This window comes from Nyctibius grandis, chromosome 4 (assembly GCF_013368605.1).
Source record: "Nyctibius grandis isolate bNycGra1 chromosome 4, bNycGra1.pri, whole genome shotgun sequence".
Lineage (NCBI taxonomy): Eukaryota > Metazoa > Chordata > Aves > Nyctibiiformes > Nyctibiidae > Nyctibius > Nyctibius grandis.
Window position 1 is genome coordinate 85804706 of NC_090661.1, and position 72089 is coordinate 85876794.

The 72089-nt window shown below is 41.0% G+C and overlaps 4 protein-coding genes across 5 annotated transcripts in view; 1 reads left to right on the forward strand and 3 right to left on the reverse strand.

The window, feature by feature from the left end:
* Positions 1–30876: 30876 nt before the first annotated feature.
* CH25H (cholesterol 25-hydroxylase) lies at positions 30877–32216 on the reverse strand. Its single transcript, XM_068399696.1, has one exon. It carries the CDS (start codon positions 32094–32096, stop codon positions 31272–31274), a length of 825 nt encoding a protein of 274 aa, XP_068255797.1. The 5' UTR covers positions 32097–32216; the 3' UTR covers positions 30877–31271.
* Positions 32217–38014: 5798 nt separating this feature from the next.
* LIPA (lipase A, lysosomal acid type) lies at positions 38015–52502 on the reverse strand. Of its 2 annotated transcripts, none has more exons than XM_068398602.1 (9): positions 52298–52502; positions 50372–50492; positions 46380–46578; positions 45875–45984; positions 45098–45234; positions 43322–43468; positions 42070–42141; positions 40931–41002; positions 38015–40136 (listed from the first exon to the last, which is right to left on the reverse strand). In XM_068398602.1, the coding sequence occupies exons 1-9, from the start codon at positions 52400–52402 to the stop codon at positions 39903–39905; spliced, it is 1197 nt and encodes a 398-aa protein (XP_068254703.1). In that variant the 5' UTR covers positions 52403–52502; the 3' UTR covers positions 38015–39902. The 2 variants fall into 2 exon arrangements, with proteins under 2 accessions (XP_068254703.1, XP_068254702.1); XM_068398601.1 differs by having other exon boundaries at positions 52283–52502.
* A 5016-nt stretch (positions 52503–57518) lies between these two features.
* Positions 57519–61810, forward strand: LOC137662566 (interferon-induced protein with tetratricopeptide repeats 5-like). Its single transcript, XM_068399101.1, has 3 exons — positions 57519–57592; positions 59729–60874; positions 60954–61810. The coding sequence occupies exons 1-3, from the start codon at positions 57588–57590 to the stop codon at positions 61243–61245; spliced, it is 1443 nt and encodes a 480-aa protein (XP_068255202.1). The 5' UTR covers positions 57519–57587; the 3' UTR covers positions 61246–61810.
* Positions 61811–66231: 4421 nt separating this feature from the next.
* The window catches only part of SLC16A12 (solute carrier family 16 member 12), an 11054-nt gene continuing 5196 nt past the window's right edge, over positions 66232–72089 (reverse strand). Inside the window, exons 4-6 of the mRNA XM_068399242.1 lie at positions 70630–71221; positions 69255–69514; positions 66232–68126 (exon numbers count right to left, since the gene is read on the reverse strand). Of these exons, the coding sequence (XP_068255343.1) occupies positions 67864–68126; positions 69255–69514; positions 70630–71221 (1115 nt within the window). The 3' untranslated portion in view covers positions 66232–67863. The remainder of the gene's footprint in view (positions 68127–69254; positions 69515–70629; positions 71222–72089) is intronic.

The window sequence follows — 72089 nt, forward strand, 5'->3', positions numbered from 1 at the left end:
ACTACGCTAAACAAGGGATTGAAAGGATCTGTACAGAAAGAGATTTGTATTCTGGGTTTCTCTGACTTAGAGTTGGTTTCAATACGACCAGCAAAGTGCAAGGCCAGCTTTACCAGAAACTTGTCAGTACTCCAGATCTGAAGCCTGAATCAAAGTTGGAGCTAACTATCCCATTTCCTCCAAAGCTAAAATGTTTCTTTCCTCTGCTTATTTTATTTTGTCGTAGACAAACAAAAGTCATTAACTTTTTACTTATGAATCTCACAGAAAGAGGATGATTCATATTCATGACATTCTACTCCCTTCTCTGTAAGGGAAGGGATCCAGGACTTGAATCCAACATTCAATCATTTTGATCCCTGACCACTTGAGATGTTTGTTCTCATTAGGGCCATTGAGATCATTAGGCCACTTAATCTAACCTCCTATATATCACAATCCATACATTTCACTCAGATTGGTGCTGACCAAGAACCTCAGTCCTCTAAGTCAACCCTTAAAAAAGGTGCAGAGAACAGGAGAAATCAAGGGTGGTCACTGCTACTTGGTATGGTGGCACTAGGCAGCTGTAGGGGCTAGACAGGTTTGCGGGTGCTGGTAGCAGCAGGGGGATCTCAAGACACAGGGGAGACTGCATGAAAGGAGAGAAAAATAGGAGAGGAAAAAATAAAAGATAACATTGTCCTCACCCAAAATTGACTCTACATTAATTCTTTATCTCATTCTCAGAGCCCCCTTGCAATGCCCTTTCCTCTCTCAGCTTCCTTTTTATTTCACCCCAAACACCACTTCCCTGCTCCTAGCCTTCTTTCCCTTTTTCCTCTTCTGCTGACCCTCTTTTTGCTACTGCTAAAAAAATAAATCTGGAAGCCTCCAGCTTTCTCTGCATAGGAACATTCAAATTGACCTACCCCATTCAAAAGATTTTGACTGCCTCTGTCAACCAGGAGTTTCCCAGCATATAAAGACCTGATTAATGTGAGATTTGAAAGTCAAGTACTGTTCATATCTACATTTTCAAAACAGATCTAAAAATACTTACAGAAGTTATTATTATGCATCCACAGCAGAAACATTTACTAATTCCCCATGATTATAGCTAAGCCTCAGGCAGGGAGGGTATAATCATAATAATAAAACTGTTTGCTGAAGCATTCACTTGGTAGGACTAAAATTGCAGTTTTAAGCAAGATGCTTGTGCTTTCTGAAAATTTCAAGCATCAATTCTTTTAATGGGAACATGGCATGAAAATAATTTTTACATAGTAATATCAAGTCAGTTTTACGTTGGAAATTAGCATTTTTTGCAATGCAGAAAGAAGAGACAGTGCTGCTCAGCCTACTCCCTGTTAACATCAGAAAAGACTGAACCTGACTTCAGGCAAAGCTGGTACAAACTCTCCAACAGAAAGAAATCCATTGATAGAAGGAGGCTCCTTTCTCATCTGTGCAGAAATTAATCTGTGCTTTATTGTATGAACTAGAAAAAAATGTATTTTGCAAATATGTTTGTTACCTTACTCATGTCCTCTCATATATAATTAACCACTGCTCTTATTTTTCAATGGAACAAATTACATGTGGCAAGAATGAATTTTGAATTAGAGATAGATTCTACCATATTATATCTAGCCAGGCTGGTTCTTATCTTTATTCAATTTATTTCAAATCATTCCTGAAAATCCTCAAAATGACTGAAAAATTCCTTGGAGCCCCACTTCAACACCAGAAATGCTGTTTGTCCAATGTGGAAGTAAAAACATCTATTAGATGTTCCTCCAAGAGTCTTGGTTGTAGAGATGGTTATCTCATCATCAGTGATGAGTGGCACAAATTAGGAAACTGCTCTTGTGATGAAGAATTATGTCAGCTCCCATACACTGACAACCTCTTCCTTCCCTCCCACGCAAGCATATACTCAATGAATTAGTCTGCCACCTGCACAGCTCCTTCCACAAGTTAAAAAATATTCCTACAACCCATATCCCACAAATATATGGAGGCACTTCGTGTTGATGAAATTGTGAAGTCCAAGAAATGGCAAGGCTGATAGAAAACACACATCATAGTAAGAAAAAGCTAGAGCTTAAAATGTCTTTCTGGAAATAAAAAAACCCTGCATTTTGAAAATCTACAGAAGGAGAAATGAGTTACGGACATCAAGAAAACTCAGTCCAGCTCTATAAGGTAAGGCAACGCAATACTCCAGAGTTAACTAAAGCAGTACAATTGACCTCCATGTACGAAGCAGATTGGTTTGGTCTGCATTTAAATGTCAGTCATAGTTCTCTCACATGTTATCTGGACCCTCCAGAAACACTTGCAGATCCACTGAAAGCTCAAACGAAAACAGAGTCACAGGTGCAGGCAACTAAAAAGGAGAGACCAGCTATCATCCCAGCCAAATCCCCCAGGTTAACAGATCCTCCAAAACCCTACCATTATGCCTGGTACAGCTATCTCCACAGTACCCAAAATATGGCAGAGAACACTGGCTCTCATTTCGATCTCCTCAACACTACAGTTTCTAACAGTTAATATAGTTTTCCAGGCTCTGCTTTCTTGAAGTCTATTTCTAAGCCAAAACCCCACCCTAACTCTTCCTTAGCAGACCCCGAATTATGTTGAAAATCTTTACTGGCCATAGAAGCTGTCTCTTGCTGCATTACCGTAGACATTTCATGATGAAACTGCAAGCCCCCTTTCTAACTTTGTTTCCTGCAGCTGACTGAGGTACCATATGGTGCTAAAGCTACCTTTGAGTTTTGGGACTGGAATTAGAATTCAAGAAAGCAACAAGAGCCATTTGGTTTCAGAGATCCCAGCTTTCCTTTTATCTTCACAGACGTTACAGGATCCAATAACAAACTTTGCTCTCCCAGCCTTACTTTCTCAAATGTTGTCCCTGAACTCAGCTTTACGTATACACTGCAGACACTTCAACATGTCTAAGGACAAAGCATAAGGTATTTGTTCCCAGGTGCTTAGGATCCCACTTTACCTGACAATATTCAGCAGTAGAACATCCTCTTTGGGCCTGGGTTTCTTCAGCCACCTCTCCCACCGCAACCCTAATTTACCCATTTCCATAACCAGAGATTAAGCACTTCAGTCATTACCAGACCTAAATAAAATACTTTCTGAAGCAGTCAGTCAGCTCTTTGTTTCTATGGTTTCCACCAGTAAACCTCCCTCACCATCTCCAGCTGCCTCAAACACTAAGCCTAATCCCAAACAACACACTATCCCCAGGTCTAACATCAGTATCCCAGCTGGCCATTGAACTTAGTGTAAACCATTCTTTCCCACTGGTACAAGTTCAAAGCCTGTCTTTACAGGCAGTACAGGCTTCCTCCTCATGTGGGCAAGACAGAAATGAGGGGGGAAAGCTATCCAGTATCAATTGGGCAGGGTCTTCTAGGAACACATATGTAATGGCAGCACATCCAACTTTCAAGGATGCATTTTGAGAGACAAAAGATGGGACAGGAAAGGGGCTAGCTCATATGATGATGTCAGTGTTAACTTTAGTCGAATGATATAAGCACAGTGCCCTGTTCATGGAAAGATGGTGAAAGAAATGCTATTCAGAACTTGTATGACAACAATTTCACTTCCTCATTAAGGTTCACGTTGATGATTTGCTGAGCCAAGCTTTTGTACTGCACTTGAAAGAAAATGATTGAATGAAAGAATATGCATGCTAGGAAACTTCCCGTCAAGGCATTAATGAAAAACAATAAAAACCCAACTCAATTTCTGAGTCTTTTTTTTTAAGGGAGTTCGTACTACTTTTTGTTTCTTTACCTGTCATAGCTGGGACAGCAACAGCAATTTTATAAATATCTCCTGATGGTTTTCAGGAATTAAGTTATAAAACATCCCTTTGATGTTTTCAGCTCTAAGTTGAGCTGTGAGTAAGTTAATTCTCAGTATGTTACCATTTAAATTAAAATATATTTAAATATTAATTTAATATTATAAAGTTCAATATTAATCTATAATATTACTATAACTATGTTTGTATTAATATAATTACTATAATAATTGTTAATATATATACTATATTAATACATTAAATATTATTATAAATAGTAAAAATTATAAATAAATTTAATTTAAAAATTAAAACTGACTATGAAATCCATCCTATGACTGACCTAGAAATGTTGCAAAGGTGCCTTTGTTTCTTGTATTTCAGAATACTAACACTTTCACTTATCTATAGTTACAGATCTAAAAATAAAGCCCCCAAATAGCATTTTTGTGACAACTGAAACCAATAACCAATTTAACCGAAAACATGAATAGTTTCAACCAAGCAAAACAATAAGCAAGAATGCTTTTTGGAGGTCAAAAAAAGGTGTTAAGAGTCCCAAAGCTATTAAAAAGTAAGCAAAAGCTTGGGTTCTAGGTTTTCATATTATTTTGATGTCAAAGTTAACTGTTACTCTGAAGCAATGTTTATTTCTATGCTTGAAGGAAAAAAAGCTCTATTTCATGTCAATCCCACATTACATATTTGGGTTTTAAATATGCTACAAGGTTGAACAAGCCATTTTATCAGGTATTATATTTTATTAGGCAATTCAATATAGCTGAAAAAAACAGGTTGTAGCTGTGTTATTTTCCAACAACATTGACTGGTCTCACAAAAGATAATACAACTTCCTACAAACTCTGTTACTCATTTTTACGACAAATTAATTTGTAGTCTGCTTGGCTTCCTTCCCTTCTTCCTTGCTAAAATTAGTTATTCGTGCCTCAATCTGCCACCTCCATCCTTCCTGAACCTAATAGTGAAAGCAAGTTTGGATTTTAATTCTCCTCTTTCTTTTTTGTTTCAAGACTATTTTTTCATTCTGTTTGAGTTCAGGATTGGGTCAGTCTAAGCCAAATTGTTCAAGAAGTTTCAAATATAACGTGAACCTCGCTCAGCAAACTATGTATTGGTGCTTCAATATTCAGACACAGTTAAAATCATATAGTGCAATTTTCTTCCTGAGTATACAAGGGGGAATTTTGGAAAGTCTTTTTGAAGTCTGATGAGCAACCTCACAATGGTGCCTTCACAGATTCCTCTAAAGAGGGTCATTCAGAGCAGAAGCCTTGCAGGCGATCTGAAGCATCTCCTGTAGGAACCATGTTCCCTTGGCTATAGCAGGAGTATTGGAAATCAAACTCCTATGTGTAGAAACTAGTCTTTGCAACTAACCTCTTACAGCTGGATTCCTGTGAAAGCAAGAGGCAAGAGAGTCTTTTTTTTCAGATCCAGAAGCATATTTAAGATGTCCATGTTGCATACAAAACAATTGCATACAGGAAGTTTTAACTGCTGAACCCAGGTAAATCGAACCACACAAATCCTATTTAAATGTACTTATATTCACAAATACAAAGTTTAATTAATATCCTAGGACATAAAGCCATCTAATTTACATGCAAAAGAAAGAGTCTCCAAAATTTCTCATTTGATCTCTCTCTCTGCTCACTTACTTGCTCCCATCATTCCCTCTGAGAATGTGTCCTGATCCATTTCATGCACAGTCATGTCACTTCCATTTCCTCCTAATTATTTCTGGATGTTTCCTCTAAAGACTCCAACATGCCTTCACTTCTCCAGTATCAACAATGTCCAAGCACATCCCTGGCTTCCTTCTGCCTTTCACCTCTAAATTCATTGAGCATATTCTGTGCAATCACGACCCGGAAGCAGCTTCTTCCCTTGCCATCCTACCCCTTCTCCAGTCCTGGCACTCAGGAGAAGCTCCTCCCAGACTATAAGCAGCCTGAGAACCAACATTTAATCCTTACTCTTCTTGAGTGTCAGCTGTTTTCCAGGCTCATAAATATACAATCCTTCCCACTTCTCCATTTATACCTTATCTCTAGTAAATGATAAGATTTACAAACTCAGCTCCTATGTCTAATCTGACAGTCTATAGATCTACCACTGAACACTAGGTTTTGTCCCAACAAAAACTTTCTTCCATGTGTCAAGCATCTTCTTAAAGAAGTTAAGATGACATCTCAAGCCCAGCAGTATGTAAAAAGGGCTCATAATTCCCTTCCAAATACCTTTCATCCTTTTTCTCAGGCACAATGCATAAGATGCATTGCCATAATTAAAACATTCATGACACCATTTCTGACCCTGGCTTGTCCTTAAGTTCTCATATTCAGGCTATGCCTAAGTCTTGCCAATTCTTTTCATACACCACCACCAAGATATATCCTTCCTTAATCTTTTACGTATCTAAGACTTGCTGTTCAGGTAGTCATCTCATCACTGTAATGTCTTTCTCCTTAAGAAGATCATTCTTGTCCTTTTCATACATAGCCTATATGCTATTTTAAAGTTAATGTCTTTCCTCTGCTTGAACTTCTTGTTCTTCTCTGTACCTTTCCTTTGCTGTAGTACCTCAAACATAGACTATTGATCTTCATCTTCAAGATTTTTCATAACACAAACCATTTGTATTTTCCATCTTTCACATAATATCAAGCTCAGATCTCATCTTTCACTGCCAGTGATGTTTGTTGCCTAATAATTACATTATACATTTTTAAACTTCCATTTTTGTTTATATCTACTTTGCACTCAAAACTTGGAGGATTTCTCCATTAATATTTGCAAAATGAAAATTACTATTCTCTTCCAAGTACCTGCTTAAAACTTTCTCTTGTTGTGACACTTACAGAATCTTGAAAACAATCTGACATATAAAGACCACAGTCCCTCTTGATGATCATTACTGCTCTATTGTCTCTGCACATAGGTCCTCCAGACACTTATGCTGATTTATATTCAAATTGCAAGCTTTGTGAGGCAGGAACCTTTTTCTCCATGCTAAAGTCAAAACAGAATCCTCCTCTGTAACTACAATTTCCCAGCATTGTGATAATACTGGTAGTAATAACAACAAATAAAATGCAAACCAGAAGATTTGTGAGCTGGAAAAGAATGAAGTCAACTGAATAAATCATTCACAGGATATAGTTCTACTCACTGAGCTTGAACCAAGGAATAGTTAATCCCTTTGCATTGAAACAAACTGGACTATTTTTCAGTTTAAATTTCTCTGTTTTCCATGGTCAAGAAGGTGAATGTGATACAAAAGGAAGACTCAGGATGCGATCGCACACAATCATAATAGAGTTGCTCCTCCACGACAGTAAATTCCTCTGGGAGCTATTCTGTGAGAGTATGGTAAAACCCTGTTTCACAGTTCTTCAAATAAGCAATTATTGGTAATAAAGCTGAAGGAACAATAGATTCGTATGGAACAGAAGTAATTTTAGTACTGGAATGGGTGCTATTCTCCAAAATACGGGTCATTCAGGAGCTTTATTTTATTTGCAGAGTGCAATATCCTTTATTTTATACATATCTGAAATCTGATATGAGAGCGAGGAGAATTTTCTTTTAAATGGAAACAGCCTTTGTGGAGTAGGGCTTGTTTGATTTGCATTTTTTTACCTGTGACCTTACTTGTGAGACATTGTGGTTTTGACAGCTACATTATTGCTAACCTGTTCTGGAAATTTTAAAATCTTTAGTCTGAAAAGGTTATTTCTGCATTAATTTTATTTTTTCCAAAACTCTACAGATAAAAGAGGTAATGAAGATCTTGGTTCATACACTAAGGGGAAATTTTCTAAAACAATAATTTCAAGATAGGAAATGAGGGTGTATGACAGACACACTTGTAAAAATTTTAGTATTAAGAAATGTTATGATAAGGTTTAAATACTAACACAATACTGAAGGAAGACATCATAATAAAGTAGAAAAGGCATATCTGACAAAAAACTAGAATCATTTACTGTATCATGAATTACGATTCTATAGTAGCTAAATGTCACAGTAAATAGCAAATGAAGCTTGCTTTTTGACCCCTGTAGATTTTGGAAATGAATGCTTAATTAGGAAAAAAAAAGGATAACTAGACAGAACTCTTTGTATTCTTGAAAGAAAATTGTGCATTTCTTTTAAATAAATGTGTTTCCAAAAGCTAGAATCATTTGATATGCACCAGGTCAAAATAGGAAAAACAGAATGGACAGGGAAAAAAGGAGCTTTGGTTACATTTTTACATGCTGTCTGTAACAAAGACTGAAAAACAAGGGAAATCTCTGAAACTGGTGAGACCCCTTTGATGTTGAGAACTGGTACAATTACACCATTCATGTTTGCTTCTGCATGCAACGCTTTGCCTGGGGTCTCTGGCTACAGGTAAGCTTTTAAACCCCAGGAGACAGATTACGGTTGCAGCCATGAGATCCATAAGCACTGTTTCCCACAGGAGTTCTTCCAAATTCCCTCCCCTCAAGCTTCACTTCCATTTCTCAAGCTGCTCTTCTCAGACCTGATTACCCCGTGGTAATTAATTGGTGGATGAAAAGCGGGACATGAGCTGGCAATGTGCACTTGCAGCCCAGAAAGCCAACCGTATCCTGGGCTGCATCAAAAGCAGCGTGGCCAGCAGGTTGAGGGAGGTGATTCTGCCCCTCTACTCTGCTCCAGCAAGACCCCGCCTGCAGTACTGTGTCCAGCTCTGGAGTCCTCAGCACAGGAAAGACATGGACCTGTTGGAACGGGTTCTGAGGAGGGCCACAAAAATGATCAGAGGGCTGGAGCACCTCTCCTATGAGGAAAGGCTGAGACAGCTAGATGCCCCATCCCTGGAAACATTCAAGGTCAGGTTGGATGGGGCTCTGAGCAACCTGATCTAGTTGAAGGTGTCTCTGCTCATTGCAGGAGGGTTGGACTAGATGACCTTTAAAGGTCCCTTCCAACCCAAACCATTCTATGATTCTATGGTGTCCCCTCCCAGATTTTCCTTAGGATTTGCTCACTGCTTACACTAATGAAAAACCCTGCACTCCTCTCTTCTAGGAGGGTTTGACTTCCTGCATCCTTTCTCTGTTGGCTTGCTCGGGTCTGAGTTAGAATCATAGAATCATCTTGCTTGGAAAAGACCTTTACAATCATCAAGTCCAACCGTTAACCTAGCACTGCCAAGTCCACCACTAAACCATGTCCCTAAGCACCACATCTACACATCTTTTAAATACCTCCAGGGATGGTGACTCAACCACTTCCCTGGTCAGCCTGTTCCAATGTTTGACAACCCTTTCTTTGAAGAAGTTTGTCCTGATATCCAATCTAAACCTCCCCTCGTGCAACTTGAGGCCATTTCCTCTCATCCTATCACTTGTTACTTGGGAGACCAACACCCACCCCGCTACAGCCTCCTTTCAGGTGATTGTAGAGAGTGATGTCTCCCCTCAGCCTTCTGCTCTCCAGACTAAAAACCCCAGTTCCCGCAGCCGCTCCTCATAAGACTTGTGCTCTAGACCCTTCACCAGCTTCGTTGCCCTTTTTTGGACTCTCTCCAGCACCTCAATGTCTTTCTGGTAGTGAGGGGCCCGAAACTGAACACAGTATTTGAGGTGCAGCCTCACCAGTGCTGAGTACAGGGGGATAATCACTTCCCTAAAACATGGAACTATTCACTCAGAAATCCAAACTACCTGCTGCCCATGAAGCATGCACACTTGCAGCCTGTCTTAAGCACCATAGCCACATTTAAGGAATGGATTTCTGACAATTTTGGACATGCAAGGTAAAAAGGAAAGTTAACAGTATACACATCAGGATTAAAGTATACATCAATCAAGATTAAAGCCCAAGGCCTTTGCAGGTGATTCATTCAAATCCACGTTCTGAAGAACTGCACTAATCTTGAGATATTAGGTTCCCTGAGCTACCAGGAGCTCTCCAGGAGCTATCTACATTACTGTGTATATAAGAGCTAAGGCCTTTCTAGCTGCTTGCCTGAGATTGGAAAGTTCATTCCCACACACTAAAAATGGTCACAGATCTCACCACAGCACTGTCCTCATAACGAAGGCAATTTTGACCTGGCCCCCATAGAACCTATTAGCGCTATACTAACCTATTAAACAGTAAACCTAGAACCTACTAACACTAAAAAAATAATACTAAAATAAAGGGAAAAGATCAAGTTCAATTACAAAATATACCTTCCACAATGCAGGACAAGGAGGCAGAGAACATTTACACTGCCAAGAGAGCCCGTTTCATACGCTATGCTTCCCAAGGTGCCCTGATGCCAACGTGAAAACGCAAACCACGCAGAGTTGTGCTTACCACAGAGGAGCAACAGGTTGTGAAATGCCACTCATGAAATCACCATTTCTCCCTGTTTGGTACCGCATGCTCTATCTGCAAAGGTGGGCCAGAATTTTTTGGACACAAATCTACTACTGGGAAATTTTTGTTTAAAAAGAAGCTCCTACAGCTTGTGCACTGAAAGCTGGAGCAGGAAATGTAACATAAAAGCAGCACAGTCAGTAAGTACTCTAATCAGGGTAAAACCAAAAGAGAAGAAACAGCTTAGTTTTATTTTTATGTGCTATACCTGCCAAAGTTCCCACATTGGGTTTCATGGGTTTATGCTCATATTTTCCTTTAAAAGGTGTTTTCTCCTTTCACTGTAAAAGAAGCTACACTATCACCAGAGGAAACCAACCAGACAGAGTACTTTATAGTCAAGCTTATCCTAAAGTCAAACTGAAAAATATTACACTGATAGTATGGCTCTGTAATTTCTCCCATTGAGCTTATAATAAAAACAGGTAATGCAAAGTTTCGCTGTTCCTTGTGGTTGCTGAGCTGATAAAAGTTAGAGTCTCTACTTGGGAATTTGCCAATCTCTACAGCAAATGGCTTTACCTACAACCTGGTTTGTGTAAATTGTTCAGCTATCAGTGTTAAACATGTCTAAATATGTCTAAACATGTGCTTTGATTTTTTTATACTTTACTGTTAGCCTTTACTATTGTAAGCTGCTTCTCATTTATACTTTTAATTTTGTAACTTTGTATTTCTGTGGATTGTTCTTCAAGGGAACTGAACCCTCTCAAAAATCTGATCTGATCAAAATTCAACCTTTGTTAAGTGCTTTGCACTTAATGGGACTATTTCATCATCATTAAGCAAAAATGATACACTCTGGGTCTAATTCCGATCAGCAAAAAATTTCCAACTGTGAAATCAGGTTCAGATTCAGAAGGTTAAATGAAACCAGATCCCCCAGCCACGGGGAGGGGATCTGTCCCTCCCTACTTACCAGACACAGAAATGGCAGGCAAGGGGAATCACCCAAGGGACTGCCTAATGTGTGCTCCTGTCATTGCCCTGATGAGCTCTGGTCTCCAGCACAGGAAAGGAGGAAATATTCTGCCTTATTTTATTCCCTCATGTCATCGTCCTTCCTTGTATTGTGACTGGACTAACCCACGTGTTATCCAGAGATGGAAGCCACCTCCTGTGGCTGCTGAATGCAGGGCCATGAGGAATGTATTGCCTGCCTGGCATCTGTGTGCCAGATGAGGGGAGAAAAACGTTTCAACTCACCTGTGGGCGAGTAGATGTTTTTGGCTTTATCTCATTACAGCTCACATGTGCTGCTAGTTCATGAGTTGGTCTGTCTCCGAAGCCAGCACATACTCCAAATGCCAGATTTTCTCAAGAGGCATAGAAGGGATTTTCTCATATGGGAGAATTTGCAAACTGCAGTGTAAACATCCAGCAGTACAGGCCTCTGGTTACATTTCCATCTGTCAGAGCTCTAGAAGTTTCTAATGCATCTGGCAAACAAACAAACATCCAAACCCATTACAAAAGTGAAAAAACTTCCAGGGCTGCAAGACCTACGTCTATGATTTTATCATACCAAACCTTCTTAAAATAAAACACTTAGATTTTAACACATTGAAAAAATATTTTTAAATGTTTAATGAAATCACAGTAATTGCCTCTACATGAAAACCAAGGATTGATGCATTCCCCTCTGATGTATGTAGTGGAGATGATGCTGGGTATTCCAATATATCAGGCACAGACAGTCCGCTTAATGCAAGAGAATTCTCTCCAGTTTCCTGCAGAACAGACACAGTTTCCTGTACCAGTATGTTCATCTGGGAGAAGCTATCATCTTCTCAGCAGTATGTCTGACAAAGACAAACCCTTGCTAAAGAGAAACTGAGACAGTGAGAGGGTTGTTGCATCATTCAGCATGGTTCATCTTAGTCTTTACTGGTACCTGATAAACTACAAATAACCTAAGGTGCATTTTAAAGTTCTAATCACTTTCACTCTCATTATATTTGTCCAGATCAAACATAGGGAAACAAAATGTGATAAAACTAATCCTTAAAAAAATACCTTCTTTAACTCTTGCAAGTCATACTTCAGTGCTGCAAACAAACACCACACCCCCTTTTTCAGAATTTTGGGGGTACACAAAAGTACATTTAATTTTGGCTTTGTTCATTACTGGGGAACAGTGCTCCAGTGCAGTTCAGAATTCTCTCTCTCCATCTTACCACTTCCAGTGCTTTCTCTTGTCTCACACTACATGATCTCTGCTTATCTCTCCCTCCTGCTTTTCACTTTATTCTCAGTGAAAAAAACTGAAACACTTGTAACAAAATTAGCCTGCTCAATCCACCTATATGCTAAGTCCTTGTCATTTTCTGTATTCCTATGAGTAGTATTTTAACCACAGTCCATTTTCAGCAGATCTGACCTTTTGTATACCTTCCTTCCATCCCTTGTTCCTTTTCCTTTATGCACAAGGCACACCCTGAAAGCCAGTTCCTATCCTCTACCTCTAAGTGTTGTTATCTGGCCTCACAATTGTACTATACAACTTAGAAAGATAACAGAAGTTTGTTGGCAAGCTGCAATTTAATGCACATAAAACCAAAAAGGGAGTTAATGCACAGTAGAAAAGGGAAATTAGTTAAAAGGCAAGCTCCTAATAAAACCCCATAAGAATGTGCCATCCTAGAGTCCCGATGAACTGTAAAGCAGACCTTGGGCAAGACTATTCAATAAAGAGCTATAAAAAAACTCCTGTAAAATAAGAGCTGCAATCCAACTGTTTACTTTTATCCAGACATGCTTAACTTTTAACTTAAATCAATCTCCTATTTTTCCACTGTGTGCTTTTCAGAACTAGCAACCACTTCCCCAACTGACACCATGCAAACACTCCAACTCATCAGTCATACAACATTAAATGTCACAGAAAGGCTTTGCTTCCACACTACAAACGGGCAGCTTCAGTAAAACTAACTAGAACAAGTACATTAATTAATGGACTTCTGCTTTTGACAACAAAGAGAAGAAACCCTTATGAAGTAGCTCACCAAACGGCTGGTTTAGGCTCAAAATTAAAGAAGGAGCTATTGTGAAAGGAATAATGAAGTTCAGATGTCTGTTGCAAAGTGTTCCCAAAAAAGCAAAAAGAAAATTACTATATTTGTATCCTCAATAAAGCTTTTAATTCCTTTTATTCTCCTGTCTCCTCACTTGAAGCTATGCCTTTTGTTTACCCAAAACCAAGGGAAGAGACTTGGAGACTGGTTTCTCTTTGAGTCTTCAGGTTCAGCCCACAGCTAAATTGCAGCAGTGCTTTCTGTCTAAGACATTTCCTACCCCCACCAGACAGCCAAAAATCCTATCCGTGTTCTCATCATGTCGAGTATTGCAATGTCCTTTTCTCGGGACTTATCAAGCACAGTCTTGTCCTGCTCTGATCCACCTAGAAATCAGTGGAAAAGATCAGCCTTTTCATCTTTTCTCCATCGCATCCTCCCACTGTTGGCCCCCACATGAAATTGAAGCTCTTTATCTTCCCTTTCAAGGCCTTTCTGATTGCTGCCTATCTATCCGTCTATACAGAAAGATTAGCTCCCAGAGCCAGTCAGCCTATTCAGCACCACTGTTCATCTCAGGAAGGTACCTCTTGCAAACACTCACACTTGTAAGGAGCTCCCATTAAACAAAAGCAAAAGCATTTTGCTGTCCTTTTCCAAGGATACACAATCCCTTTTGCCATGGTACACAGATGAGAGTGGTGAACAAAATTGCCTCCTTACCTCCTTCCAACTGCTTGGACCTTCCTATTATCCCATGTTTTACACTCAGTTCATACACTGCATTGGAGGGGGTGTGAGAAAGGGAAGGAAGGATGTTGTAGGTACCATATGTTTACAAAGTTCCAGTCACAACAGAGGTCTTTGTCCATAAGCACGGTTCCTAGAAACTATGATAATAAACAAAGAGTAACAGCATGCCCAGCAGAGACAGGCCTCTCAATCCAGGCTGTGAGTGCTGAATCCCTCTCCAGCACAGTGCAGATTTCACATATAGCTGCTAGCTGCTTTCCTTCTACCTCTGTTCCCCTGAAGAGGCTGCTCCTGGCATGCCCAGCACCCAGCCCCACTCCTGGAGCAGCCAAAGCCATGACAAATCCCTGGGGAGCAGCCAGGGAGCCCCCCGCACTGACACATCCCAGCTGCTGTCAGGGCCCCTTCCTGTCTGAGCAGGTGTCAGGAGCTCCAGCGCTTGTGGTGAAGAAGGGAAACCATGCCAGCAGCCCCACAAAGTGACTCACAGCTCCCCAGTAAGCACTCTCCTATTGAGATGACTGCACTCCCTGCCTTACACACACTCTGCTGACAGGCTGCAAACAAGTTCAAAGGGTCAGCAATCCTGCAGCAGATGCTGGGGGAAGGCAACGGGCAGAACCGACTTCAGCTACACCACCAAAAAGGAGGAAGAGTGGTGCCACTGCATCCCATCGCAATGGGAGTGGGGAGAAGGGGATCAGGACTCCTCTCGAGGAGCATCACCAGCCCGTTTTGTAATTCCACGAACAACATTGTCAAGGTTAAAAAACAAAAGTTCATCTACCTGCTAGCAGCAAGTAATGTAGAAGTCTGCACTTGGGAAGTGGTCCTGCTGGGGTTCATTGCTCCTCTTCCAACTGTGAAGGCTGAGCACTGGTGAGGGTGAGAAAAACTGGGGGAGCAGCAGAGATCTGGAGAAAATTCAGAAGCGACCCATCTCACCCGGGGAGCGGCAGTGCCTGGCACAGACCAGCACTAAGCTGGCTGGTTCAGGCCCATCTGGAAGCAGAAGAAACCACGTAATTCTGGAGGCTGGCAGGGACTTCTGGAGATCACCTAGTCCGACCTCCTGCTCACAGCAGGGCTAGCTTCAAACAGCACCCATAGACCTTGGGGAGCTCTTGTCTCTGTGCCAACTTCAGACAGCTCATGGGTTTCAGGGCCTGAGCTGAAGTCAAATGTTTGTAATAATAGAAACAGAAGGTGTCTTAAACCAGGCTGAACACACCACATGAATGCCTATAGTGCCGTAACCGAAGGGATTTGGGATACCTCCGCCATATACACACATTTGTTCCTCCACCCTTCTGCTTTCTCTGCATCTTCGGCCAGATGCAATTCACTGTCTGCTGGAAAGTCAAGCAGCCTCTTCATCTGTGTGCAAGAATAAAAGGACAAAGACCCAAGAGTCATTTGCACAATGAAGACATTGTGTCACAGACTTCTTCAATATCCATGCTGCTCATGAAGGAACTGGGGGCAGGGAGAACATCAAAACCCTCAGTATGGGAAGCATTTGAGTTGACATTCAAGTACAAACAGCTTTGCTCTATTAGACTTTCTGCCACCAGAAGTGATTACATCAGTCAGAATTTGAATACACTCTGACCTAGATTTTCAGAAGCCCATAAAGGAGATGGTTGCCCCAATCCACTTGCACAGATATGTGCTGATACACTTCAGATTTGCTGTTCTATTTGTTGAAAAATAAAATAAAATAAATTTTAAAAATCAACATATACAGACAGTGGGTTGAGAGCTGGATTTTGGGTGAGGACACAAATGATTTGGTTAGGGAGTGGGAGCAGTAGGATTTATTTTTCTCAGAAAAGTCTGGGAATTTATAACTTGTACCACTGAGTGTCGGCGGGAATGTTGTAAGCAGATCGATCCAACAAAGTCAGTTAATTTCCTGGTACTGCTGCTGTGTTTGTTGTTAGCCAGTGTCAACTGATGTTTGGACAATGAGTCATCTCACACTTATCAGTAATATGTAATTTTTCCTTGTCAATATTTCTAAGCTCACCTGGAAAGCAGAGTACACTGGGAACCTTATTGGAATCTTCTGCTGCTTCTTTTGGGAAGTTACCTGTCAGACCTGGGCCTCATGCTCGGTACCATCAAAGATCTGCTGTTGTCTTACAGTGATCTATGTAACAATATATTAGTGAGGAGCCATAAAAAGCCATATTTCTCATAACAGGAAGATGGAAAAGTATCAAAAGTTTTCTCCAAGAAGTATTAAGTCAGAGTTTTACGGTGGCAAGGAACTTTTTTATGGTGGCAAGGAACTTTTTTATGGTGGCAAGGAACTTTTAGCAGAGAGGACAAGTGAGACGATGGTGATAATCTTTTTTCTTTGACAATTTTTTAGTATCCCTTTTTAAGTTTTTAATATATAAGAGTAATGTTTCTAATTAAACTGAGTTGATAGGGAACACATCTCTCACCTCTAAGTGAGAAAATGCTTCTATGAGCACTCAAAATTACTCACCATTGCAGCCTACTTTCATTTTCTTTCTTGGGGTTGTCCATGTCATAACGACAAGATATCTTATGTAACTTAGCAGTAAGTGATTTTAAACAACTGCTACAAGCCTCCTCACCAGTGATCCAGCAGCTCACCTTAAGCCAACTTCCTTCTCCTCCATAAACCACACCCTACAGCCCTGCCCTTTCAGTTTCCTTCCTTTCTACACTCGGTTCCACACCCCATTCCTGGTTTGCTTCAGCTCTGCATCTCCCATGGCTCAGCTGGTTTCCCAATCATAATAACCCATCAGAATTTTATCTCCCTCCTCCCTAAGGAAAACAGTAGCATCTAAAGCTATTAAATCTTCCTCCACAGAAGCTTGCTGCTTTTTTTTTGGGGGGGGGGGGGGGGGGGCGGGGGCAGGGAGGGGTAGGAGGGAGTTGTTTGTAAAGAAAATACAAGACAACGATGCCAGGACACATTGGTTTTTTTCAGTCTCACATTCAAAATGTCTGTAAAAGTTGCAGAGCGTCATTAGGAATCTCAGCTCTGATTCTGACCACGCTTTTTGCGGAAAGTGGTGTCCCAGGCTGCTGAACTCTATGTGACTTTTAAGTTCTTTGAAATACAGGCCACCCTCCACTTCATTCCATTTCCAACAGGCTGAGACTCTACATACCTTTAATCCAGCTCTGCCCAGCATGTTACTGGGAGTTTCTTTCCTCAATCTCGCCCTCGTTCGTGCGATACACAGTTAGAAATTACACTGGCCTTCAGAAAAGAACAGAGTTCAACAAAAGAGCTTTGTAAACCAAACTCGTACAAGCTTTAGTGACCTCTTCAGTAAAGAACTAATGATTAGTTTCAATTCTGAATTATATGTGATATTTTCTATGGGATCTTGCACCTACGGTTATGACTCCTGTCAATTTAGAAGACATGTAATCAGAACAGATTAAGCAAGCAGGAATGAAAGTGCTTTGTATGTAGTAAAATAATTGTTAGGTATAAAAACCCCACAGCATGATTAAGGTAAAAAAAATTCAAATAATTGTTAGGTATAAAAAACCCACAGCATGATTAAGGTAAAAAAAAAATCAGAGTGTGTGTAAAATAAACACACAGGGATGATTCAGCTGCAAAATGAAGAATGATCAACTGTTTTTAAGAGTGGTGGGATGCAGGTTTTTGCGCTCACCATTAGAAAACAGAAGCAGCATTTACAGGCTTTGCTTCTAGATAATGCCCAAACCCAAAATAAGTCTCAAGTAAAATGAGAGCCCAGTGGTAGGAATGCCATTATTTTCAGCATCTGGTTTATGTCAATTCAATGTACAAACTGTGCACAGCACCTTCAAAAATAGACTACATTTTTCACTCCCTCATGACATCAAATTATCCATCCAAATAAATTAAAGGATTAACATATCCAATAAACCATAATACTGTCAGTAGCCCAACTAGGAAAAGCTTTTCATTAATGAGTTTATTAGATGAAATATACATAATAATATGCAGAAAAATGTCTTGTGTGCAATCCTGGTTGCTATACAGTACCAAAAATATAAGCCAGAGTAAAGCAATGTAAAGAAAGGAAAAACGCACTGTCTTTCGATGTCAGAGTTGAAATATGAGAACGTGTCCTCCAGAGATGATGTCATGCAGCAAATTCTCACATAGCAGCTAGATGGGTTTTTTTCAGAATAAAACTAAACTTCTATTTGCTGAAAAGTTGCATATTTGGATTACTAAAAACAACTAGGAAATTTATATTCTTTTTCCAGGGGCTAAAAATCAATTTTTAAAGTAACACATCTATATGATTCATTTCCATGTTTCAAAATCAAATGCTTTTAGTTTTGTTTCCAAACTAAACTAATAACTTTGGATTCATATAAAACTTAAAAATACCAAGAAATAGATAATGTAACTTTCTTTCTAAAAATGGAAAGAAAAATACCGCAGTTGGTTTAATTCCAAATGACTGTTTTTCCAAGTGAGGCAATTAAAGTCACAGAAAGCTGAGATTTTTTCCTGTGATGCATGCAGCTGTTTCTCGACAGCTCTGCACATCTGTGTACCCCTTCCCGCGTGGCCCCTGGAGGAGTGAGACCAAGGCTCTGCCCCTGCGGAGGTGGGTGGAGACACCAGAGCACTGTGCTCTGTTCCAGCCTTGAACCTGTCCCCCTTATAAGCTCCTCTGCTGCTATCAAGCTGCCTCCTGCAGAGCCTCCATGAGTTATGGCTACACGGCACTGTGAGTTCTGGGAGGACACGGGAGCTTGAGGTGAGAAACAGCAGTTGTTAAGGAGGAGAACTAGAGTTTGAGGACAGAGGAGTAAGAGTCTGTGAAACTGGTCGTTAGGAACAATGTGGAGATGGTACAGACAAACGGTACAGGATGGGATAAGATGAAACAAAGAGAGGAAAAAGAAAAACAAAACCCAAAAAGATATTTTTAGCAAGTACTTTTGAAATGAAGGGGCAGAGCTTTGCAACCCAATAAGGTCATAATGTAAAGTCTCTGTTTTCACTTCAGAATGAGTTTTAGATAAATGTAATTTATCTAAATTCTTACATTAGATACACGTAATTTATCTAATTTTAATGTCTTGCAGAATGTTTGCATGACATTAAGCTGATATGTCCCAGCATTGGCCAGCTTTATTCTCTTAGTCCTCAGCTCATCTGACTAGGAAAGGAGCAGGGAGACAGGCTGTCTGTTTCTGCGACCCTTAGATAAAGAGGTCAAACTGGATGCTAGGCACATTTTGTGCTCAAGCTGCAGCTTCACTGTCTAGACAGAAAACGAGTCCATCACTAGAAGCTGACCATTTGTGAGTTTCTTACTTCTCAATCTTTTATCCAAACTGGTTAGTTTTCCTACATAATCCTAGAAAAGTCACAGAGCCTTCATTACAATTCTGGACCATCGCATCATCAGTGTTGCAGAACCCTCTTCAAAGTTGAATCCACCCTTTCAATTCCACCTGCAGCCGGCCTGCATCTTGTGAAGTGAAATACATGTAGGCAATACTAGTCATAGATATATGCAGACTATTTCAACTAAGATTGAGCATCTATGTTGCTCATTACTTCCTAAGGGATCAGGAACGAACATTTTCAATCAAATGAAGTCAAGACTCAGTAAAGTTTGGAATTTTTTTCTGTTGTACAGATCTCTAAGAAAATTTTTCAATTATCCTGATTTCCAGAAAAATGTTCCAAAAAGTTATAACCTATCAATTCATTTAAAAAGTATACATTCATGAGTGAGACTTTTTTTTTTTTTAAATAAGGTTGACAGTGGATAAAATCAAGACTCCCAAAATCCTGATAGAAGAAAGGCTTTGACACACATTATTACATTGTCCTCAGTGTGTGATTAGGAGAGTTGTGAACTAGCATCACTTCTGAGTGTTGACGGTCTCTCAATTTTCATTCACTTAAAAGGAGATTCAGTAATAAAGTTGACCAAGAACCAGAAAGCTTTTGGAGGCAAAACTAGCATTCAAGAGTGGTATGGCATCACGCAAAATAAGGTGAGGGGAGAAAAACCACCCAAGAGAAAGAGAGGATGAATGAGAACTTTAAGTACAAAAATATCAGTATTCAACACAGAGCGATTCTCCTTGCTGCAAAGACAGAGTTAACACTAGCCAGTGTTTAGACTAGTCGTTTCCAGAGAGTTTTTTCTACTACCTTCACAATGCTGCTTGAGATCTAACACAGGATTTCACGTGGAGAGGAAACTCCCCCTTTACCACAAGAAAAATTCCACTCTCTCTGTCCTTAAAGGCTGTTATTCCCCTTTTGTATTACAAAGTTGAGAAAACCCCAGAAAGCATTTCAGATCCTTTTACTTTTGAGTAAGATTCTCCCCCCCTTTCCAGCTTCAGATGTTAGTTTTGGCTTATAGGAAACATTGCTACGGTCTTCATCAGCACTTCCTTTTTTTTGGTGGGGAGGTTTAAACTTCATCTTAACATGCTGCAAGCCAAAACCAAGCTTCTACCTGGGAGAAATGATTAGGGCCCATTCAGGGACATTCTTTCTATTCCAGATGCAAAACAACTTGCATCAGCTGGGATGACACACCTCAGATAAATGCAATACCTGCAGGTGAGGGAGAATGCTTTCAGGGTATTGCTTAAAGTAAGCACAGCTTCTTTCAACTGATCTCCAAAAGAGGAAGTGTTTCTGGAACTGGTAACACGATGTTTTAGCCAGCTGTCGCCTGCTCAAATGACAGCAAAATGCTAAACAGAAACTAAATCAGAAATAAAAAAAAAGGAAAAAAAAAAGCTGGAGTGTTTTCATTTTCAGATATGCTCCAGGGCTTGCTCTCTCTCTGATGGGTGCAGGGATGTACTAAGCCATATAGGAGCTGGAGAAGGGGAGTATGGGGAAAGAGCTGGAACTACCCTGTGCAAGGAGGCTTTCTGGAGGTGGGGATGCAGAACTGGAGAGACAGCTGAGCTGGATGAGGCTAGGGTTGGTTTTGCTAGGGTGCTGGATTCACAGATATTTGTAAGATCAGGTGTGGAAGGGAGTGGACAGCATGGATTGCTACAGTCAAAGAGACTGGAGGCCAGGGTACAGAGCTCAGGACAGATCGATCTGCTTGGATGTACGGGACAGTCACATACAGACAGACAGGGCTGGAGCACCTCTCCAATGAGGACAGGCTGAGACAATTGAGGTCGTTCAGCCTGGAGAAGAGAAGGCTCCAGGGAGACCTTATAGCAGCCTTCCAGTACCTGAAGGGCACGTACAAGAAAGCTGGAGAGGGACTTTTTTACCGAATTACATTTTACCAACTGTCAGTCCTCTTGTTGCAATGAAAGCTAAAGATAAGATTCCTGTCATAAAAGACTCCTGGTACTATAACACATCAAACAGACATCCAAAAATAAGTACAAATAGGCATTTAGTATGCACAGAATGTCTGTCATATGAGCTACCTCCTGGAATTCACTCCATGCTTCCCACCACTCACTTTTCCATGTGGTCAGTCTGCCACCATTTCTTCTCTGACAGCACTGACCAGCACTTCTTGCAAGAGCTGCTCTCCCTTTTTGCAAGTAGGGGGTCACAGCTCTGGAGTTACCTTCTTGTGAAGAAGCATGATGCTGCTGAGCTCATCATTAGTTCTTTTCTGTAGAACTGTTCAGTTTGGATCACGAGTTGGCTCCCTGATTTTGTCACATTTATCTTCATCCTTTTCAACAAAAGAAAGACGGACACAGTTCAATTGTAAATCCTTGTTTCCTGTGAATTATTGTCTTTATGAGTTACACACTATGACCACAAAAACCACAGAACCTCTGTCAGGTCCTCCCTGATGCAGCAGTATCTCCAGCTACCTCCAGGTTTTCCATACTGCCTCACAAAATCCTCAGTCCTCTCCCATGTCCCCAAAGCAAACCACCCCCCCCCACACACACACCCCCCCACCCACATGGCCTTTAGCTAAAGAACAGACAGTACAGGCTGCAATTAATCCGGAACTGCACATTTGTGCAGGGGCCGGCAGACTGCTTTCACACGGAGCGAACCAGGGTTGGTTCCTCCCTGCCTCTTTGTAAATGGATAAATAAAATGGTGTGAATATCTCTTGCCTCTGCCCAGCTAATGATTTTCATATAATGTGAGAGCACTTAATATCTTTGGGACCTCTCCAGCTCTGTCCAATTCTGCTGAGTTGTGTAACAAGTCCACAAATTACTGGAAGACCCTGACCCTGCAATTGCGTAACTTGTTTCCTTCTGAAACTGAGCGGAAAAAACCCACTCACTACCACACAAGTTTCGTCTGTCTTGTTCTCTGTCGGCTTGTCTTGACTTGGGGGAAAACCCTTAGGTTGCTCCTGAGATTGAGCGTGTGTGCCCACATATCCCCATCAGTGCTCCCTCACGGTCCTCTGCGGAGAAGTTTGCCTCTATCAAACCACCAGCCACAACTCTGATTTGTTGTCATCTCCAGCTTTCTTACACCATACCTTATATGCCACAGTTTTATATACATATATATATACAAATATGCAAACAAAACAAGTATTGGGGTTTATTAATGTATATATATGAGTTATTTTTTTATATAAAAATTGGATATATACGCACTATCATGAGCTGCCTCACATATTGCTGGACAATCACCAGAAGTGCCACACATGCATTTGAAATAATCTCGTCCTTGAATTCCCACCCAAGCAGAATGAAAATGCAGTTCCTCCCTGGAAGCCACTGGCGAAGGTAGTTAGACTAAGCACAGTTACCTCTGTGTGACTTGAGTCCAAACCTTGCTTTGGATCCTTTATTAAGTTTTTCTATACTGCTCTCAGGAATTTTTACATTAAAAGGTGGAAGTAGTGTAAGTACACAGCTGTAACAGCATAACTATTAGAAAACCCTTAGACAACACTGGATTTTACACCTTTGATCACATGTATTGCAACAAGTAAAATGAGCTTCTAAATCCCTCTCCTTGCCACAACCAGCTAGAAGCTTAGCAGGTGCTACATCTACATTAAATAATCAAGATTTGTAATAACAGCACTGGAACATAAATAAAGCCCCATTACTTGTTTTTTTGGGGTATTAGTGCTTTGTAGACAACACACACCCATCAGCTTTTCAGGTATCTGAAAGGACCAATTACTACCAAGTCAAATTTAGACGTTTGTATTGAGAAAGAAAAATTTAATCAAAACTAACAAAGAAGTAAATACAGCTTTCACAAAATACTTGTTATGGGTCTCTTCACTCTTACTTCATAACTTCACTGTAGCCACCAGGAAGGTGTAGGTACCAAAAAAGCCATTTGGCATAGCAGGGTAAAGCATACAATTGAACTTTTTCTGCTAAAATGCTTGGGAGGGAAAGAGTGAATATTTACTTTCCACTGCTATCACCATATTTTTTTAGTTAAAAACCTCCTACAGTTATAAGTTTAGTTCTTATTTCTCACTCTCAGACCTAGTGGGAAAAATACATCAGCTCACACCGGATGAAGAGCATGTATATTGATTGATTTTATTTTTCTTTTTGCCTGTCTGCCGCTGTTATAATTAGAAACATAATTGATCCTCAGGAAATGCTGGGGTCTCGGAAGAAAGTTTGGCAGCAAGAAGCAGGTGTTATAAGTAATTTCTGAATGCAGAGGGTCCATACTATGCCTATAGCCTCCTGGGAGACAGCTTTTTCCTCTGTGTTTGTAGAGCTCCTGGCACCTAGAGTTTGGCCAGGGCTTCAAAATTACGTTATAAATAATAGTATTTGAAATAGTGCTAACTGCAAATTATTAGGCTCTATCATGATGGTTAACTTCCAGAAACAATACTGATGCTCGTACATGAACACTAATTTATCCCATTACCCTATGATCACGAGGTCTGAGAGGAGAGCAGGAAAACAGTAAGCTGAAGCTCAACAGGCAAAGGAAATAAAACAGAGAATCAGCTTGTTATGCTGATATGGCTGAGTGCATGTGCCTTTCCACATATCACATGCCCTGCTCTTCTGTTATCTGTCCATAGCTTTCAGAGAAAAACAGTGCTTTTCTGCTAGCTGTGCCAAGTGGGGAGGGAAATGAAATTCCTTCTTCTAAAAAATGGTTCAATTACTCAGGATACAAATCTGAGTCACAAACAGAGAGAAAAAAAATCAAAAAGATGCATATACCATATGAGCTAAACTATGCAATTAATTTCCAGAAAGAAAAAGAAGCAGAACAGTAGGCTTAGGATCTAGGTTTAACAGTGGTGGGAAGGGGGGTTTGGTTATAAACACGATGTCAGGATTTGCTAGAAAGCACATAAAATAGTAAACTATCAGTTGTGGCACTTGCAAAAGAGTGTTGCTACATAGACTAATTGTCCACCAGCCAGTTGCAAGCTAGTGATTCTGCGTGAGCTTTCTGGCTTCAGAAACACACGTACTACATAATACGAAATGGAGATAACATAAACTGGAAAAGCAATTCCCCACAGGCGAATCGCAAGAAGCATCAAACACTGCTGAATCCAGGAAGAGCCATGGCCATGGAAACAGAGGAAAGACACTAGCTGGAAACAATCAACCCCCCAGAACGAGTAATTAAATATTCTTTTGCTTTCCTCACCACATTAGTAGCAGAGATACTAAGCCATTACTTTCTTGAGGCCCCAGCTTTGGGTTGGGCTTGATCACACTGGAGTTGTTCTGGTGAGAAACATTGATGCTCTCAAATGCTGCGTCCTGCAGCTTTACATCAGCATGGCCCTGCTGATCCTGGGCACAGACCCCCCAGAGACTCTTCCCCTCACACATCATCGGTCTGCTCAGCTTCCTTACCAGAGGACCTGGCACTTACTTTGCATCCAGGGAAGAAACCACACATGGGAGCATACCACCACCACCCACAAACACACTTACTACACAGCAGAAAGTCCACCATGAGTTAAGGTCACTTCAGCAAGCATAGTCAGCCAAAAAGACCTCCCTGGATTCCTCACTAGGATTCAGGAGGTGAGAGCCTTCTCTCCTGCTCCTCTGAGCTGGGTTCAAGTAGGTTCTAGAGAGGCAGGTGGGAAGGTAGCAGGAGGCTCTCCCACAGGGGGAAAGACCTAGAGAGAGAACACCTGAAATGCAAGACAGCCTGCATGGAGCTGAGTAGGAGAGGAAAAGGGACAGAGGCAAGTGCTTGCCTTCTCAGATATAGTTTTCCAGGACAGGCTGTGAGGGATAAGCCTCTGCAGCAGGACATGTGTGTGTCAAATGTACTACGGGTTCTCAACTTATGCAGGCACAAGGGAGTGGTCATCTGACTGCCTAAGTGAAAAAAAACCTTCAAACCTGGCAAAGCAGCTGCCAGCACTCAGCCAGTTTTCTTAAGGGAGGAGGGTATGTTGTCAGCAGCTGCTCAAGGGAAGTACTTTGGGGTTACCACGAAAAGAGAATACCAGTGGAGAAGATCGCTAGGATAAAAAAAAGAGAGAAGGCAGCTCGTAGGCACTTTCTCTTTCTGGAAGCTCAACTGACTAGGCCGCTTCTGAGCTTGCATGTTTTCTAAGCTGCAAGCATCAGAGGAGCATGCTTACATGGTATTAAATCATTCCAGCCCTTAGCACCCATGTATTTCCCAGGTTCATTTTTTTGGATAGCTTGACAAATTCCATTGTGTCAACTATTTAGACTAGCTCCAGAAGTTTCGTAAATAAATCACTTAAAGAGGCTTTGTAATTACCCAAGCATGTTTTTTCTTAGGGGTATAATCTTCCACAGCTTCTGTGAATGCCTGAAGAGGTGTGTAAACAGCCTTACATCAATACAATTTCTAGCACTGCTTTCTCATATCCTTTTGATAAAGAGAGTACATCTTGCTCACCTTAAAAACAGATTTTCTATAGCTCATCCTAGACTTTGGGCTACTTAATCCCATTAATTGTTTGCTGCTTAGTTCTGAGGAGAAATAAAAGTACCCGCCATCTAAACTCTCCCTGGAAGTATAGGTAGCACATCCTTCCACATCTCTCCAAATCACATATCTGTAGTTTTGAAGTTTCTCTCAATAGACTGAAACCAAAATAGTCATGTCTCTGCCTGCCTGGCTTACTAACCATCCAGCTTGGTTTGTTAGCTTTTTGGTTTCCCACATGTAAAACCTGTTATCTCAAAACCGATCATGGAAGAGGCACTCCAGTCCACGTGCCTGCAGAGTTTTTGTAACTTAATCTTATACCTGATGACACAAAAGTATGTTTGCATTTGTGCTGACCAAAGGCGGAATTCCCTCGTGCAGGTTGCTGTGTTTTGCTGCTGTGGGAATTTCCAGAAAGAACTAGGTAACAGAAAGGAAAAGCTGTGTGCGGATGTGGAGTCTGTACCACTCCAATGGCAAGAACCTGAGGGCTGAAAGCATCTGTGCCACGGTGGGGAGGACATGTCAGTGCAGCCCTCCGTCCGTACCTGACGGGTAGTGTGCGCTGCACCGAGGGACAGCGATGGAAGCGCCCGCAGTCACATCGGTTTCCTTTCACTTTCTCCTTTCTCTCCTCCCCCTGTCCACACCTATAGCCTTGATCTTGGCAATCATTGTAGTTTGGGGGACAAGGTGATTAGGAAGATTTACAAATATTCTTTTTAAAAAGAAGAAAGTCTGAAACGAAGGATTAAAATAACTCAGCATCGTTTTCCACAGCTAAAGGCCCCTCTGCATTAATTCTGTTCCCTTTAAAGTCTGGAATGCTTGTGATGATTGGTTGTGGGGGGTGTGGGGTTTTTTCTGTGTCCTAAGCAACTTCACATTTCCATAAATTAGAAACACATTTAAGTTCTGGAAAACAATTGTTTGGCAGTTGTTTTTATGAGAAAAAACATACTGCAAACACAACTCCAGACTGTGCTGCAAAGACCTTTCAGGTTGGATTGTACTGAGCAATGCAGGACCAGCCTAAATATTTGAGCAAACTGGCACATCAGCCAAGCCCAGCACACAAAGCCAGGTTCTTAGATGCAGTTTACATGTAAATGGGATAGTAGGCTCACACTGACTAGTCTCTCAACCAAAGTAATCTGGGAATAAATCCCCAGGGGGTTTGTATTTTGAGAGAGTCCAAGATGACTGTTTTTTTCAGATACAGAACCATAACTGGTTCAAAAAGGGTTGCATGGATGTAGGCAGGTAATAGTGGAAGCTTAATACTTGTTCATGAAAGCAAGAATAAGTAAAACTGCTGAAGTGAATGCTGAGTCCACTAAGATAAAGCTATATCCAAGTTATTCATTCCTTCCAATAACGTTGAGGGGCAATGGATGACAGTTAAGTGTTCTGTCATTAAAAACTGCTTTGAAACTAATTTAGAGATAGCATAGTCTGATAGCCCAAAGAGATACCAGGTTTTCATTTAATCCAGATAACACACTAGATTAACCCAGTCACTAAATCCATTAATGACAGAAATTATTTTTCAAATCATAAGAAATCAGAGCTGTAGACCATAGACTGTAGAGCCCCCTCCCTGGCAGTGTTTAAGGCCAGACTGGATGAGGCTTTGAGCAACCCGGTCTAGTGGCAAGGTGTCCCTGCCTGTGGCAGGGAGGTTGGAACTAGATGATCTTTAGGGTCCCTTCCAACCCAAACCATTCCATGATTCTATGATTCTACTACTGTGTTGTTTTTCCCTTGTAAAATACTTGCATTTGATCAACGTGAATAAGGACAAAGCCTTTTTCAGAAGTGAGTATTGACTCAGCATGGTTCTAAACTTTATACGCTCTCTCCGAAGCACCTGAGGAGCACGCTTTCAGCACGATTAAGCAAAAACCTGTCCCTTTGCAGTGTTGAATACTTGTACCTCAAAATTGCCAAACCGGGTATCATTTGAAAGACTCAGCCTAAATTTCAAGAGAAGTATAGTGCTAAATGGCCAGTGAGAATTTGGGAACTCCTGCAATTTGTAAGATCAGACAAAGAGTTCAATATTTAACCATGTGCCTAAGAACTAAGATACAGTTACAAAGAGAAATGCATAAAATCTTACTTCTTTGACCTTTGTTAAATTAGGATTTTTAAACATATCAAGTGCACAATAACAGCATCAAAAATCTCATTCTATAGCTTCAGGGTCTGTGCAAACATCCTCTGTTTACTCACAAATGACAACAGATTAGCTTTCAGCAAATTAGATAGGAAGTCTGTGTGGCGCATCACATCACATTATAATGAGGAAGGAAGCTAGGAGAACTTTGGAAGAGAGAAAGTTGGTTTTGGTTTTCTGACATAAACCCTTACTACAGAGTGTCATGCCGTTCCATTTGTCTGGCATGGGGAAATGCAAATATAGGAAGTAACATCTGTAAAATCCTGTTTTAAAATCTCAGCACCATCAACACACAGAACTCGCTGTGCTCTTACGCTCAGTTGTACAGTATATGCTGAACTTTCAATAAAAACAGGAAAAAAAACAACTTTTATTTGCTTTATCTTCAGTATATGTTTTTGTCTAGATTTTGCTTTTCATTGAATTGCAAAGGCCTGAAGTTACATGTTTTTCTGTGTCTTCTGCTCGTGAGTTTTTCTCATACATACACCTAAAGTTATATTATAGTACACTGTTACAGAAAGTGCTTCAAAGTACACACAATATGCAAACAGTTTCAACCCCTCACGGTTTAGAGCCAAAGTTATCTTCAAGGCATTGGAGAAATAGGGACAAGGTATGCTAGGGTTATGTCATCATGATGAAGTACAGATATTTCTAGCATGGAATTCAAACAAGCCATTCCAGATATGTACTAGTCAAATTTTCATATGACAACTATTTTTTCTTTGGTTGGTGTTTTTTTTAATATTCCAAGTTCATGCAATAACAAGCCTTTAAACTGAGATTCCAGGTCTGACTGGCAAGAGGTTCAGTACAGATACAACCTGGAGGGAAATTCAATTCCATATTTGAGGAAATGCATTCTTGGTGTGTGTCTGAAGTCATGTAAACGTTGAGGATGTGAGGGAGAGAGGAGTAGGCAGGAGCATCACGCAGTACATTGCCTCCTTCCATTGTCTATTTTGATCATCCTGACCACTGTTACTCTATGCTGTCAATGCCAAATGAGACTATCTCACTTGACTTGACAAGACAAAGCATGTTTTGCTTGCAGCTGACTAGGACTCTTTCTCCAGTAGTGAGGTATTTGTTATATCAATTCTTAAGCTTCATGCAAAAAAGTGGAATAATCCCCATAGGTTCAGCTACAACCTTTCCTGTGGGATTTGCTCATAGGCTTCCTATAGCAACATATCCAAGTACCATTTGGCCTTAACCTTGATTATTTAGAGAGCCAACAGCACATGAAACAGACTGTTACAGTGTATAGTTAGAATATATAGTTATAGTATAAGGTACAACCCATTGAAACCACAGAGCACCCCCGTCAGAATCTCAGTCTTTGCCAGGCTGAATTAAGTGGGATTTCTAGAGCTGAAAGGGTAACTTTGGGATACCTCAAAATGGCTAAACAGCTCCAAAAAAACAGAGACTGTATTTTGCCTCATGCATTTGGCAGAAAAAAAAAAAAAAGCAAGCATACTTCCTTCTCTTTGTAGCACACCCCAAAATACTTCAAATTATAATCACCAGAAAGATTGGGAATTCTTTCTTTCAGCTGAATAGATGCATGGCAAAAATTCCAGTTTCGTATTCTTTTAAGTCGCAGTTTTTGCTCTCAGGATGTGGCATGTTCTTACCACTGAAAAGAAGGGTTGCTTTTCTGACATATCCAGAGAGCAGAGGGGGTAGTTAAGTATTAAGATTGCAGCATTTTGTACTGTTTATGTAGATGTTTATCACAATTATTTCCTGTTATCAAAAAGATGCAGTGTCCAAAAGTGCTGTTCCCTTTCTAAGTTCACATTGTTGGAAATACTAAGGGTTCTCTCTTCTCCTGGACAAACAGCCTCTGTAAGGTCACACAACCCTCTAGACATAACGACAAAGACATTTTTGGATGATGATGCGTAAGTGTTCGTTACGCACTTTCTATGTTATTTGAACTTTCTCTGTTCCCATCACTATCCTAAGAAGTTTATTAGTAATACAGTACAGAACATTATAAGCATTAAAATGTTATGTAGTGGACATAAAAAGTCCATATTGATCTCTGCTGAAGGAGACATGGAAGACCTGCTTATCTCTTAATGCTTATTTTTTTCAGTGTGACTTCTATGAGACTACATGGCAACATTTTATGTATAACTGTTCTTCTAGCAATGTGTAGCCATTTTGTTCTATGGCTTAGGGTCCTGAAAAGTTTGATTCTATTCCTCTGAAATCTGCTTGAAAGAATCATCTATTTTGTAGAAACCCTGTTTATATTCCTTGCTAGGTTTTTGCATGCAAGTAACAGTTGATGTGGCTGTGAAGGACCAATGCTACCTTTTATTAAGGGCTGCTTAATGTTCTGCTCTCACACCTTAAATTTAGTGAAAATTATTCAAGCTTCTCACAAATGTAATAACGAAATTTCACCATGGCTTTTTAAACTGTATTCTTCAATATTCTGTTTCTACAAAACTGAAAACTGTTTAAAAATAACAGGTGATTCTGGAGAAAAAGTAAATGGTTCACTTTTGAAATAACATGACAATAGTTCAATAAGAAAGGTCTGAAACTTTGAAACTCAAATAAATGACACCTATGCAAAAGGAATCATACCTGTCCTTAATAGAAACAGAGTAATGAATAAAATGAAACAGAATATATTTTTAAAAGAATGACGATATTTATTTTCTGTTAAAAACAAACTGTACATCAAGGTTTAAAATATAAATATCAAAATTATTGCACAGTTAGTCAACCAGCTTTGTTTGGCAGCAATATTTTACAACATCATTGTGCAATAATATGCTCTGGCAGATTATACTCCACAAAATCCATGATGTGTACCTTTTCTGTTTACATCATAAATCATCCTACATTGTTCTGGCGTATGTATACAACATCACACAGTAATACAATATATGCTTTATGAAAGCTGGAAAGAAGGAAAGAAGAGAGAATGTCTCTTAATGCTTCCCTTACACTTTTGATTCAAACAAATTTAAGCAACAGATATTTACAGTCCCATTTGCAGTCATTTAACATAGGCAGTTCCAAGTATACATATGAATATACATATATTAAGAGGATTTGTTATAAATAGGTATTACTTTTATAGGCAGCTTCAAATATACAATCTTCTGTATGTCTTTGAAAAATTAATGTTCCAGTTTAGTGTATAAAAAATAAGAGTTCATCCACAGGTAAATACCCTTAATTAGAATGCGACTCTGTGAATGTCCCAAAGAGTTTGTCCCAGTGGGTGAAGTAAGGAGCATAGTTTGATCTGAATTTCAGGTGATGGAGATCATGATGTGGTGCTCCACCGTACAAACCAAAAGGCACAAGTCGGTGAGTTGACCACGGAAGGTCATATCCTGAATGGTCCTCCACTGACAACCAAATGTTTACAAGGAAGAAAATCATTTCTGTCAAAGGATGGCATCCGAGGAGCACTGGGTTGATAGCAGCAAAAAATCCCAGTGACAGCAATTCCCATACACTGGAATACTGTGTAGTAAGAGCAAACGTTGACACATGCTTGTGATGCACCTTGTGGAAGGTCTTGTAGAGCCAAGGCACCTTGTGATGAAGCAAATGCCACAGGAAGTACTCAAAATCAAACAGAAACAGGCAAACTCCTACTTTCAGCAAGACCTCAGGCAGCTCTGGAGCTATCACTGGTAGATTCATTGGTCTCCAGTACCAGTGGAGAAACGTCACCGGGAAGATCAAAACAACATGGTGATACACACTTTGAATAATGCACGGCACCATCATTCCAAGAGTTGGATAGTTCTGCGGCTGGATTTTGTATTTTCTCAAGTTTGGTAGTCTAGTACTTAAAAAGTCCAGTGCAATATATGGAAGACAGAAAGCCATGTACGCTGCAAAAGAAAACAGCACTGGAAAAAATGGTGACCTGATCAATGGCTCCCTTGCTGTGACAAAGTCCCAAAGAGACTGAAGGCACAACCTGTCCCGCTGTCCATCCATCGCATAGCTGAGCAGCGCTCTGTCTGGCAGGCTGCAGTTCATGCTGATCGCAGTCTGAGACGTCTGTAAATCCTGCAAGCCTTTATCTAGCCTGCTCAAGGGCTAGCTCCGCCCACCAGAAATCCTTCTTACTTAGTAACATGTGCCTTTAAGAGGAAGTTGCCTTTCCTGTTATACAGAATTGGTATAAATATTTTAATCTCAGAACAGGAGTAGCTGGCCACAGTAATCACTGGAGCTCTACAAGAGACTTGTATGATATGAAAAATAAGCAGAAATGCAGAGCTAGCACCGGAATTCAGAGAAAGAGGGTAGGAACAGTTTCCACTCCACTTAGTGCACACACTTGAAAAACTGCTGTCTCTTACTAATTTTAAATTATGTCATCCTTTGTTATCCTTTTGCCTTTATAGGTAAGGAGATACAACCTACCATTGATTTTTTTATGCGACCGCTACAAAAGATGTACGTGTACCTAAGCCCCAGGTCTGACCTGTGGATGTTTGGTGGGTAATGGATGTGTGCAAACACACATTTTCCTAATGATGCCTTGGGTGTACAACAGGCTAGGTCAAAACCTTAAGGAGACCTAAGCTATGCTCCCAGTCTTAATGCGGTGGCTGTGACTTATCTCCATCTAATGTGAGGTCATGCTCTCCTTTATGCTCCTGTATCTACTTGACACAGCAAAATCCACCTGACTTGAACAGATGCAAAATTGAGCCAAGAACTTCTGAGGAACAAAGTATCCCCCAGCTGCTGGGAACAATACAAGGTAAAGTCCCATTGTGCTTCCAAACAGATACTTAGTGACAAGTATTATTGCCTTATTACAATATTCACTCCACATCTCAACAGCTCTTTGAGCAACATGATATGGAAATCATCCTTTACCCAAGTATCAAACTAACTTATGTAATTAAAAGACCCACTGGTTAGACCTATGTCCTTTAAAGGATCTTCCTTTGACCACAGGCAAGCACACAGCAGACAGAAGCTAGCAGGCTTGACTCCCAACATTTCTAATTTGCTAAAAGTATTTTAGGTGTAAACGATGGAGGTTTTGATTTAACCACTAAGACATCACTTCTTTTGTGCTTTTAGAAAAAGACATACAAAGCTTTGAACATTTAGGGAAACAGAGCTTGCCATCAGCTTCCTATGAACTCACCTCTTTTGTAGGTACAGCATTTATTCTAGTATTGGAAATGAGCTCAACTTCCTGGATGACTTTATTAGCTTGTTCAGCCAATTTTAGTTCTTTGCTATTCAGAAAAGAAATCTGATGGGGGAAAATGGGAGACGGAATTTCCTTGCTTCTCATTAATTAAAAATTATTAATTAGCAGTGACCTTTTCTGAACTATGCATGGGCTTCTCCTAATACTTCAGTTTGCTTTCAGTGTCAACTATTTTATTTTCAAGAGATTCTGCTCTTAAGGAAGTGCAGATTTTGCTCTCTTCTTAGACTTCAAGTTTACTGAAACAGTAACATTATCTGCGCTATTATTCAGGCAATCAGAAGTTATTTGTTGGAGACAGGTATGGTAGGGCCTTCAAAGACTCTACTTGTTGCATATACAGTTTAGAAATAGATTCAGATTTTCTGCTGTTATGGGACTGTTCTGTTGACCTCAATTAATTCAGACTGTCAAATGTAGTGAAACTAAAACCCAGTGAAAGACACTAATTTAATGGATGAGGATCTATATCCAAAAGCTTCATTTCAATCTTCTGTTTGTATTTTAACCTGACCTCCATTTCACAATAAGGACATGAAAAATGTATTTGTAACTCAATCACCATCTGGGTCTGAAAATATTCTTGTGAGAGATGCTTTCTGTTGATTTATGTAGTTACAATCAGAAATTAAGCCTCCCAGATGTGATACGAGATTCTCTGTTTTATTAGAACTATGCAGGGACTGAATTTATTCTATAAAGTATTCCAAATCTGCCTAAAGGGAGATTGACAGAAATTGCTCATCTGCCCTAAAGACACTCCTCTGACTAATCCCTAATAGCCATGAGAAGTCTCAAGAAGTTTTAGAATGACTGCTGCCTATAAGCTATAATTTAAAGAACAGGCATTTTACCTGCAGATTACGTCATAGAGAAATATCCTTAAGTCCCTTAAGGAAAAGTAACGGAATTCTGCACTCTTATTACTAGTAAATCCTGCAACATAAAGTCCAAGCAAGGCGCAAGGCCAGCAGACCTTACCTTGGAGCCTGGCGCAGCGGCAGCGCAGCCCTCCGGGCTCGGCAGCCCATCTGCTTGCTGGCGCTCGGGGGTACGGGCTCCGCTGGCAAGGCTCACCCCAGCTGGGTGCTGAGCAGCCTCAGCAAGTGAGCGTGCTCGGAAAAATGAATCCTCGTGCATCAGAGAGGGCAGACCCTTGTTCTCCAGAAACTGATTTCAAGCTGTTTGGCTTAGCCACCGCAAAGCACTTATCACATATTTCCACTCGGCCCACTCAGGTTTCTTTGTCAGCGCAAGGTACAACGTGAAGAAAAGACAAAGTACACGCAAATCCTTTCTGTACTTAATTCAGCCATACAACCCCAGCTTTTTTCACTCAGCTTACGATGCTGCCAAACTTCCCCATGTGTTACAAGATTCTAAACGGGTCTCTCAAAAAACCAAGACTCCTGCTACAGAGTTTAGGTTGAAGGGCACATAGTTTGGAATGAGGCCCCGCAAAGGGTCTTAAATAGATTCCACATGAGCACAAGACACAAGCACCTACCCCAGGCTGCACTGTTAGGTACTAGCTATAAGGTAAACAGCAAAACACTAAGTGGGTAGGAAAAGGAGGAAAAGTTAGCAGGAGGGAAAAACAGGATCAATGTACTGAAACTAATGTCACAGCAGCAGAGGCAAAATTTCTATTTCCTTCCTCCTCTTCTCCCCCTCTGTATGGCAGGATTATTGTTGTGCCAGAGAAAAGGCAACATCCCAGTGCATGCTAAGCCTCCCACCAGAAAAAGGGTGCTGGGGAAAAGGGTCGGTAACTTGTTCAGGACAGCAGGAGGGAAGCAGAACAGTAACCAGAGCACAGGCAGGCAGAGGCAGCCCCTTCACTCACTTTAAAATAAATTGTTACCGCGCGGGAAAAACGCGATAAATCCGCGGGCCTCACATCCTCACTCACCTTACTGCAAGAGCCTGAGGGCGAGGAGACGCACTGCTCGGCAGCACCCCTGGCAGCTCTGCCAGGCTGCGGGTCCAAGGCAGCTCCCCGCGCTCCCCCCGCGCTGCGCTGCGCGGCCTTTCCGCGGGCAACAGCGCCCCCCAGCGCGGATAACCCGCGACTGCAGCGCTGCTCCCCGCAGCCGCCTCCCGGAGCGCTGCCTCCGCCGTCCCTCCAGCAACCGCTTCCAAAGCGTATGTTCGCTTTCTGTTACGATACAGTTGTCAGGAAATACTCCTTAGAGTTTGTTAAAATTGTCAGGGATAACAACATATGCACTGTTGTGCAGCAGGACAAAAAGTTGGTGGGCATAGATCTGTCACAGCCCCTACAGGTGTAAGGGGTGGGAGGGAAAGAGGGAGCTTTGCATATTCACATCTTTTCAACCTATAGTCTCCTTCTGTTTAGGTATACTGAGATTCAGGTCCAGAATCTGCATCCAAAGAAGGGCCATGAGCCTCTGCTCCTCGCATCCCAGGTAAGCAGCTTGAACCCTGAGCCCATGGATATGCTGAGTACTTGAGGGTGAAGAACACACATTCCTCTTCAGTTTTGATGAAAAACTTTAGCTTAAACACAAAATACTTTTCTTAACAGATCTAACACATTTTCTAGATCAAAATATTTTCCTGCCAACACTCCACCTCCCCAATCAAGCTTCACTGAAAACCTCTCCAGCCAGCTCAGAAAGAAAGCTTAATCAAAGGTCTTTTTAATGAATTCCTAACAATGGCCGGGGACGGAAAGCTGCCAGCAAAGTAAATTGTTAATGCTCAACTGATACCTTATCAGCATCAGTTTTCAAAACAATAACCATCAGGAAAAAATCCTAAAATTCTTTCATTCAGAATTCGTAATTCAGTAGTGAGAAATTGATTTGCATCCTCTACAACTACACACACTCATCATTTCTGGAGGAGTCAGAATGCAACACAGACACTTTTCAGCTCAGTATGCTCAGAATGTAAGGTTTAGGCAACCATGTTACAGGTGTGGCTACTGTCCATCCAACCTTCATAATTTTTTATTTCGTTGATGATTTCAATGATTTTGTTCATATAAAGTTATTTGAAAATAGGCTACTGGAGAAGAGAGGCCATTATTAGCACGCTCATGATGGGCAATGCTGCAGCATGAGTTTGTATTTTATAAGACATCAAAGAAAGGGAGAAGGCATTATAAATGCTTTAATTACAGGAAAATCTTCCACCAAGAGCCATGTTTTATTATATATCAGAAAACCTACTCAGCCATCAAGGTTTCTCTCTCATATCTTACAGATTAAAGCCATTTGTAACTTCTCACAATATTAAAGCATTCATGTTTCCTTTTTTTTTTGTATGGCACATTCACCATGAAGAGTAATTTATAGAAAATGGTTTATTTTGCTCCCAAGCTGACAAAACTGTTTCTCTTCCAGTTCCCAAGGGAGTAGGAGCTGTGTTTTACCACCACTTCCTACACTGAGGCACTTCTATGTTGTTTCAGTTGATGTGTAAACTTTTGTCAGTGTTATCACTACTACAGAATCACTAAATAGCGTAAAAATGCTCTGCATTGAGCTAGTACATCATTCAGTATGCACCACTAACACACGCGCGCTCTGCCATCTTTAGGCCTTCTACATGAAATGAACAGTGTGACTACACTTTGCAAATGACTATAAAAAAATCCTTTTCACGTTCCAAGCCCAACATGTGGACAAAAACACATGCTTTTATGTCTGCGTAAGCCCTCATATGCCCACTTGTGTTGTATAGCTCTAATTCAAAGCCCTGGATTGTGCATTCACTTCAGATGCACACAGATCTGTGAGTCTGGCAATCCGTTAGCTGAACGGGGACTACTTTCTTCTGGCTTTCTAGCATAGTTTGATCACATTGCCAAATGCTGAGACTAAGTAAGTCAGCAGAAGGTGTCTGATTCCCTCTGTTATGCTAGTACACTTCTGTATTATCTAAAGCTGATGTTCAGCCAACCTTCAACATCATATATATACACCTGTAACACAAAGATGTCTCTAGAGCAGGCACTAAGTATGTAATATCTGCTTTGAAAAATGAACCATTCATCACTGCTCATTCTTCTGACCAAGCTTCTCGCTCTTATGTTCAGAGTGTCTTATTTTGCACATTTCTTTCCACTGACACCTCTCCATGTTTGTGTCACACAGTGCTTGTAACTTTAGCAAGCCAGGGAGAGCACAATAGCTCACAATTCCCGTATCCATCCTTGCTCCAGCGAAGCAGAAAAGCTCCATAGTGGCTTTTGTGTAAAGCGTCCACTATTCTGGCTTTATTTCCAGGTACCCAGGGGGTTCATCAGCTGACAAAGCTGGCAACACATAGGATTTAATACACCCTGCTATCTTGACTGCACATCTACTGTATTCAGAATGTACAGAAAGGTACAGCCTGAGCATATTTATTATTGAAGATCACAAAGGTCAAAAGCTGGGTCGAACGTACCACAGCAAAAATTAGTTCCCTGCCTTACTATGTGGTTAAATGCTATTTAGGAGATTACCAGACAGTCCGTTAACCAATCTAATTACCCAAGGTTTAAGATGTGATACAAGAAGCTTTTCACCATGTCAGTGGTTTGAAAGGAACCTCACTTGGAGGCTTAGAAAATTACTCCATCTTGTGAGCAGTTATTTACAATTGGTACCTTACTTGAAAGTCTCAGAGAAGTCCCTCAAAACAACATGAATGGCCTTTTAGGCTTAGGAAAAGCCTCTTTCAGGACAAAAGTAAAATGAAAGCTTACTTGGCTATTTTACTTTTTTATTGTACTTGTTCTACAGATGAAGAGCTGTGAAAAAAAAGACTCTGCTTTCTGGATTCTGTCCCAAAGATTCACATACATTCATGAAACAAGAAGTAGTGAAACACAACACATCACTCTGAACTCCAAGCAGGTCTCATGTTTACTGAAATATCTCAAGCTTACTAAACATGATGCACATGGTTCCTCCTGTATCATATAGAGTCACAACTGCTAAGGTAGCCGCTTTGGATTCCTACAGAAACTTCCTTTCAGCACCGCAAGGTGATGCAAATATGGCTGCTACAAATATAAAGCAAATACAAATATAGAGGTCCTGCTAGGAATTGCAACTGAAAGATGATGAACCACTGTTTCCTTAAACAAGGCCTGAGGATTCCCTGAGTCTGTATTAGGAATAAAAAAAAACCCAAACAAACAAACAAACCCTATTTATGGCTTATGCATCTTTTCGCAATTTCTTTTTTTACAACAGAAGTTTGCCTCAGTTTAAAATGCACTATTTTCTATGCCATGTAGAAGAGGCTTTTTATCATGTCGGGATTACTGACAGAAATCTGGGTTGAATCCAACCATGGCACACAAATTATCATCTGGACTGAGGCAACTCACTTTGGAGATTGTTCAAACATCTACATTTGGCATGGAACTTTTGTTCAATTCAGAGGAGCCAAAGTCCTCTGCATAGTCAATGGTAAGAGCAAGGCACCTACATTACAGACAACTACAGCTCCGAAGTCAGACCCCTGAAGCAGATGTGAATCCTCTCCCTCCATTAAATGGGGGCTTAGCCCCATTTTGAAGTGGAAACTGAGGCAAATGGAAACTGCCATTAATACTGCCAGGCTTCACTAGGGTGTTGTATGGATCCTGAACACAATGGTGACAAGCACCACATAAGCAGATAAGTAGTAAACAGATCTTCAAAGCAGCAGGTGATTAAGGGGAAAAGTCCATGCAAATTAAGTCACTCAAGCTATAGAATTAGTTCTTTGGCTCTTCCCTTGCCAGTAGTATACTGGGGGAGCTTGTTTTTTAGTGGTCAGTGTAAAGAAAACAAAACACGAGTGTGTTACATAATTTTCCTTGAAAGCCATAATCTATTGACAAAGCTAATTGAAAGTGGTATCTCTTTTAATCGCTTCTCTTGTTCCAGGAATCTGCAAGGGCAAATAACAATCCTTATCCATAGTTGGTACGTGAAACATGAAAGGCTTCAGGGATACCATTAAATCGAGAAAAATGCAGCAATGAATCAGTCCCAAAATAGGAGATTTCAACTGACAGTGGTGATCTTCTCTGGCTTCATGACAGTTCTGGGCAATATTGAAAAAGAGTCATCTGATGTAGCTAGCTTGTATGGGATGACTAAAATAATAACGCAGTAAAAGTCACTAAGTGCTTTTTAAAGTACCAGCACCAAATGGGTCATTGCAATACAAGGAGTACTTCTGAAAGGTACTCAGAAACGGCAACGTACTGAGAAATGGCAGTGTTTTATGCACAGTGAAATACTTACTGTTTTAATTGTCAAGCACCTGAGGTGCTGAATGGACTAACTTGTCTTTCAGACACGTCACTAAATTTATATGCACATGACACTGACGTACTCCTTTTGTGCAAAGTCACACTGCTGGTTTTTTGAGTACCACGCCACTGTGTGCAAAATCAGCAGGATACAACAGGGACTTCTGCAGGAGAGAGAAACAATACTGAGAAAAACAAACCAAATATGAATCCAATTCAGTAGTCATTGCTGGCATTTTAAAAATGCATCATAAATAAACAATGTATCATTATTGCCAGAAAAGCGTTATGTTCCAACAAGACAAATTCCTGGTGAATTAATACTCTGAAATACCACGCCGGTTTAGAGATACTTCCTAATCATGTTAAGTATTTCATTATACATGCGGTAAGGTGCATCAAGGCCCCAGATGAAATCCAAATGTTCCCATTCTGGGATGTTTTTGTGGTAAACCAAGTTTGTGATCTGAGTGAGCAGCATAGCAACATCCTTTGGGTCTGCCAGCCAGTCCTGTCCACCAGTCCACACTGCGGTTGGTACAGTCATCTCTTTTATTTTGTAGAAAGGGGGAGTAGACTGAGGAGAAGGAAAGTGAAAACAAAAGCATTAGAAAGAACAAGTCTTCAGTGTGATACTACACTGCAGTGTAACATACTAGCAAACGCAAGAAGAATGTGTCAGATTCTCGTTTTCTTGTCCTCTCTTGGACAGCAAGAGATGGAGATGGAGTCCTGACTCAACAGTAAATGTAATTCCAAGAGTCCTGCAATATTATAGCACGCATAGCAGTGAAGATGTGGTTTAAGGAGTTTACAAGACAGCAGCGTAGCAGAAGTCTCAGAGAATGCATCCTATGCAAGTTATTTCTAAACCCTAATCAAATACTAAAAGTGATCACTACTCTGAAAGCATGATACTGCAATCTTTCCCAGTCACTAAAGTGACAAGGGGCAAAATATTTTTAGTATTGCACACAGCAATTTAGAAACAAACATGCGTTGAGATTAAACAGGCTAAAGATAAACAAGACACATCAACTGACAGTCTATGCCTTATTTTGAGAAGTGCAGTGTGATCTCATGATCTAGGCAGGCAAGCCCACCCTCAAGAAACAGTGTGCCATCACAACTTCATATCCAAGCATGGGCTCCATGCTGACTTAGGACTACCTCAGAGCTCTACAGTCCTGTCGGGGTTTTTTTGGGGGGTTTTTTTTGTGGGTTTTTTTTGGAAAAGACAGATCTCCAGTTGGCTACTGGGCAACACTAGTGGCTTTTTAGTATGCAGCATAAATACAGCATCCAGAGAAGTGCCCAAGGACTTTTTTTGTGACACTCAAGAATTATAACATATCCATAAAAGATGTCTACCTGGTTGTAGTGAGCCATATTTGCAGCCTTGCTTCCCCAGTCATAAGCTTTCAGTTCCCCAGTCTTCACAGCCTAGAAATAAACAAATATTCACACATACAAAGAAGAATTCAACACTTCTATTGCAGGAATAAAAAAAGTATAGGTCATCTGGAGAATTGGCAAAGGCAACTGACACAAGAAACAGTGAAATGCCAAGTATTAACAAGGACAAGTGTCACTGCTTTGCCCAGTGTCACAGGAGTGGGAAACATTAATATTCAATACCATCAGACTTTGTCCCTTAAGATTTCACACTCTTTTATAGCAATGGTAGGAAAGACTAAGGAAAACAGTTTAGTCTATCCAAAGCCAGGATGTGGCAGCTCCATGCTTACTTCTGAAATATCTACCTTGCTGTTTAAATGTATATGAATACAGCACCGAGCTTTCTTAGAAAGTTTACTCTGTATGATTTACCACCTATTATTTTTCAGAAACAGAAGTCTATATAACTGGGATACAGAACAAAAAAAGTCTTCGACAGATTTTTTTCTGAGCCAACACTTGAACAGCTATGTACAGCAGAACACATTGCTTCTGAACAGATGACCAAGTCCAGCTACAAGATCACAAGCAGCATTGACTACTGCTTCCATGGGAAATGTCTTCTCGTATTTGTCAGCCTGCTGAGCAAGCTTCAGGCACAATAGCATCACAGGCATGAAATTGTGCACTGAGGTGAAATACAAAATACACTAATAAAATAGAAAATGAAGCCAAACAGGATAGAACAGAATAGAAAGCCTTCTTCTTTTCACTGGCTAAAAATATAACTTGTAATCAAAACAGGGTTTGCTAAAAGGGGAACAAATACTTGTTACAGCATCTCTGAGTTAAGTTTTCCTTTGTACTGTTTGTTGGCCTGAAGTACTTACAGTTAGCCTATCTTCAAAAAGATAGGGGAGAGGGGTGAGCCACCATAAGTCAGTATCATCAAAGCAGATGCAGTGAACAATTCTGACAATTGGCAGTTCCAGAATTTCACTTGGTCTGTGCTACATATATATTTTGGCATTTTATTCCATTTAAATATCACAGACATCAATATTCTACAAACAAGCTATAGTCACAGACACTTTACATTCTGGAAACTCTACCTGGCTCCAGTGGATCATATTTTGTACAGATGTCCCCGCAGGGCAGTGTGTTGAATATACATCCACTCGGCTCTGCAACAAGATAATTAATACAGTTTAGTCCTCACAGTGCAACAGTGCAGCTATTATTGCTTCTCGAACAACTAACAGAAAATTTTCCATTGCTCTTAAAACTGTTATAAACAAAAGTTAACTGAAGCAATATATACAGATGAGGTAAAAGGTTGAAATGTCTTGGGGACTACTTACAATTAACTGTAGAACTTTAAAGATGAACTTTAGACTTGATAATGACATCTGTTAAGCATTTTTTATATATTCAGAATATCTTTTAAAAAGTGCTAATATTGTAAGAATTGGGAGCACGTTAATTAATATTTAGCTACATCTAAACTAGTAGCTGTCAGTCCAAAGTGATTCAGAACTTCATATAGTTTGAATTTAGAAGTACAAAATACCCATGGGGAAACGTAAATCCTGGCAGGAAAAAAAAATATTATCCATCATTAAAACCATGAATACTGTATGTGCTGGGCAAGAAAACATAAAAACAATGCACCTTCACCTTGATATCAAATACAAAAAAAGTACATTTTTGCACACAGGATGGTGAAAAAAAAATGCTAATTCTATCTCACTCCAATAAAAAAATCCTCAGCCTTCATCCACCTGTGAGTAAACTGATACCAGCTTGTACTGATTTCAGGGAGTTAGAAACACTTTAAGAAGCAGTATGGAAAAAGGCAGTCTCATGTCAGTTGCTGTTAGCTAGCTTTTAGATAACAAAAGAAGTCCTATGAATAAGTCCTTTGGAACTAGAATCACAGATGAAGCCATCAGCAGGATCAGAAATTGGTCCCAGAGAAAATAATCGCACACGTCCACCAAGAGACCAGAAAACTTCAACAGTTCTCTTGGAAATGGTTGAAAACTGTATCTTTATTCCTCACTTCCATGCAAAAAGAATTAAATACTTACACCAGCATACTAATTCACTTCTCTTACTCACTTCCCCAAAAGATCTGAAATAATGTATTTTAGCTTTCCAGTAACATTTTAAAAGGTTAATTCTATCCATTCAAGCTGGGCAACTACATCTATACCAAGGAAAGATATTCATCCAAACTCAGTATGATGAAGGCGGCATTAGTTTTTTTTCTAATTACATGCAAAGGACAATCAGTACTGTGATACACAGTCAATACTGTTAGAGGTCACAATAACTCAGCTATTGAAAGTCACCAAAACATACCATATTCAAGTTTCTCTCATTAAAACCACACAGAAGAAAGAACATGTTGCCGCAAAGGTCATCAAGTATTCTGTGGGTGCAAACATGGGTAGCAAGCCACTTCAGCAAAGAATTCTGAGGGAGGAATTGTTTCTTTCCAAACATGTCCTACAAAATAACAAACACAGAGGACAAACATGTAATTACAAAAATTACCTGGTTTTAGTTTTTATACCACAACATTTTTGAGGTAAGTATTTGCATTTGCACTGGTGACAGGTGTGTCATACAAAAATTATTTATCTCCTTATCAACCTTGCTTACTGTCTAATGGGAAGGTCACCGTTAGTGCTTCTGCTACAAACGATGCAGTGCATTACCCCACAAAAAATGTGAGAACTGGGACCATCATTAAAGAATTCCAAATCTAACCTCAAATTCTAATCAGTTTTAAATTCAGTATTTTAGAGGAGTACTACACAGCTTCTTGTCATCAGAATTGTTTAAGGCTAAAATATTTTAAGCTGCATCTGCTAATGTTAAATGGCTTTGTACTTACAACTTCTTCTCTTCAAACCATGTAAGAAAAACAAGTTGCATGAGCTGCAGTGGCCACTTCCTCTTGATGAGTATTTTTATGATGGGCAACTGCAACAGGTTGCCCAGAGAAGTTGTGGATGCCCCCTCCCTGGAAGCATTCAAGGCCAAGTTGGATGGGGCTTTGAGCAACCTGGTCTAGTGGAAGGTGTCCCTGCCCATGGCAGGGGGGTTGGAACTAGATGATCTTTAAGGTCCCTTCCAACCCAAACCATTCTATGATTCTATGATTTTTAAAATGTCCGAGGATTTGAAAATGGCCCACTGAGCACTTCCTTAAAAAGTGACACAGCTCTTTAAAGATACAACTGACCCGTGGGTTTGTGGCTGTCATGTACTTCTGCACTCTAGTTTTTTTGCAAGTCATCATGAGAATCAAGTTCTTCAGCACAACACGAACATCTGCACAGAGCACTGATCAGCTGCTATCCTCATTAGACAAAGTTCGTTCGTTACATGAAGAACAGGAGACCACAATTGTTAATATCACTTTTATGTATCTGCCTTTGGAGCAGGGAACTAATAATGCAAACAGACATGCATTAAATCTGTGCAAGGTACTTTAAAAAAGGGTTTATCTCACAGAACAAACAGCTCTGTGTGGGAGTCTCCATGGGTGGTGGAAAGAAACGTGGTGGTTAAAAATGACACGTAGCAGAGTGTTCACAGTGTCTGACTCCAGGGGCTTACTGCAGCCTGCCAGTCTGCCTACATTTCCTTCGCTGTTAAAGGGGAAATGTAAACTCCTCCAGAGGACGATTCACAGTATCTAAATAAAGCTGCCACTCTTAATCACCCTCTGACAGATCCTCTTCCAATACTAAATGGTTAATTGTGAAACAAATATGTTAAAGTTCATAACAATTCAAAAGTATTCTGTGTAAAGCTATCATATGACTCTTCTAAAACTATTTAATTAATCATGTGATTTCTGTAGCATAAATTCTAGAAACATGTAAATGGCAAAACACAATTTTATTCCATATATTAAGTTGTAATTGTAAAATACTACTTTAAACTGATGCAAATAGTCTCATTAGACAGCAGCAAAGACAGAGAAGCCACTGCTTACTTCCATAGCATTATTATGGAAAAACTGGCCCAATATTCTCGTCAAACATGTTAATCTAAACTACACTGCTTTCAACCAGAAAGGGGAACACCTCATTTGGCTTAAAACATTTACACTCAAATACAAACCTTGAGTAGCAGATCAGGAAACACTCCCAATTTTGTCAGAGGGCTAGTGGCAAACTTGACTGTGGCTACTGGTGCCAAGGCAAAGTACATTTTGATTTTCTTAGCCAGCTGTGGCAAAGTTGAAAAAGCAATGAAAGCTGTAAATAATATGAGAATAATTAACAAACCTCACTGACACAAGTTAGATAAGAATTTTACTTGGCAGTGATTCTATAAAACATAAGATATGTTGAGTGTGCACAAGTATTTTTAGATTAACAGTTTGATTGTTGTCTCTAGGATCACTTTAGATATTTTAAATTAATCTAGTTACTATGGAACACAAATTAAATGACGTAATTCAAAAGGATTTGTTTTCTTCTGAAAAACAAGTTCATGCTAACTAACCCAACACTCTTCCAGCTCTTTCTATCTGCAGGTCTAAAAGCACTTGAGCCAGGCCTTACATACAGCAAAATATTCTAGAAATGGGTATCTTTATTCTACATGTTTGATGATTCTAATTTTATTATGCACAGTTCATCAATTTATTTTAATAGAAACTGTACTGAAGGCTACTTGTGACTTCAATTTATCATTTCAACATCTTCCCACTTTAAGTAAACACAGAAAAGTTAAGTAATTTCTCTTTAATGTTGGTGAATATTCCAGGAAGCAGCTAAAAACCAGAAGCAGTAGATTTCAAAAGCCCTATTTTTTTCATCATTAAACCACATAGGTGGAACTTGATATAATTTCAAACACAATATATTCTAACAAATGCATCTCTTCACATACCCATTGTGGTACCCTGTGAATGGCCAATGTAAAATACTTGTTCCTGGCCAGTCTTCTTCAAAATGAAGTCCACTGAGGCTGGAATGTCATACTTAGCCATTTCATCAAAGCTACAAAGCAAAGATAAAAAGTCAGTTGTGTAAGTAAAGTTCAGTGTGGAACAGCTGCACAGAGCTTTACTGCACTGCAGATCAGCTGTCCGGACATAAAGAAAATCTTCCTTTGAATGAAGCAGAACACTCTGGTGATTGAGTGTTCACACCAAGCACCAGTGAAAGCAATTAACATTCTATTGACCACGTATGAAGGCTGTCTCTGGACACTATACTGACCATAAAACTCCCCTTTACTGCCCCTACATATGTGACAGCACATGTAACCAGAAAAAAAATATGTTGTATATTCACAATGTGACTGCACTGAGACAACGGGCAATGAGAGGAAGAGAAACCTGCTCGAAACAGCATGTGTATTTTCTCTAGTTTCTCTAGCAAGATGAGGATACCTGAAAACCCAGAATTCTTCTTGCTTCGCTGTGAAGTGTGTATGTTTCCTGGACCAGGTGTTCCCTCTGCTGTTTCCCAGCCATACATCATAGCCAGCATCTGCCAGCATAAAGCCGAGGCTGTTGTAATCCAAGTTTGTGATCCAGTTGCTGGCATCTGCAAGCAAACCATGCTGCAGAAACACAGCAGGCCTCGGGCCTGAAAAATAAAGCATTTATCATAGCTTCCCATTCATCTGGAACTGGATGCCTAAGAATAATTCAAATGAGTTATTGAAAGTCTGCTTTAGATTTGCACTTTGAATATTTAATCTACTTAACTTAATCTACTAATATTAGAAATTTGTATAATATTCATAGTGCCATGAAATCACGTGTTTTCACAAAAAGCTATTTTTTATTATTAAGAATTTTAAACTAGCAGCTTGTTAGTTTCCTAACTAGAGCAAAAGACTCCTTGAAGTTCAAAACAGACAGCAAACGTGCAATAAGCAAACATGAGAAAAGCAGGAGCTACAAGAAAAATACTGGTAGCCCTTACAACTGTTTCAAGCTCACAAATACTCAGCAAAGTGGCCCAAACACAGAGACGGATAAGCTACTTATGACCCTTGCCCTGCCCCTAAATCTAGGGAAGGCATTCCCCTATATGTGCTACTGAGATCTTTGTTCTCCAGTTAAGACAATGCCAAACTAGGGTGCTGAGCTCTGGAAATCTCTGCGACTGGCACTGATATTATCCCTATGTAACTCCCTTCCATTACCAAAGCTCTGGCAGAACCCGAAGAGCAGTAGGAGTAGCCAACAAAGGAATCTATGTTTCAAAGGACTTTCTCCCCTTGACTTAAGTAGTTAAAAGAACCACAGTCAAGACCCAGGTGGAATTTAGGAAGCCTCTCTCCTGACTTCCCCACCTTGAAATGTGGAATACAGATTAAAAAAATTGAAGCTTCCTGCTTCTACACCAAAAAAATAAATTAACATATAATCCTTTAGGAGGAACATCACCTTCAGAAAATCCAAAGACCTGTCTCTGGATCTCTCAGTACCACAGGTGTTCTGGGTTTTTTTCTGCTTTAATAACTGAAATCCGATAACACGGTAACGTTAGCTCAACGCCAGAGATTACTCAGGAATTTATCTCCTCCAATGACACACCATTCTACTACAATACTAACTCATGCAATACTTCCTCCATTGATAATTTAGACTTGGATCTTTCAGCAGAAACAGCCAAAACACAACTGTTTCAGTCACCTACACCCTCAATTCCAGGTCCTGTCCGTAAGTGTTTGCTGTGAGTTCCAAAATGCAAATAAGCAATATTCCGCCCTCCTGGCAACGTTTATACCTGTGACAAGGAACTTTTTCACTGCCTGCTGTTCCCATTTTCTTAAAAAATCATGTTGTGGCATACTGTCCCTGCAATCAGAGCAAATTTCCAGCAGTGCCAAACTGGCACTGGAGACAGTACAGCTCAACACAATTGTTTACTCTGCTCCAGTAATACTTCATTGCCTTATGAACCGTGTGCAGGATTTTCAAGCCTAACGTTAAATTTGGTTTCACTAATGTTCACTTTTAGCTCTGATACCTTCTCCTCTTTTACTAAACTCAGATCAACCAACTTCTGATTTTTTGAAGAACAGGTTCTCCTAAGCTGCTACTTGCATGTTTTGTAACACAGATAGGGGAAAACTGTTTAACTGCTTTAATCCTGTTCTCCTACTAGCCTCCAATTTGTGCCAGTTCCTTTTTCACTTTACCAGTCACCAGATCTGCACATGAATCATATGACAAACTGACTTGGACAATAATAATTTTCTATCACCTCTGATTCTAAAAACCCCAGAGTGGGAATAAGAAAGGTGGGTCCTTAAACTACCCTTTCCGCTATAGAACATTTTGTTCTCTTTGCTGCATGCCCAAGAAGTTGAACACAGGCTTATTTCCATGCCCTTCTTACCCATGCTATGTAGTTGGCTTAGATTTTTAGTTAATACTAAAACCAAAGACCATTGATGTTTTGCTTTTAGGTTCTCTGGATGGTTTTTTTTAGCTGAAGAACTGTAGGTTTTGTTCCAAAACATCATGTGATACATAATTCCAAGGGATCCTATTCACTTTATGCAGGGATTGCAAAAGAAGAATTATGGCATACATACGCTAAGTCAGCAGTGACACCTCAGAGGTATCTTTCTGAGAAAAGATACCACGTCTATAAAAACTTAAGATCAACATGAACTTTGAAATCTTCATTCTTCTAGGAGATCATACTTCCTTAAATGTGCTCAGTAATCCTTGTTTTTAAAATTAAAGCACTTTGCAAAACATGAACTTGGGGTCGAGGGTGTGGCAACGGGAATGTGGAGAATTCCCACAGATCAGGAAACTTCTGTTTGCTTATGTCATCAGTGAAGGATTCAACAAAATCAACAGGTACAAAGGCAGCCTGTCTTTTTCCTGTGGGCTTCTCAGAAATTCTTAAGTACAAAGACACCTGCCAGGTTTACCAGCCTCATCCATGCACTGATCTTTACACACCCACCTTGTGAGAGACAGCGGACAGTGCAAACATCCTAACTCATACAAAACCAACAGATAAGGTCAGGAAGACTGTTGCTTGGCCTTTGGCAGAGGAGAGGTTTTTTCCACAGGTCTTGTTCACACCCAAGGCTATAGGACAATCACTGATGTCTTTTCTGAGCTCCATGTTTTTACCTCTCATCCTAGATTTTTTCAGTCCAAAGGGTTCTGAGACGGTCCTTAGAATATGTACAGTTTCTATGCAAACAGGCTGCTGTTGTATGCATGCAATTGTCTGTAGGATCTGTTATAAGGGGTGGCGACAAGACTGATACCATATTCAGCCATTGCTGTTCCAATACACCGTTAATTCCATATGCAGTGTATGAGGACAGCAAGTCAAAGGCTACGTGTCTCTCTTTGTCTCACTTTTAAAGCATTTCATCATTCAGTCCTTGCAAAAACCTTTGCCATATTGCTCCCTTAAGTTTCAGCTTACATTCCCTCTACCCTTTCTCTCCCCTTCTTCCCCACCTGCATACCCCCTGCATCTCTTCCACGGTTTTATACCCGCTTTCACAGTAATTCTTACAGCTTGTAACACTGGTCTGGTGGCACATGCCAATGCTCCTGCTGGTCCCCCATCATATCACATCCATAAAAACAACCTGGTATGGGCTGCCTGTTGTCAACTACCTGTTACATATCCTAATTTGCAATATATTTTAAAATTTATTGTACTCAGGATGTTCTGAAGGGATTTTATTTTATTATATTGTTTTACCTATTTAAGCAGTTGCGTAAAATATGACACCCCAGTAGTATGCAGTATTGGTCTGGCCTGTACCTTACCGCAAAAGGAGGTTCAGAGACGTTAAAATTAACAAATGAATTCTTATTTTATGCAGAAATCAAGCAGTAATTATTTTGTGAACATTTTAGTGGGCACTCTTGTAGTTTAGTTATATTTCATCGAGAGGCACGTGAACTGCCTCTACTGAAAATGGTCAGGCATTTTTAAACAAACTTATTTGTTAAAAAGAAGCATTTTTTAAAATGGGGTTTAAAATAACCCAACAATGTTACAATCAATCTCTTTTCAAGAGGCTTTATTACTTAAAAAAAAAAAAAAACAGCAAATCTCAACCCTTATTTTCCACTTCCTAGAAAATCCAGGCCCCTCAGCCCCTCAAAAAAATCAAACAACTATGAACAGCCTGTATCAATGTCACAAGAAGGCAATGCCAGGAAAATATAGCTTTCTGACTCCTTTTTCCTTCCTTTACTCAAGTCACTCTACATGTGCCTAATCTATTTTGGCCATAACATTCACCAATAAAACATTCTAACTGCATAGGTCATATGGTCTTCAATCTTTTTCTGGATTATTACAGGAGCAAAAGTTTTATAAGTCAAAGAGAGCACTTTCATGACTTCCCATTTTCCCAAGCAGACATAAATCTTACCTTTGCTCCTCTCAGGGCCTTTTTTTCCGTAAGGAATTCTATTAACAGAAAGGATATACCCATCTTCTGTTGTCACTTCATACTCCTCACTAGGGTATCCCCTGAAGGTAATAATTTGACTCTGAAGAAAGAAAAGGAACCACCTTGGAGTCAGACTGCCAGCCTCCTCAATTTGTTAACACGAGCAAAGTACTCTCTGGGTTCCTTCCAAAGACAACAATGTGAAATTAAAGCATGTTGGGGGGAATGTGCCACACCACCCGCCTATTCAAGGCAGACAGGTTTACTTATGAGACTTAACCCAGGACGGAGTCAGGAACTAGCCAGAGCACAAACCTTACCCTAGGAATTTGGGAGGACTCCCTAGCCTGTCCCCATCCACTGTCTTATTAGTTACTTACATGCTGCTTACAGTGAGAAAGGAAATGGAAGTGTTGAAAAGGAGACTATGATAATAGGGCAACACACTGAGACACGGACATGGCAGACAAAAATTGAAACCGTCTACTCTCAAGGAAAGCAGTATCTTCCAGTAACAGACAAGTGAGGACAGCAAAAAGCCACTGACACCACAGCAGCATGTGGAAGAAGAGACAGTGGGAAGAGTTCATCTCTCCTGAAGGGAAGGGCTTCTTTAAAAACATTTCAGATTCATATCAGAACTTCATGCCGAATTCTCTGTTATACAGAGTACACAATCATGTTTAGGCAACATGCTGAAATGAACTACAAACACAGCAGCTTTAAAACACTCAGGTCCCACTCTTCACATGTGCGAGCTGCTGACATTGCCACCTCAGCTTGAAGTTTCATGTGCCATTTCTTACTCATCTTTCTCCTCAAACCTTATGTCTGTTGCAGACTTTTAAGTGACTTTGCTGACAAGCCAAACAAGAAAACAATAATAAAAAACCCCACACTTGTTTAACACTATGATTTCATTAATAGGTTTATCTCCTATCTCTTATGTCTCAGGCTTTATGTTATTTTCATTTGATGCAACTCCATTAGGACAGAGAACTTGCTATTTAACTGAATTTATGACACTAACCATGCCTTGAGAAAATGTAAGAAATACAAGACATGATCGGAGTTCTACTCTTAGACTGCTGGGCAAGGAAGAGAAGAAGCATTTAATTAAACATGCTAATTCCTTCAAATATATCTTTAATCATACACAGTGACATTAACATTCCAAAATTATTTTAAGGCTAAATTCCATTCAAATGCTACCAGCCTTAGACAAAATTACTATTTTCATTCCTTGAAATGATATTTAGATTATACTGACAACTCAAGCACTTCTTTTCTTATAGACCTTAAGCATTTCTAGCTTGAAATATCTTCTCGCACATGTGAAAGAATGGCACAGTTTAGATGGGTCAGAGGAAAGAGCAACTAATACCATTTACTAACAGCAAATATTTTCAGGGGTTGGTTATTGCGGCAGAAGGAGAATAAAGTTAAGAGAGTAAATGCCAAATGGGAAGAAAAGCAGTTGTGAGTAGGAACACGGGAGCATCGTGCGAGTAGCACAAGTGTGCTGCATAAACATGCGCTTTTCCAGCGGTTATGAAAGTGTCCTGACTCCAGCCAAAAACACAGGTCTGGATCAGAAAATATGTGCGAGAAAGATCAGTCACAGGCAACGGGGGACCAAGAAGGACCTGGAAGGTGCAGAAGAGAAAGACAAGGTATGAGCAGAGGGTGTAAGCAGCAGCAGGGGGGCCGCTGGCCAGTGCCTGAAGTCTCCCGGGGCTTTCACCGCGGCTGCCGGGGCCGGGAGGCACCGGGCGTGCGCCCGCCGAGCGAAGGGGCCGCACGCCGCCCAGACCACCCTCTGCTCCTCTCCTCGCCCCGTTACAACCCCGCGGCCGCACCCGGTGACAGCCTCGGGCGCTCTTCCCTCACCGCCGCGCCACTCACGATGTTCATGTTCGTTTCGGGGTCCACATTTCTCCTCCCTCTGGCGAACGCGCCCGAACTGGCGATGCTCTGCAGCAGGAAAGCGGCGACCAGCAGGCCCCGCATCCCGGCGCTGCGGGGAGGAGGCGGGAGGCTCCGGCTCGCCGCGGCGGAGCAGGACCCGGCGCTCGGGCAGAAAACGAGCGGGCCCCGCCGAGGCTGACGCACCGCCTCCGCCGGCCGCGGCCACCGGCACGGGACCGCGTGACAGGGGCGGGGGCGGCCGCCCGGCTGACAGGGCGAGGGCGGGGGCGGCCGCGGTCCTGCCAGCGGCGGGGAGGCAGCCGCGGGCCGGAGGCGTTGTCCACCCCCAAGCGGCTGAACGAGCGCGGCCGGCCCCGCCGCACGGCGCCGCCGGGCTGGGCGCCCGGGTGTGTCCCGCACCCCTTCGCACCTCCCCCTTCGCGTGACCGCGGCCCGGCGGCGCCAGCCGGCGGCGGGACGGCCCGCCCTCCGCGGAGAGCTACTGCCGCGCCGGCACCGACCCGCGCCCCCGCCCGCCGCTCCCAGCGCGGCGGGGCGGGAGGAGGGCGCTAGGCCGGCGGCGCCGCTCAGGCCATGCGGCGCGGCCTATCGGCGACGGCAAGGGCCGCCCGGCCCACCCCGCGGGGCGGGAGCCCTCCCAGGGGCGATGGCCGCCGAGCCCTGCGGAGACCCCAGCCGCTGGTGGCTCTCCCTACCGCCGGCCCCCCTTGCCCGGCGGCGTGCGGGGGTGCGCGGCCTTGGGCTGCCTGAGCCGGCGTGATTCAGCGTTTCTCAAGTCATACCTGTGTAGATGCCCCGCGCCCCCCCGGACTCCATTTTCAGAAATCTTTCAGCCCCGAGAACGGCGCCCATGACTGCTTCTTCCCAGCCCTCCTCGTCTTCTGCTCCTCATCTGAAGTCTCCAGAATCCTCACAGTGCCGCCCTGATCCCGCCACAGAGCCCGAATCAATCTCCGGAAAGCAGCAGCAAGGAGAAGGTGAAGCCTCGCCCACCACGGCCTCCCCCCCCGCCGGTAGCGGGAGCAGCCCCGGGGGATGCCTCCCCACCGTGCCTAACACCTGCACCTCGGGAAGAGCCGGTCCTTTGTGAGGCCTATAAAGCATCGTCAGCAATCACTGTTATTCTTACACAAATAGATCATCTATCCATCATCTTTGAGCATAGTCTAAATATGTCACATCTAATACAAGTGGACTTAAGTTACATGCAGGCACACAGTTCCAGCAGGGTTATCATCAGCTTCCTGCAAACCTGCTGTATCTTCATGCTCTGAGGCAACTAATTGGCACTGTGTTGCATACCTACGATTTTCCAAAGAAGCGTGTCTGTGGTCAGGGGACGTGTGACCAGGCTTGCAAAACCTTCGACCAAATTCAATCCTATAATATAAATATTCATGTTACTATGACCACAGTAATATCATCAGAGTAATACAGAAACCTGATATAAAATACACAGTGGTATAACAGGAGTGTGTCAAGAACGTACATGTTTCTGTTTATTCAGAAAGCATTAAGATTCTAATTGAAAAATCATTGATGTTTTCATAGTGTCCCCTTGTTTTTATACATCACTCCATACAAGTGACACTATGCCACCCTTTGCATTCCTGGATCCCATTTCACAGGGTTGTTCGTTTTTAAAGAACTTGATTAGCAAAAATGTTCTCAGTGATTCACTTGGGGTTTCTGTCAAATTAATTACAGGATACTCTTCCCCCCTAGGGGAAAACCCAAGTTATAAATTGCCACAACTGCTGCTGTCAAACATAGTGATTATATGCTAAACTACGCTAAATTGAAACCAGCATAAAATAGGATATTTAAAGTGATCCTGTCATTTACTATGGTATAGTCAATATACATTACTTTAATAGTGAAAACTGCATTTCAGGCAATTGTTTGGCTGGGCTAGTGATAGCAGGGGAGAATTCTTTGTCTTCAGCTCCAAGGAAATGTACAGATATGAGTTTTCTCTCAAAAATGTGTAAATATTTTTGAAGCCATTCCCTGTTCTTGTATATGTACAGAACACTCAAGTAAACAAAGTATTTGTATTAAATATGAATGCAGTTGTCGTTTCCAGCCCATTTCTGGACAAGTGTTTTCCAAGAAGCTCTTGCCTTTGCTGCCATGCAATGCAGCTCTCCCTGATACCAGCCAGCCCAGCCGCAGCTTTCCCCGAAGTGAAAGCAGCAGGGCTGTGGAAGTATTTCTTAATTTTCCTGAGCTGTGCCAAGCAAGTTACAAAGATGCCTGCAGAAAGGCATTGCATAACTACTCTCTTACTTTCGTTTCCTCTGTTTTAAGCACTTTCCTGCACTTATTTTATTCAATAGGCATTTGTGTCAAACCAAAGCATACAGATGCAACTAAATTTGTAAAAATAAGGATACTAGGACAAATTTCTGCATTACAGAAGGAAAATTCCTGCATTTTCCCATATGTACCAAGCTAGGTACCAAGCAATGTACCAAAGAAAACAGACATGTGGGACAGAAACAGAGACAAGAAACCCATAGATACTTAGTAGCATAGTAAATCATTAGTGCCACATTTGATTTTGGCTTTGCAGAAAACTTTTAAATACATTTTTCTACAACTACCTGCAATCTTTATTTTCCATAAAATATATGAATCTCTGTAGATACCCTAATCCTCTTTTCTTCCCAATTCACTGCCTTTTTTCACCACTTATCAAATACTTGATTGCTAGAAGGTTGCATGCTAGTGAGGGTAGTAGCTCTACTAACCTTTACCTCGAGCTCTGAAATATCAGCTCCAACAAAAAAAATTAACCACACACACACACAAAATCACTTAAGGGAGACACAAGAGGTATGTCTGGTACTAAGGCTCTCCAACTTCTTGTAGAAGCCAGAAGCTCTCATATATAAGACTCTTTGCTTTGTTGTGTTTTTAAAAGAAGGGGAAAGGGAAAGGCAAGAAGGCAAGGACACAAGGGCAACCTTGTCCTGAAGAGTCACTGCCTGCTGGGAAATCACTCCATGCAGGCTGAAACTCACTGCACCACTGGGAGCCTTCCCCAGCGGCTTGTGGGCTGCCCCAGCTTCCCCCCGGACAGCCCGAGGCTCACTGGAGTGGGCCGACAGAGCCACGACCTGGCCAAAGCCGGAGGATGAGTGCAGCTTACCACCAGATCTGGAGGTTCACTCCACCGTATGTAGATGCTTCCTACACGTTCGTGAGGGTGGGAATACGAACTGTTCATACTGCAGAAGATGAACTTTTATAAGCCAGAACCTAAAATTCTTGAAAATATATAAGTTGGCAGTCAGAAATTATATAAGTTTATAAACAAAAACATGGAATACAGTTAATTCTTGTCTCTAATTGCAGAGATTGAACATGATGGCAGCATAGTTCTGAGGTGGTAATGAGGTTTGATATAAATGACTTTCTGGCTTGTTATGACAGAGGGACAACCTTGTCCACTAACCTTGTACACTTGTCAACCTCCACTAAAAAACCTCACAAAATGAGTGAAGCTGACACTGTCATATACCAGGAACAATGAGAAGCCTTGTGAGGCACCCTTATATGCATTTTTATTTGCTTATTATTACAAAATGGGGGGGGGGCCAAATTCCACAAATATTAATTATGAAAGATATTAGACAGTATCTAATTAAACATATTTCTTAACAAGATGCTTTCACATTTTAAAATTGAAAGGGTTCAAGAATGGAAAGAGGTTCTCTGCTGTTACTTAAAAAATCTTGTTTATGGATAAAGAGGAAGCAAACCTCATACAGATAAGTAAAGACAATAATTTTTTATTAGTATAATGAAGTTCTCAGTCTAATGCAAGAATCATCATTACTCTAGATCTATTTCTTACAAAAAGAAAAAGAACAATAATAAAGTATTTACAGAAAAAGTCAGAATAATAGCAAAGTTATGGTTAAAATTGTTACACACACTTCTTAGTTTCTATTCCTTCCCCTAGTGATTGCTCCTCTGGGCATTCAGATCAGTAGCTTGAGGCTGCTGGAGAGGGTAACACGGACTGTCATCAGCCACCGGCATCCTTTCTTGGAAGAAACTTCATGCTAACAGTGGTAGTTTCTTCCTCTCCTCAGGATCCACTTTGGGTCATTTTTATACGTTTGTTAATATGCTTTTCTACATTTCTGTTTCTTCACTGGTCTGCAGTTTCAGGTTGCATCTGAATTTATTATATATGGTGCCATTTATGTATGTTAGATACTATTTCTTTGATCTCTCTCTCTTACTCCTAAAATCGATTTTATCAAGCTAGGTCTACATTTATTTTTTTTTAACTAAGCATCAGTGAGTTGTTTATATCTGTAGGTGCTTCAGTACCCAACCCGTGCCCCATCTCTTCATTAACGTGTAGCCCTGTAATATGCTATTGCTGTTGCTAGCAACAGGCCATAAGCTTTGCACTGAGTTTGTATGGCCTCAGGACTGAGGCTTGCCAGGCTGCTCTGTCTGAGCTGGTCCTGACCTGCCTGTGGCTTTGTTTTGCTTGGCACAACTGTGACAGCAATTTCTTGAATTGACTGGGTGTCTATATCTGATTTATTGTACTTTTTTTATCTTTGTACAGTACAGCTGCAGTTTTATGTAGAGAGCAGCAACAAGTGTTCATTCTAAGTGGGATGACATACTTAGGACTCTAGGACAATGACATAGCACAGAGAAATACAGGCCTGGTGCAACAGCAGAGACCTTGCCACGTGGAGACACAGGACGGAGCGTAGAGGAGTACAGGCAGGGGCAATAAGACATTGTGTGAATGTTGTGTGGATGACACGATACCAATAAAACAGGAGCCTAAAGCATGGTGCAAAATTGTGCAAAGATGCCAGGAGGGGGAAATGACCCTTCCCTAGCCTCTGCATGATAACCGGGTCAGGCTATACCAGCCTGAAATATTCCCCTTATCGTAGATGCCTCTGGATTTGAACAAAGTAAACGCTGGGAGCTATTAGGAGCTGTTGCCACATTCTCCACAACACAATGTAATGTCATTCATGGCACGGAGCCAGGCTGAAAAAAGCAGCTTAGTGACTAAGTTTCTATTCCCCCTACTGGCGTCAGTTCTAGCTTCTTTTGCAGATTCAAACATAAGCTGCAGTTTCACTTTCTGGTTCCCATTAAATTGCTCACAGATCACGTGAGGGGCTGGAGCACATAAAAGGGAAGACATAGCAACATTGAGCAGCACCCAATGCTACTTTGAAGCTACCTTAAGACAAACGAGCAGAGAAGGAAAACCATGAGGTAAGTGAGAAACCCAGTCTCTGAAAGATGCTTTTTTTTCTATGCCATGGGAAAGTAATGCTTATTATTTACATGTAAGCAGTGAGGGACTTTGGGGATCCAAACAGCAGAAAATATTTTACAGACTATTTACTGGAAGAATCAAAATAAAATAAGGATGCTATTGAATATTGTCATGTTATTGCTTCTCCGACAAGGGCCAGTCTGTGTTAACAGAACTGACAGTCAGAAAAACTGTGTGCATGCAGTTCAGGGATGAAATCCAGGCTGCAGCTGTAGCTGGTGCCCAGCCAAATGGATGACTGACACTGATGCATTTGAGAATTTACTTTCTGATCACACCTACTGCAAGGACTAACAAACGGCAGTGCAGGTTCTGGGCTGCAGCTTGGAGCGTAAGAGAGGGGGTAACATTTTCTGAAGACTGTCATGCATGCGCAGAGGCACAGACACACACACTCTCTCAAATAGGGCAAAGCCAAGATATTCATGACAGCTTTGGAAATTGCATTTACCAGTTATGTGTTGAACTAAGCTAAATTGTATTTAATCTGCATCACAAACCTCGTTTTGTGACATTCAGGAATATTCATTTTCCACAAGTGTCTTTTCATTAATTACTCTCCACTGTTGTTTTCAGCCATGGACACTGTCATGGTTCTCAGCTGAGGCAGTGAGAAACAACACACATTTTATTTTTAATTGAATGGAACTACTTAAATGCTTCAAGCCATTCCTGCTGATTTGGGAGCCAATATCTGTTCTGTGGTATTCACCTGTAGCCAAAGGTTTCTAACAAGATAGTGATAATAACAGGAACTTACTCTCACTTCCCCTTCATCCCAGAAGAACTGTAATTACCTCACATACAGCTTTCTAGTTATTAACTGTTGTTAATACCAATCAAAAACATCAGTTAGGCAGAGGAGATTATTTGAGAAAGGCAAAGAAGTCTGTAAGACAAACTTATACATTAACAGCATTTATAAATACTTTTTTTGTCTGACCTTCCTCCAGTACCTCTGTGTCAGATGGTTTGGGTGGAAACGTGTATCCAGTGTCACTTTACCCAGTGTCCTCCCCACTGTCCCAGAACCCGTAAGAATTTCTTCCCAATTCATCCTTGATTTGCCTCCTCATAATTTTCCAATCTTTCCACTCCTTTCTTTTTACCCAAAAGACATCTCCTCTTTTACATGATTGCGCAGTTGAGTGGCAGCACACGTTGTACCATGCAGGCTGTTAGACTCTCTAGGTTTTACAGGAGGGAGAGCAGAGGAGTCTTTCTAACAAAGAAGGATTTGACTGAGAAGCCTCAGTTATAAATTTGTGTATAATTCCTTCTTTAAGGGAGAGCACAATATGGACTAAAGCGTTATCTCCTCTGCATTGAAAAGGTTTGTCCTTGATAGATGGTGTGATAAAAGCTGGTCTGCACTCCCACACAGGGGCACAGGCAGGCAATGGCAGGTGATGTCCCAAGAGCCATCAGCCCATCCCCATGCACACGGAGGAGCACAGAAGCACAAGGGCGGGTGGGGCACCCCAATGCCCCAGTCAGGGACACAAGCGCCCAGCCGGCTCTCCCAGGGCTGCCCCAGGGGACCCTCACCCCTGGGGTCCACTGGAACACCTTACAGTCTGAACTGCCTAGGGATATGGGACACGTTACAGGGTGCAGGGAAAAGCACTTGGGGATTGCGCGAGACTTATTACGGGATGTTTTGGGAGGGGACCAAAGGCAGGGAAACAAGGGATCTGTGTGATTTGGGAAGTTTTTTGATTACCTCTTTTGGGTAGGCTTCAGCAATTGTTCCCAGCAGAGGAAATATGTTCCTGAGGCCCAGAGGTATGCCAGCTTTACCATAGAGACTAGCCCTCCTCTTTGACACCCAGACCACCAGCTCTATTGCTATGTAAGAGATGTACTCATACACTGACAAGGAGAATTACTAAAATAACTATTCAGCTCTTTAGACCTATGGCTTCCCACAGCTTTGGCTTGTTTGAAGTACTGTTGACTAGTGGCACCAGCTGAGGTATTGTCTGCTTTTGAAGTACATCATGCCTGGTTTAAAAACAAGAGTAGCAAAAAGCAAATGGAGTATAAATAAGTTTTTCTTTGATTTCTTCTAGTATCGTTTCCGGGAATTCCTTGAAGAGCTCCCTGCTGCAGCTACAATGTCATTTTACATGGAATTTGCTGAAGCAGGATGTGGATCTCGATGACCTAGAGGAAACAATAGGTGATCAGATCGAGTTTTTCTTAAAATCCAACATCTCAAATTATAATCTACTATCCTATGTATGCCACCTAAAGAATTCAAATGAGGAAGCCCTGAGAAACCTCCAAAAAGCTGAAGAAGAAGTTCAAAAAAATCATCCAGATGAAATCACCAGGAGAAGTCTTGTTACCTGGGGGAACTATGCCTGGATCTATTACCACATGGAGAAATATGAAGAAGCTCAAACTTATGTGAGCAAAGTGGAAAGCAGCTGCAAAAAACTTTCAGGTACTGCTCAATGGAAGATTCAGCTTCCAGAGATCTATGCTGAGCAAGGATGGACATTATTAAAGTTTGGGAGAAAATACTATGAGAGAGCAAAGAATTGCTTTGAAAATGTTCTGAAGAATGAACCCAACAACCCAGAATTTAATGCCGGCTATGCAATAGTAATGTATCGTTTGGAAGATTTTGCTCACAGACAGTGTGAACATGCAAGCCTGTCCCTCAAGCCTCTGAAGCGTGCAGTGGAACTGAATCCAAACGATACTTTCATTATGGCATTACTTGCATTAAAACTTCAGGACTCAAAGCGAGTTCCTGAAGGGGAGAGATACATTGAAGAAGCAATGCAGAAAACCCCTGATCTTCCTTATTTCCTACGATATGCTGCTAAATTTTACAGAAGGAAAGGAGAAGTGGACAAGGCAGTGGAGATTTTGAAAAAGGCCTTAGCAGTGACACCAAAATCTGTCTTTTTGCATCACCAGCTAGGACTCTGCTACAGACAAAAGCTGTTTCGATTGAAAAAGACTACAAGTTATCCACCTCAAGAACAAGTGGAAGAACTCATCCGACTTGCCATTTTTCATTTTAAAACAGTGACTGACCAAAGGACAAAATTTTTTTCTGCCCATGTTGACCTAGCAAACATGTATGCAGAAGGAAAGAGGTATGAAGAAGCAGAAGAGACATTTCAGAAAGCATTTCAGATAAATATTCTATTCTATGATGATAAACAAGAACTCTACTACCATTCTTGTATGCAGAAGGAATTCAGCAGAAGAGACATTTCAGCATTTCAGATAAATATTCTATCTATGATGATAAACAAGAACTCTACTACAGGCATAGCGCTACATGAAATCAGAATCTGAAGCCATCAGGTATTACAGAGAAGCGCTGAAAATTGAAAAAGATTCTTATGGAAGAAATAAGTGCAGAAATGCTCTGAAGAAATTGTTGGAACAGAGAATTCAGAGAGGTTTAGAAGATGCAACAGATTTTGCTATGCTTGGACTCATTCATAATCTAGCTGGTGAGAAACATGAAGCAATTGAGTGCTATGAGAAAGCCATTGAATTGTGTCCTGACAATGAAGAATATCTCACTGCATTATGTGAGCTACGACTTTCCATCTCAAGCTAGAGCTCCCAAGAATCCTTCACACCAAAAAAAAACCCAAACCTGAGGACATTTCAACAGACTCTCAAAATTATTTTTTTCTTTTAAGGTTGAAGTTGTGAAACATCTGGTGGCATCACTTTCTGGGGATAATGTAGAAAATGAAGATGATGATTGTTCATTTGTTCATTTGCCAACAGAGAGCATGCTTGGAAAGACTAAATAATAGCTAAGCTATCTTAGACTTCAATGCTAACGCTGGTATAAAGGTTGTGTTTAAGTGATGATCTGTAGAAAACAGAACTTTTAAGCTGGAAATCAGATCTTACCTCTTACTGAGAAAAAGATAAGGGAGTCATATTGTAGTATTTCATTTATCCACTTGAAAGGCATGCTTATATACAAATGGAATTTCTGATGCTTTTTCAAATATTTGAAAAATGGGGGTTTTTTAGTGTTATTTAGAAGAAACTTTTGTTGAAGACTTGTTCAGTTTACTACCTTCTATGTTGTTTAACTATGAAAAATAACCCCTCTTTGGCTAGCTTGCTGGAAAGCTTACAAAAAGTGTATTACTGCTGTGAACTATTAAAGAGCATTACATCCATCAGCTGTTGCTTCTGGTATCTCTCTGCTGACCATTCCTCACATTAGTAGATGAAAGAAAGGGAAATGACCATTCAAAAAAGTAATAGGGGAAAAGTTTGGGCAGGATATGAAAGGGTCAGGAGATAGCCCCATTTATTTTCCCGAACTCTCATCAAAGCTGGCTTCAGAAGTGTTGCACCAAAGAATTAAATGTGCACAAAACCACATCCGTCAGCTTACCCAAAACCATGCTCTCAGGATCTGCCACAACAAACATCTGGAGAAGAAGGAAAGGCAATCTTTGAGATGCCAAAGAGATGGCTATCTGTGACCATGCTTGTGAAACAAGCCAGGGATAGAAAACACACACAAGAAATATACTGAACTGGACATGGAGGGCAGAGCGCAGCTAGAGCAAAGAGCTGCATGAGCACTGGAGAACAGGGCAGCAGAACGCAAGGGACATGGGAAAAGGGGTGGGTGCCCACAGAGTCTACGTGAGTGGAAGAAAGGGCTGAAAGGTCAGAGAGAACAGGTGGAGGAGGTGATTGTCTTCAGATATCCAACTAAAAGTCAGTATTCTTTACAACAGGCCAGCTGAATTCCACAGTATTGTACCTTGGTATAATAGATCACGGTGCTCAGGGAAAACTAATGCTGCACTTCCAAAACACTTCTGAGCCCCAGCCAGTAGCATAGAATGAAGCAAACTAGTGGCAGAGCCCGTCAAGAAGGTTGTACACTTTTGTTTCCAGCCATCCTGGATATTCCTGCCCCTGCAACAGCAATCCCATGTAGAGATGGGATGACGGGCCTGAAGGAGTGTAAAATAGGATGCCAGATCATGAAACAACAAAAACCTCTCCCCTCTCAATTCTCCCTTCAAAGAATCTTTCATAGTACAAGTGAAAGTGATCAGGAGCTTAACAGTGTACATCATAAAACCACACCTTCTTCCTAAGAACGGGCTGGGGAAAAATCCACCCTTGTTTTCCAGCCACCAGCTTTTCTCTTACAAAGGTGGCCCTACCTAGGGAAAGAGTGGGGAGGGAGGAGAACAGGAAGGACTGGGAGCAGGACTGACACACCACTCCTGAAAGCTGGTAGGAACAACAGTAGTGTTGAAGTCAGGAACTGGTGACTACCTATGGTGTTGTGCTCAGCTATGTGGGAAAAAGGGTATGTTAGGTGACCTCACTGCCCTTCTCAATCTTGAGGCTTCTAACATCAGCATCGTTTCCATCCAAACCCTCCTGAGGGCATGGAGGGCAGCAGGAAAGAATTTGAGGAAGATGTGGTGCAGGTTCCTGGACCTGTGGTGGCACATGCCTGTTCCCCTCCATAATACTGCTCCTTTCCTAGAAAAAGGAACCTTAGAATCATAGAATCATTTTGGTTGGAAAGGACCTTTAAGATCATTGAGTCCAACCATTAACCTAGCACTGCCAATTCCACCACTAAATCATGTCGCTAAACACCACATCTACACGTCTTTTAAATACCTCCAGGGATGATAACTCCGCCACTTCCCTGGGCAGCTGGTTCCAATGTTTGACAACCCTTTTGGTGAAGGAACTTTTCCTAATATCCAATCTAAACCTCCCCTGGCACAACTTGGGGATGTTTCCTCTTGTCCTATCACTCGTTACTTGCAAGAAACTGACACCCCGCTACAACCTCCTTTCAGGTAGTTGTAGAGAGTGATAAGGTCTCCCCTCAGCCTCCTGCTCTCCAGACTAAACCACTCCAGTTCCTGCAGCTGCTCCTCATAAGACTTGTGCTCTAGACCCTTCACCATCTTCATTGCCCTTCTTTGGACTCGCTCCAGCACCTCAATGTCTTTCTGGTAGTGAGGGGCCCAAAACTGAACACAGCATTTGAGGTGCAGAAAACCTTGCAGAAATAAGGAGTAATAGTAAAGTATTTTGAGAAAAATGCAAGCCTGAATTTTTTTGAGGAGTCAGAGTGACTCAATCCTCTCCAGAGTGAATTTCTTCACTGTGAGGCATAGCGATGCAAGAAATCTGTTTATTGTGCCTTACCTTCTTCGGTCTGTAGAGGATTGAGCTGGACCGCAGTACTACCCGGGGATGCTCTGTGCCAACACTGCCTTCCAGTTCTTGCCTACTGTCTTGTAAATGAGGAGAAATGATGTTTCCCACAGGGTGGTGCTGCTGCATTGCCCAGTGTGGCGACCCAGGGGAGAGGCTGAGCTTGAGCTTCGGGAAGCAGACAAAATGAAACACGCATTGTGTAGTGTCCAAGTCCAATGGGCAAAACCAGAACCACACAGAAACTGAACACCTCTCATTAGCACCCAAGTATGAATACATCACTGGAATGTACACTAGTGGTGCGGGGATAAGAGGAATGACTATAACCTGCAGGAAGTATTCATTTATGAATCAAAAGCACCTTCTAAATTATATAGAAAACTACTGGAATACACCAGAAAAGTAGTTTAGAAGAAGGTATTATTTATTGAGGCAATCCCAACTAGGGACTTTGTTGTGCTGACTGTGAGGTACTGTTACAGCTTAACTTAAACAAGCTCTTCCTTCTCACATAAATTTGTAACACTTTAGAAAGCAAACAAGGAATTGTTGTGGCAATATAAAATATATTCACCACATAGTAGCACAGACAACCTTTGTTTTTCAGGAGGTAAATTATCATCCAAATTGGAAGAAATGTTTCAGGCTCAAAGTTTTCTCTTTTTTTTTTTTTTTTTCTGAAAATAGGGTTGTTTTACAACAGAAGGTACTTGGCTTTTCTAATGCTGTTTTCACATATTTTTTTCAAGGTACAATTTATTAAATGTTCCAAAACAGATCTGATAAAAAAAATCTCACTAGAATGTAAGCAACTTCAAAAGAATGATGATTTCCCCATTTCAAACCTCATGGAATGGAAGCAGGTGGGATAACTTCAGCAGTTGTAAGCATTTTCACTTACTTACAATGAATTTCCGTTCACTGCATGGAATAGAGTACTATCCCAGGCAGGATTCATCTGAGGTAGGATCCATCTGTTTCTGTCTTGGACAGATGTTACTCAGCCAAGTCAGGCCACGCTGTCCCATGAAGCCAGACAGGCTCAGTGGTGCAGTGCTCCATCCAAGCTCATATCCATCAGTGCTCAACAGGGCTGGTGGGAACATGCAGTGTTAGCCTGGCAAATTGTTCGCAGCTAGCCCAGGCATCTCTGCTTACTGCTGCACAGTGCTGTGCCAGGAAATATCCTCTATGGAGGAGAGCCTAAATGTTATCATATCTGAAAAAAAACATTGCAGATACAATAAATCATTTTTTTAAAACAGTGTAATCCAGAGACTTCCATAATGCACTGCCTGAAATATTTCATATGGCAGGACGAATATGAACTGTTCAGTTCGGCTTGTGTGGACCAGGGAGTAGAAGTTTGGCATGAGGCTTCGCAAACCTGGGTTGTATTCCCTTTTCTTCCACTCGCAGGTCATTTCTTGTTAAGCTTCCTTCATTCTGTTACTTAGTGAGGAGATTCATGACGGGGCTGATTGACATTTCACAGTGTCTTTTATGCACAGAAAGCACCATTCTGGTATATAAGCTCTATTCTGGTATATCAGCTCCATTGGCTTAAGTTGGAGCAGAAACAGTGTTAGAAAACTCTGAAATAATTCTACCACTTTCTACAAAATGCCTGTGTATAAAACCAGTTGAATGTTTTCTGCTAAATTATATATTGAAAACAAGAAATACTGCTTTGAACACATAAATGGAAAAGCCTATGAAAAAATATCTTGAAATAAAAAAAAAAATCAAAAAATACTAATAATGTATTACACAGTATTGTTTACTAGGATAAAAAAGCATATAATATTATTCCAACAGGCTTTTACAATATGCAGTTCTGGCATGAACAACTGCTGACATGTTATGATGTGGTAAAAAAAGTAACTAAATTTTTATGAAGTAAATGATGGTGGTAATTTATAACTTTTTGAAAATAGCTTGTCTTCTTTGTAGACCACACTATCCCCTACTTTTTTATAGTAAAATTTTGCATTAAGATCTAAAATATCTTTATTGCTACTAACTAATAAAGCCACTTTTTTTTTTCCCAAACGTGCATATCTTTCGTAACTCATTAAGAAATACTCATCCATAATTTTTGTCTTTTTTTTAATGAATGTATGTTAAAACAAAAATTAGGGCCCAGGACTCAATTGCCATGCAGAGCTGAAAAAAGGTTATGTCATTAGTTTTAAGCAGTTTTTGCACTCCCATCTCTTATTCTGTGGTCTGTGCATGTAAATCGTGCTACTGGCTCTGACCACACTTCTGAAGCAGGGCAGCGAGAAATGCTTTGTTTGAGCACAGACAATTGTAGTCAAACAATTTTAATATGTTATAATCAAAATATGCATGAATAATAAAACTACTTGATACACATACTATTCATAGATATAAAAAATACATTATACCCCTATGTATGTACTCTTGATCTAAATTAAACTGGTGAACATCAGTCTATGTTGCTTTCCCTTCTGAGGCACAGAGTGGAACAGGACACCATGAGCAACCACTGAATACATTGCAGATGATTAACGAAACTACTACTTCAGCATTGATGAAAATTATTTGGATTTTGATCAATTTGCTAACGAACATAATGCAGCTTTATACAGCATCAAAACACAAAAATGATTTGCATTGCAGAATGTGAAGTTCCTCCATTGCTGACAACAGTTTCACTCTGGAAATGTAGAAACATCCCATTATTTATTAGATCATCACATCAGTGATTTACCCCATGAGCTACATTCAGACCATAGCTCCTGTGAAGCAGCCAGCTGTAGTATATTCCTCACACAAGTTGCAGAAAACCATCAGCAAACCACAGCTGTCGTGTTCTGGCCATCCAGAACAAGTGACCCGATCAGCTCTTCAGTTGGCACACGCAAGTAATTTGTACCATCTGAGGATACAGCTCCTGAGTCCAAAAAGAGATAGTCTTGCCACTGGAATATGCAAAAACAACTTTGCCAACATCCTCTTTATTAATAGCCTGTGGAGCAGGCAGGCTCTCAGTCATCTGCTTGCACGGACTCTAAATTTCTTCAACAGCTGCTGATTTTACAGGAGGAAGAGGATCTGTATCTGGAAACACACAAGCCTCTCCTCTGTTCTTCTGGGCTGCCTTTGGGCTTCTTCCAACTAAAGCAGCTAAAGCAGGTTTGTCTATCAGCATGCCTAGTCCCCTGGCACAAATTTACTCCTCTTCAGATAGTAGAGCAGCCACAGCACCTCTTCCACCCTCCCAGACAAGGATGAGCTGGAGGATCATACCTGGAATGTCAATGTTTAGAAATTCAAGCTTTAAAGATATCCAGGAAAAAAAGCAACAACCACCTCAAAATTTTGCTGTAGGGGGCTTAGGAAAGTAGGTCTAAAATAACATTTGAAATGAAATTGTAATATATGTACAAAATCCAGGCACATCATAAAAATTAAAGATGCTCCAGAGATATTTTCAGCATACATCACAGTTTCCTGACAGATTTTTTTTTAAAAAATGGCGTTGGCATTTGAAATAGTTATTTGCGAAGAGTTTAATGCAGATTGATAAATGTGGAAGTCTCTTGGTGGTGTGTGTGATTAGTCCATTGAAACATAATAGACCAGAACACCAAAAAGCTTATTTCATTAATACTGTTTTTGAAATAATTTAAACATTATTGTTTAGTTTTGGTGACTGATTGCTTTATAGTTTTCTTTTCATTATAGCCAATTATCATCTTTGAGATTACCAGTGGAGACGACATAATGAATTTCACATAAATCTGTGAACATTTGTATCTACAAACTCTATTTTCAGTCTAGCTTTCTTCTGTTACTGCATTAACTTGGTATTACCGTTGCTATATGTAGATTTTAGCCAACTAAAACATAACAGAAAAATCTAATTGAGAGATGTCTTGTTTCACAGGAGTAGTATCTTCCACAGCATAACACTGCAGAGCCACCTCTGTCTCAGTCACAGCTGTACATTACTGAATCTTGATGGCACTTGTCATCTGCTGGTGTAGCTGTTTCTATCCACAGCCAAAAATTCAACATCCTTTTGGTCTAATTCTGCTGTGACAGAATAAGCTATTGCTCCATTTGTCCAGATGCGCTGTTTCATGCCCGTATCATTGGTGAGTGACTGCAAATGCGTTCTTTTGATTTTCTTTGCTAGTCGTGCAAAGCACAGTAACGTTGAACTAAATATCATAGAAAAACCACACAGGAGAAATGATGCAGTATAGCTGCCAGTTGTGTCCACAAGCCAACCTGTAGGAAAAAAAAAATCATGAGTTTTTAAAGGTCCACCAGAATTCTGATAATTTACAAATCCTGTGATCAACAAGAGTTTTATAAACTTCTGGAGTTATCACATACAAATACAATCAAACAATACAAGTTTACATCACCATCACTATACTTCTATCTCCTGTGGCAGGGAAGAATTTGTCCTCAGCAGGCAGGTAAGGTTTTTATGGGCTTTCATTTGGAGGTCAAATCCAGGAGAAAAGGCACAGCAGTCATCACCACAATACTAAATAAACACCTTTCAACTGCATGGATTTAACTGGCAGTCTTTAGACATGCTTAGAGAGTCCTGGGATTAAATATTGTGTGCTTGAGATCCTCAAATAGAAGCATCTAGTGAGCTATGCCCTAGGCTCATGCATTACTTAAAATAATTCAATTTTGCAATAATTTTTGCTATGGAAAATTAAATTTAAAGCTTCAGAAGCAGAGATTAATTGGGAATTGATGTTAACAGCAGACAAAATATGCAAGACATATATATACCTGGCTGTTTGAAAAAGATCTCTGACTTTCCACAATATTCAAAATTGTGTCAAGTTCTTCCTAAAGAACAATAGGAGTACAGCTCTCATCCTTACTTCACTGTAATGGAACTGATGGGGAAAATGATGGTTAGATGTTATAGTGATGAGCTTATGACCAAACAGTAGTGAAACTGACTCATCCACCTCTTCAAGGCAGTTTGGAGATGAAAAGATCAAGTCCTCCGCAACAAAAAAACCCTTGGAATGAAACTCTCTTTAGGTGATATTTTCAAAATTGTGTAATTTCACAGTGAAATCTTTTGTTCCTTCTACTTGCGCAATTTCTGAACTACATGAAGTGGTGATGTAACAGCTCTTAGAAGTCCCGTTCCATACTGGTTTTGTTTTTTAAATTTCAACTTGCTCTATATGTAGAAAACATCTCATCAAAACAGGGTTTAAGTGGGATCTAAAGTCTTACGAAGGTCTAGGTGTATTTCTCTGCCCAGAGGCTACCTCCACATTTAGTGTGCCTTTGCTGTCTCTCCTCTCCTTTTACATCACACCAATAGGTAAATCTGAAGTAGTGATAACATTATAGGAAAGTCATTTGTGAACTGACCTGCAACAGGTGGGCTCACTAGATATGGTATGGCATGCAGAAAATACACAACACCCAGTGCTGATGATAAGGAAGAAGTTCCCACTACATCTGCTGTCACGACAGGGATCAGCGTTACATAGGCTCCATCGAAGTAGCCAAAGGTAAATGAGAAAGGCACAAGTAAGGGGAAGTTTTGAAGAACTGGCAGGAAAAGACAACACAGGCCATCCATTCCCACAGCAAAGAGGTAGCAAAAGTGCCGATGCTTCTTCAGACACCTGGAAATTTCGAAACAGAAAAGAAAAAGATTATCACTGGACATAGCATCTCAGTTTCTATGCCCTGGCATGCAGCACTTCAGTCTCTCTCTCCTTTATATAGCTCAAATTTCACTCCATTTTCTTATGCAGTCTTCAAGATTAAAAGCTCATCACTGACAAGCCCATGTAAGGAAAGCTGCCCACCTATAGCTGCAGAAACATCTGGTAAGCAGCAGCCCATGCTGCCTGTAGTGTTCTTCAGGCTGCTCCTAGTGAGGGGAGCTGCTCTGCTGCCAGGATTTTGCAGCCCTCTGAAATTTCAATGTTCAAAGCAGTATTCCATCGGGCTTTACATCCCAGCTCAGCAAGGTGCTCCTAGTATTATGCAAAAAATATTACAATACACCTCTCTTAGCTGTCATCCTTCACATCAGCCCTTAAACACTGGAGTTAGCATGAGCTAAGTGAGATGGCAATTCCCTTTCTCCCTGCCCCACAAAACCAGTAACTGATTTTTTCCCACAAACTGAATAAGCACAAAGAATGTGTCCTTTAGAATCAAAATAATTCTTAATTTAGCCAGTCTCTACTGATGTTACAGATGCTGTACACAGATGTTTGGAGTGAGCTGAGTTAGCAAATCATGGTCAGTTCTTACCTACTGGAAAAAGTATAACAATTTTAGGTCAGTCCTTCTGAGTATGTGCCCAACAGTGTTGGGCCAGACCCTTGACCCTTTTTCATAACTTCTGTTCCTCCCCAGCAACACAAAAGAGATGGAAAGGCAGAGGAAGTAGAGTGAGATCCTCTAGGAAAGAGGTACGGAGGATCATGCTCAACACACCCCAGGCAGGGGTTACATTTCCACTGTCAAATGCAAGAGCTTTGCACAAACACATCATATCTTCAGGAAAAAAAGAAATTAAACCAGTGGAATTGAACAAACTCAGAAGAGACAAAACCATTAAATAGCAAGCATTTCTGAAAGTTAGACTGTGTGTTGGGGTTTTTTTTGGAAAGTTACACATGCTACAGAAAAAGTCCAAAAGGTTAACTTTTGTATGTATTATACCTCACTTGCATCCAGCCTCCCACCAGCTAAAGCTTACACTTGCTTAGCCATAGGCCATTACCTTCTGTCTGTTAGCCATCCAAAGGTGATATTACCAATGATGTCTATGACACCAAGTATGGACATGAGGAAGGCAGCCTGGTGATGACTCACTCCAACACTCAAAGCATAAGGCACTAGGTAGACAAAAAGAGGACTACAGCCATATGCCATAAATAAAACCGACACTGCCAGCACCATGAAGCCTGGCATCAGTAAAAAGTCATACTCCTTCCATGAACAGTAGCATAAACTTTCATGAGACCACACTTTGATTAAAGGTGAACATATGGAGATTTGCTTTAAGTCTTGTTTCTGTGCTTCGGGGACATAATCCTGTTCAAGAAACTCTGGAGCATTTTTACGGTCCTCCTTAAGAGCAATAGGCCGCATCAAGGCACCACAGACACAGAGGTTTAAAACAAAACCTCCCAGGATGAGTAAAGCTCCACGCCAGGAAAACTGCTCAATTAAGAGCTGGACCACGGGGGCCAGGATGAAGGTACCGATTCCACTTCCTGACATGGCTATTCCATACGCCAGTGCTTTTCTTTTGTTGAAATATTTGCCCACCATCGCGATGGCTGGAGAATAGCAGAGTGCAAACCCAAGTCCTAGAAGAGCAAGCACAGTGCAGATGGCTTAATTCTAAGCATGACATATGGAACACATTAAATTAAACTACATAACCTTACTTTCATTAGCACAAATGAATAGGAAACTTTTTCTGATTCTGTATCACGCAGCCCAGTCACACTGTGAAGAGAAGCCAGGATGACTCCTTTCTTCCACTGTCAGGGTCACTGACTTGATAAACCTAGTGGATCATCATTAATCCACGATAACAAGGCTCAGAAAGAAGTGATGGGGTTCACTTAATAACAAGAACAAGGACAATCAATAAATATCAGAGAAATGGCGTGTCAGCCTCTCCTGGATGCAAGACGAGGTCCTGCCCTAGGGTCTGCACAGATGCTGGCACTGGGCACGCTGTCCTGATGAGACACTAATTTGTGATTTGGTCTGTGGCAAGCCTGAACATTAATTTTCAGGTCTCTGAAACAGTACAAAGAGTCTGTTGCTGTTACTAATATTCTACAATAAACCGTTTTTTGTCGGCTAAACAAACTCCACGCAGCAGCTGCCTGGAGTCCTAACCATTTTAAATCACTGACTACAGGTAAAGAGGGGTGGAAAAGCCTCAGAAAGCAAAGCTATGTCCAATTTAGTAAACAAATAAGATCCATATCTTGAACTGGGAAAAAGATTGTGGTCTCTGCTGCAGAACCAGAGAGCAGATTTTTATCACCAAATGCTTGCCCTAAGACTAATACATATATTTCTGAATCAGTTGCAGAAACGAGTTCCTGACTAGGGTTTTGGAGCATGTCCTACACTGAGGGTAAAACGGTCCCCACTGCCTCTGGCATAACTTGCCAACAGAGGAGATAATCACCCAGCGCCATGACCAGCTTGCTACGT

Bases quoted from the DNA above. Each gene is read 5' to 3' on its own strand.
- CH25H (XM_068399696.1), bottom strand. From the start codon at position 32,096: ATGAACTGCAGCCTGCCAGACAGAGCGCTGCTCAGCTATGCGATGGAT.
- LIPA (XM_068398601.1), bottom strand. From the start codon at position 52,402: ATGCGGGGCCTGCTGGTCGCCGCTTTCCTGCTGCAGAGCATCGCCAGT. The intron at 45,985-46,379 runs GTATCCTCATCT...TTTGCTTTGTAG, and splicing joins GAAGAATTCTGGGTTTTCAG to CTTTGATGAAATGGCTAAGT. The intron at 42,142-43,321 runs GTATGTTTTGGT...ATCTTGTTGCAG, and splicing joins ATGAGAGAAACTTGAATATG to AGCCGAGTGGATGTATATTC.
- LOC137662566 (XM_068399101.1), top strand. The intron at 60,875-60,953 runs CAGCAGAAGAGA...ACAGGCATAGCG, and splicing joins TCTTGTATGCAGAAGGAATT to CTACATGAAATCAGAATCTG.